The sequence below is a fragment of the Oreochromis aureus genome, linkage group 16 (assembly GCF_013358895.1).
Source record: "Oreochromis aureus strain Israel breed Guangdong linkage group 16, ZZ_aureus, whole genome shotgun sequence".
Taxonomy (NCBI): Eukaryota; Metazoa; Chordata; class Actinopteri; order Cichliformes; family Cichlidae; genus Oreochromis; species Oreochromis aureus.
In genome coordinates, this window is record NC_052957.1 from 26079679 (window position 1) to 26151767 (window position 72089).

Below are 72089 nucleotides of genomic sequence, written 5' to 3' on the forward strand. Positions count from 1 at the left end.
GGCTGTGATTAGCACTATTATGCACTTGCACTGTAACACACACATACTGATTATACTGTGTGATAGGTGTCTGATGATGTGGCAAGACGGTGTAAGTATGGCATTTTTTTCACTTCAATAAAATAAGGTCTTAAAATTAACTTTAGTGGGGAGGGGCATGTTTTGCACATAAGTTAGCACATGTATGACAGTGAGGTGTCTGCTTGTTTTGGGGATGGCATCAGTGTGTGTGTATGCATGTAGCACAATGTTTGTTCTGTGGGGGTATGCAGACAGATGGCCGGGACACTTCTGTCTGTGGCTGAACAGTCCCACCATTGTCTGTGTCACAGAGTGCATGGATTGTTGTGGCGGCCCGTCAAACTGTAGTGTCTGTAAATCTTACATGTTCTGAGACCAAAATTCACTGTGAATCCCATCCTGATGCACTGTCGGCCTCAACTGTGTCCCATTTGTTTCAACTCACTTGGAAGAATTTAATCATTCACTCGCAGCTTGTTTCTCTCTTTAATCTTTGCGTGTGTGTGTGTGTGTGTGTGTGTGTGTGTGTGTGTGTGTGTGTGTGTGTGTGATGGGATGGCAGGAACGTTTGCCTATTGATGACCACTGAATCCACTTTCAATTATACACAACACATAAACAGTATAATAACCTGGGAAAAGTGAAGGAGGGCATAAACTTTGTACTTGTAACTGTATTTTTTAAAAGATTTACAACAGTTCCTACTAATTAATCTATTACTTAATTAATATCTATTAATTTTAGTAATAGATAAACAATTAAATGTCTGATGTTTTTTCACTATCTGTATAAAAAATGTTTTTTCAATGGGTTCATTTCATGAAAAAAGGACATTTTCTGTGACTCAACATGAACTTCATGTTTTGACAGTCTGAGCGATGAGCTCAGAACCTTTTCTGTGATTTTAAACATTTATTTCTTACATTTAAGCCCAAAGAGGCATGCTGACAGATTTTTCTCACTTGCTATAGCGTCATTTCTTTATCGTCTATAAAAACTGAGACATAGTGTTGAGATTGCTCTTCTTCTTTTTATATTAAAATATTTCAGTGATTAAATGTGTATTAGAGTCTCACTGGTCCAGTACACTTAAGTGGGCTGTGTGTGACCCGCAATATAAGCTAAATTTGGCATCCCTGTGAGGAGCAGCAAGAAGAGGATTCAGCCTTCTTGAGTCCCAGTACAAATACCTGCCCTTGCACCACAAGTGCCAACCTGCAGTTGTGTCTGTGTAGGTTCTCAGTCATCCAGGCCTTGGTAGTCTACGGAGCATGGAAAAAAAAAGTCTTGTAACATTATATACATGTATCCCACACTGACAAACATGTGATTTAAGGTTCAGAGAAAAAAAAGTGTTGCTTTTTTTCTCTTAAAAAACCCCTCTAAAAAAAACCAAGCCACATATGTTTGCTCGCTGGAAATGAAACAGACATGCAGAAAGTGACACCTCACTCCAAAAGTGTGCAGATGGGATCCAACACAAAAGAACTTTGAACCAATTATCATAATCTCTCACTCCCTTCCTTTCCCCTCATGATTAAACATGGGAGAGTTAAATCAGACGATTAGCATGCTGTCAGGGAGAAGTCTAACTGCTGTTGTGTTTCACAGTGTGAGAGACAAAGCGCTGGCCTGCGCACCGACAAGCCTCCCTGGCCAGCTACAGTAAACTGGTAAACACACGTCTGTTTGGCTCAGCGGGGGATGACAAACACCCGCCGAGGAGGCAGAGATGAGAGGGCGGGAGGGACTGAAGAGATAGAGCCCGTTTTGACTCTTTGGCCCCTGTGTCTCTTGGTGCCTACTGTCCAGAAATCTGGGACTAAACAAGTCTTTTCTGAAAGGTCCCGGCACGACTGCCAAATGTGTTTATGGGTAATGGAGGGAGGGGTGGTGGGTGAAGGGCAGTCTAATTTAGAAAGAGAGGTACGTTAGACATTGGACTCACCTTCAATGTTTTTGTTGAAGTTTTATTGAACACAAGAAGAAACTGTGTCATCACACTGACATATTTGTGACAACAGAAGGAAAAGTGCTGTCAGTCAGTGTCCGCAAGTTACTGGGCTACTGGGATGTCATACTGACTGCTTTTGAGGAAGAAGAGCATTCAAACATACTTCTTGATGAAGAACTATGGGCCAATACTTAAGCTATATCACCTTTCACTCTCACTCATATTACTTCTTAAAGGCTCATTCTTAGGCTGTAGTATGATGCATCCCAAGGGGTAAGTCTGTGATGTTGGGCTTTTCATACAAAACAGACTTCAATTTTGGCTCCTGCGGTTTGTACATTAATTCATTCGGCATCATTCCACCTCAGCATGTGATGACTGTGCGTGCAAAACAATCAGAATTTGTTTTTGTGGTGGTCGGTCTGCACGTTTCTGCATGCCAACATTTACAAGCGTCTTATCCATCCCGCCTTCACTCGCTGACGTTTGGAGGTCGTTGGAGTTGTCGTCCGCTGAGCGACAGCTCACCGAATCTCTCGTCGAGGCCGATCTGTCTGGCCGCGAGCCTGCCGTAACGCTTTTTGCAGTGCCGTGTAACCATGCCGACAGGATTGGGCCAGGGTCCAGGAAGACAGTCGGCATTGGAAGCTGTCAGCAGCAGCTCCGTTTGACAGCATGCAAATATATGCAAATGAAGAGGTCCAGCCATGACACCTGCACACAGGAGGAATGGACTGTGCCCTTTCCAGCAGAGGACTCAGGATGGTGGGTACATTGCCCAACACACACCCCTACACACACACACTCGCACTGATATACACAAAAGGACACACAATCACACTGCATTGCTTCAGAGCTCATCAGTCGCTGCCTCTAAACTGGCATTTTTTAAAAATTTCCTCACAGATTTCCACTGTATTCCATAAAAAGCTCGGATTAAGCAGTTAAAACATGCAAGTACTTCAGATTTTGGAACTTATATGTGCTGATTTAACTAAAATCATTTTTCATTGATTCACAATCTTAGAAACAAGCCCCGCCCCCTCCAAACCACTGTGAGGTTTCTAACGATGCTACTGCTCTTATTTTAACAGGATTAATTCAGACTGACAAAGTGCGCAGGGGTTAAATCAAACATGCTTTCTTCTTGTTTGGTGAAACATAAAACTTTGTCTTCTACTGATCTAAAATAAACGCTTCAGCAATGTGGAACAGCCTGAGGTCAGATTATCACTCTAGGTTACACTCAATTCAAATAAAATACCTAAAATTGTATTTATAGTATAAAAAATGCATTCTGTAACGGCTGTTAAGTGTTAAGCTGCATTCACTTGAGTTTCTTCCCACCTTACTGACCTCTACAGCAACACAGCAAACACACTCTGTCCACCTTTTAACTTATGGCGGAGCTCTTTCCAGGCTCCAGACTAAAGTCCTTTGGGTTTATTGTTCAGTGGGTCAAAATCATGTACCTGTGTGATAAAAATGCAGGTCCTCGCTTGGCCTCTCCTCATTTCTCTGAAGTGTTTTGACTCCTGAGTTGACCCTGCCGGCTGGTTTTGGCATTCCAGCAGGCTGGAGGAGAGGAGTGAGGGAGCTGTGGCCCCTAGCAACCCTTGCAAACACACACACATCCACACACGTGCGCATGCTGTCCTTGGGTTGAGGTGTCCAGGGTTTCTGCTGGTCAGCAGAAAGAGAACGGCTGTGTGATGGCACAAGTGTCTGTGTGAGTGTTTTGGTGGGGGTTGTAGCTGTCAGAGCAGCCCTAAAAGTGTGTGTGTGTGTGTGTGTGTGTGTGTGTGTGTGTGTGTGTGTATGCGTGTGGTTGTAATTTAAAAGTAAGGAGAGGTGGGGTGGCCTTTGGGAGGGAGCTGAAGTCTAGTGGCTCTGATCCAGACCTTGTACCATGTAAACTGACTACACCCCCTGCATCTCGAAAAATCTCATATTTATAACATGCACACTCACATTCACACGCACACACACATATGAAAACAAAGACTCTCCCCTTTGCCCTTGTCTGTTTGCGTGTGTGTGTGTGAGAGCAGATGGACAGGTTCATGGACCCTGAGGGAAGAGACGAGTGTGTTTCCCCTACCGCCACAAAATACAAACAATACACACAACAAGACGATTAAAAGATACAGACGCAATCAAAAGTGTGCGTTTGTGGACTCACGAGGAGAAGCAATCCATTACATATGAAAGCTTTGAAGTTTTTCAATATATTTTTTAAAAGTTTCTGACAAAGAGATTAATCAGAGTGATGCAGCGCTCTGATAATAAACTTGTTTATTATGAAAAACCAACAAAAATCTGTAAAAGTGGCAGTTTCTGAAACTACTTTGAGTCTTTGGACACAGAGGCAAATGAGTGAGTTGGATTTGACTTTGGGGTTGGAAAAAGCCTAAATGAATAAAAATAAATAAGATGCAAAAGTAAAAAAAATCCCCCTTGTTAAGCAAACACGTGCTTGGAAGAAAAAGAACTTAAACACTTCAGCATGAAAATGATCAGCCATGCAGTGTTTACAAAGCTAAGCTGAAGTCCTGGTAATGAGTTCATAAATAATTGTCTTCTTTGAACACATTAGTGGAAATGAAAATGATTTGTTTATGCATAAAGCTTTGGTTGTAAACACTTTAAATAAAATCATCTTAACTTTTCACGTCCTCTGCAGAAGAGGGCTTACCTTTCCTCCATCCTCCTCGGCTCGCCAAAAGCTGGTCACAGGATCGCGCGACGCACTCGTCAGAGTAAAGAAGTGAGAGGAGAATCCTCCATCCTCATGATTGATGACTCCACACACAGTCGGTGTTTGCCTTCTTCACACCACTCTGGAGTCTCGTATGAAGGAGATATTCATAAGTTTGCTGAGCACTTAAAACTGAGTGCATTTATTAACAGCCTAAATCCCAAAAAAGGATATAAAGTGCATTTATAATCAAAAATAAATTGACAAAAATATATTTTTTAATATTTCAAAATGTCACCAACCACTATCAGTTGTGTGTGGTATATATAATATTTATGAATTTATACATATTTCGACACATAATTTTTTAATCATACCTACATAGACAGTAAATTGATTTTATGAATTGATATTTGTACTGTTTTTATTTTTAAAAATTACAATAAAAATTTCCAACAAGTTAAAAATCAGAAAATGACTTTGTTACTTTGATATAATCTGATCACAGGGGGGAAACAAATAACCAAGGAGATCATTCTTGATAATTCAGATATTTGATTCCCTCCAAATCTGGGCCTTGTTCACTCATGCAGTAGTAACACTGAAAAACTAACCCGTCTCTGGGCGCACAATGGCGGGTGCCCCCCCCCTGCCCCTCAGACTCCCCACATAGACGGCGCTGTCTGACAAGCCCGCCTGCCAAACAACTCAATTAAGGAGAAAAGGAGGCAAGAAAGAGAAGCCCAAACAGAGGAGCGAGAGAAAGGAAGGAAAGAAAGAGGACAGGAAAACAGAGGAGGGAGAGGGCCGGTGCCTGTCAGGCCACGTCGACACCCAGCCAACGTTTGGCGAGAAGCGACAAAAACACAAAACGAAGAAGAAAAGAAAACTGATCTGTGATGTGTTAACTGGAATTCCTGCTTCTGAGGCCACCGAAGGTTCAGAGGGCAAACCGAGGGCCAGGGGTTCATTACCACAATGACACTCACACGCACTGTTAAAGCACCACAGAGTTCACATGTTTGAGCCTATTTCCAAACCATATACATAATGTGGCTTCACGTGAATTTACTAAATACCTTTGAAATGTTTAAAAATGTGTCTCCCACTTTCTTTATGTCATTAATTTAGTAACAGTGGGGATTCTCAGCTGACACGACTGAGATTCATCATAGCAAAGCTAGCAATGTTAACTATATAACTATTGTTTTCTTATTATTTAAGAAAATAATAAAAGCAATTCCAAAGGATAAAATGGAGATCAACTGTTTGAAAATAAACTAAAATGCACTTTAAAAGCAGCACAATGATGCTTTAATCTTTCTTTTTTCTCCCTGTTTATTAAAAGCACCCTGCAACACAGAAGTAATCATTGTAAGTAGTGAGGAGCTGTGAGGCGTTTAGCACATGCAACAGTTTGATACTGAGGGTGCATGTGGCAACATATAATCTGCCACATATCTATGAAATAAACACATAGATTATAATTTTATTAATAACACATCTGACCCTTAAAACACATTTTATACATACGAGTGGCGTTCACAGGGCATCACCTGGCTGACTGAGAAGTAAAGTATACTGCACTGCGTGGGCAGTATGCTCACAATAATAAGCTGCATGTCTTAGTCATCTTAAATAAGCTGTACTTGGTTATTCTACGGCAACATGTTGCAACATTTTTTTAAGTTCTGGGAGGTAATTATATTTTACAGCGCCAAGGAGCTGTCACAGTTCTCAACTTTAGTGAGCTACAGCTTAAAACTGGATGTTTTTTTCTATTTCACAATTCTTTACCTCTTTCTTGACATTATCCTAAACATTGCAAAGTACTTGTCCATCAGAATAAATCTGAGGAAGCACCCAAAAGCTGAGCCATCCTTTTAAAACATAGACTGTTTGCGGACTGCCTTGAGAAAGTCCTGTTTAAGAGCTAAAGCTACGTGCAAAACTTTATTTAATCGTATCTCCTTCTTTTATGCTTTTCACTTGATATTTGGTTGCAGAGAGAAAGAAACTCAACAATCAGTAGTCATTTATTCTCTGACCTTCCTACCATCCCTTACTGGGAAGGGGCTCAGATCGTCCGAGTAAATAGATCAGAAACATAATTCACAGAGCGAATGTTTTATTTGAGGTTAAAGTCACACCATGCAAAAACTTCACTTTTATTTAGTAATAATAATGGGAACATCTGAGAAAAAACGGCGTGCCTATAGTGACATAAGGGAGCCTCCAACTTCTTAAAATGAACTTTTTAACTCTTTCACCTATAAAGATGGCATTTGACAACCTCCTCGTACTCGTTCTGATGAGTTTTGACACCTCAATAACGACGTGTTTTGGGGGCCATTAGAATAGTTTTCCCAAGGGTAGCTGCATAGACAGAGACCGCCCTCACTAACTTCTGATGCACATCCAGTCATTTTGTTCTTTAAGCCTGAAATATGACAGAAACCATTCAGTGTAGAAAAATGCTTTAAGCATTGCTCTTTGTAGGCTTTCAAGGGATAAAGAGCTAAACATACATCTGTATTTGTTTGAGTCAGTAACAAACGCATAATAGCTCAAACGTTTATATCTTCATGAGTTTAGGTACCAGGATGATGATGAGTGGCCTGTTCTAAAGACACCAAAATGAGGGATTCCTCTTTTAAGCTCCAACTCTATACAGAGTACAGGTTATAGGTTCTAAACAACATAAACACTTTTCCTCTGAGTCGCATTGTATTTTCTTATTTTAATGTAATATTTTAGCTGCATGCAAATTCAGAAAAAAATCTGTTTATTTAAGTCTGTCATAGCAAATTGTTTATTGATTTCTTTTTTTTTATGACCAGCTGAACTTTGATTTCAGTGAAATCATCTGTTCGAGTTTTCGCTTTGGCCTTCACCACTAAATAATTTCAGATTTCATCAAGGCCATACGTTTTCTTTGGCCTTACATCATCTCAGTCTGTTTTCTTGGGGCGTTTGGGGGTTTTTTGTTTTGTTTTTTTGGATTGTCGACTGGGGTAATGAGGTGAGGTTTGATGGCTGCCTGTAAAGTTGTAATGAGGGCTGCGGTGTGAATAGGACAGAGGGCTGGAAAGGGTGGGAGAGAACACGATGCTTAATGAGCAGGCCGGCAAACTCCGCAGTAACCCCGTTGTATCGGCTCAGTCTGAGAACGACGGGGTGACAGAGGGGATCGGGAATTTCGGGGTGGGACAGGACGGGACAGGAGGGCCTGATGTTATTTAGGCAGGGAATGAATAAAAGCTGGGTTAGAAAGTAAATGGGGGTCCTGACCAGCCCCTGTGCTCCTCTCATTGTGAAAATGAAATTTATGGCTCAGGACTTCCTAAGCCAAGGACTCCCCACGTTGACTGGTTAAGTGCTATGAAACAGTGCAACAAAGGCCGGAGGCAAATTACACTCTGAGATAAGAGGCTGCAGGAGAGGGGACAGTGGAACATCATGTATACTGTCCACATTAGAGACACATGTTGGGGAACAAATTTGCTGGGTGGGTTCAGAAACAGCATTTTGTGTAACTGAAATCCCGCAGGCCTTTAAAATGTGTGTTTGCACTACGGGGTGTTTGCAACACTAAAAACAGCAAATTTACTAAAGGATTCTGGCGTGAAGCGTTAGCAGAAACCTGCACAGGTGGTGGTTAAGTGACTCCTCACTGAAATGTTTCTTTTTATGGTGTATTTATGTGAGAACTGCATGATTTTTGATTTGCTCAATCTAAATAAAAAGAACACAAAAAGGCCTTGGAAAAAAGAAAAACATAGGAGGTGTAAGCAAATGACGGCACAGAAACAGGTGGAGTCGATTACTTTTCTACATCAGAGCAAAGCGTCCTATTACGCCCACATACAGTGACGCTGGGTCATTCTGATAGATGCTGGATGATTAAAGAAACAGAAACAGTTGGTCAAGGATAAGCTAAGATTTGAGGTTACAGTCCATCTTTTGTTACCACAGCAGGCTCGTCTCCTACAATGTGCACACGACTGCAAAGACATTTTGACGTAACACGCAGTATGATTTCTGAGTCTTTGTTCATCAAGGTAGAAGTCTCACTGAGGATGAAAATCTCTTTTTCAAGTGAGCCCTGCCCAAGGAAATGACAATAACAAGTAAAGGAAAAATACATGTGAGATACAAGCAAGTGAGCACAAATCCATCCAAATTATACACAATAACAGATGGTTACGAGTGCAACATCAAAGGCGGTCACGTTGACCGAGAGAACTATTTTCTCGCTCCTTTAAAAATGGATTTAAACTGTCCTATTGTAACCAGTCCTGACAATTTCAGCTCCTTCTGAAATGTATTTAAGGAAAAAGGGGTTACGTATTTAAAAGCCAAACGTTTTTAAAGGTAGATAATAGCACTCTATATTTGGCAGGTCATAGAAAACATTCATACTGCTCTCACTTTCACTAGAATTACTTTCCCCTCTGAGAGAAAGATTCTTTATAGATGCCTTTAGTTTGGGCCTGGAATCAACTTATTAAAATACAGAAAAAGTCAACAGTGGAAAAAACATGGGAAGAAAGATGTTGTGCATCTACCTTTCTTTTATTGCCTAAATCTGACCAATCTGAAGCTGCCTTTGAGAATAATCCAGGTATTAAACTGGCTCAATATAATTAGGTAATGCAACTCTATATATATACTTTCCAAGTCTAATCTAATGTTGTATCGAGCTCTACACGTGGGTAAACTCTCAAGACTAGGAGCTGTTAGCAAGTACAATTTCCATGGTAACAGGTAAACATAGTCTAACCACTGGCAGAGTGTAGATGTGTGGAAATGTGTGCTTTGCATCGTGTTTTAGCATATTTATGTCTGACTCACGTTTACTGTTGTAACAATGTTCCTACACTGACAGTTACAACCAATTTTAATAGTTTTTTTTATTTTAAATGAAGAAAAAGTGTGCGTGCCTGTGAGCGCATTGTCTTACGCGCTCTTTTCACCCTATTGAACAACAGTGATGAAATGGAGATGAGTTAAAGTGCTAACACAAAGACTGACCAGACCCCTGCGTGGCTGCAACAATGAAACCACCAAACACAAGAAAGTGAGAGCCTCTTGGAGAAATGGAGAGAAAGAGCAGAGAATGAAAGGGGGAGAAATTAAGGAGCCCGACTTAAAAAAAAAAAAAAAAAGGAGAAGAAGAAGAGTGTAAGGGGGGAGAAGGGCCGGTCTATCCTGAGAGCAGGAGGAAACGGATGGTGGGCAAAGGTAGCAGAATAGAGAGCAACCCGGAGAAAATGGCAAGGTAGCTAATCCCTCCGGACATATAAAGCAGCTATATGTAAATGAAAGACGTGAAGTTCGGCCGTCTCACTTTGATCTGTGAATCGGGCTCTCTCTCCACTCCCCTTCCTCTCCTCCTTCACTCTCACCCTCTTCTCCTTCCCCATTTTTTTCTTGTAAGAAAATCAAGCCTTATTTAGCTTAATCTCACTTAATAGCATGTAGCTCCTCTTTTGTCCTCCCCGATGCTAACAGATTCCCTTCTTTTCACTCGGCACTATTCACATATCTGCCATCCGTAATCCTCTTATTCCGGGGTGGCAATTATTTTGAGTATTTTATCAGCATTATGATTATGATTATTTTCATTATTATTATTCATGCAGGCCGTGCTAAGGGCCAGGTTGTGGCTGAGAATATCCTCCCTATCAGCGCCTCTTATTCTTTCTCAGAATGAGGCTGCCTGCTTTCTTCCAGAGGGGTGGCGAGTTTGCAGGAGTGAACCCCATTCAGAGTGACACATTTTCTGGGCGTTTGAACATATTGTGGAGTGAGTGTAATGAGTAGCAGCGAATCACCCCGTCCCGGCTCCTTAACACAGGGAAACATCAAGAATTTGAGGACGGAGGAGCGAGAGGGGGCTAATAATCAAAGGGCCTTCTTTTCTTGTGGTGCAGTAATTACACGGGAGGGTTTTGATCTTTTGCTTGTTGGAGCAATGAATTGAGGGGGAAAGGGGATGAGGACTGTTTCACAGGTTTTGAGGTGGGGTGAAGGGTAGAGGATGATTTTCAGCTCAACGGCTAGTCAGTCTCTGAAGGATATCAGAGCTTACAGTGGAGAAGATGGAAAGAAGTTGGCAGATGGAGAACTTTGCTTCTATTTATTTTTAGTGAGTGAATCATTTCTGAATTGTGAGAGAATGGCAGGTAATGTAGGATTGAAACACTCGCAAAGGGTTCAATCAGTTCAAGCCTCTTAAGGCAAATGAGGGTGCACATCCGGGAAATTCAGAGACAAGTAAACGGTAAAGAAAAGTCAATATTAGCCATTGGTCAGTTTAGATGCTTTTTGGAGGTCCAAATGTCATCGTAACACCCGTCTTCTAATGTTACATTTTCCTAACTTCTCTGAAAAAACAGGTTACCAGGAAAAGCAACTCTATTACTAGTTTACATTTTGTCGAGATGCATGAAGTGACAGTCTTCTTCTAGTTACTTTGGAAAATTGTGGTCAACATGACTGAGCCTTTTCCTCAGGTTTGATAATTAAAGTGTCCACCTTAAAACCAGTATGTCATATTAAGAACTGTGATTTTTCGTTCTAAATCATTCTTGGACACTACGATGAACAGAGTCTGATTGCTTTTGAAGGTAACATTTTAATGTTTATTAAATTGAATCTTGGTTTGCAAAGGCGATGTTCAGTTTAGGCACTTAATAGGCACTACATGCATAATGATTAGAGGCTGATCCCTCAGTTAAGGTTTCGCCTCCAAGTGCTGTAAAATATCTTAATGTGGACTTTATTATTCTTTAAATTTGCACATTAATTGCACATTATGAGTCTGATACAAGTCACTCTGGAGGAAAACTGTCACAGGCTGGGTCTCTGACCCAGCGTTTCTGAGGTTATTCTGGGGGTTTTGAGTTTCTTATGTGTGGTTGTGGGTTAGTTGAGTTTAGTTTGACATTATTAACATTGTTTTCAGGAGTTTATTATTAGGGCTGTATTGTCACTTTTGTATTGTCATGCCCAGGTTTCTTGTTTTATTTTGAAAGAGTCTGGTGTGTTAGTTTCACTTCCCTGTTGTGTCATTAGGTTCATGTGTGTCAGCTGTTTCCCCCATGTGTCTCGACTTGCCCTGATTACCTCATGTGTGTATTTAAGCCCTCTGTTTTTCGTGTGTCATTGTCAGGTCGTGGTCAAACCCGTCATAGTGTTCTGTAGTGTCTTGTAGTGTTACTTGTCTCACAGTGTTCATAGTTTTGCCACTGTTTGTTTTGTTGTTGTCATGTTTCACACCTGTCGTCAGCTGAATAAAGCTTGTTTTTGGTTCAACTCCACTCTCCGCATCTGCATCTGAATCCTGTTCAAAAAAAAAAAAACATTGGCGCACCCCGCCGTGCCAAAAACAAGTGTTTTTATATTATAAATGCATGGTAGAAGTAACCCTGAAAGGAGGATCACTTCTCATTCTCAACAGTGACAGAATTTCGCACTATATGTTTAAAAAAATATATGTTTGCAGTAGTCACAGTATCTTTCTGTTATTAGTTTGCAAGGAATCTGCTCATGTTTGCTTCTATATTTATTGGAACTCAATCACTTTTCAAACATGAACTCCAGACATGGGTGCCATCAGACATTACTTTGTACTTGGGAGTTGGCGGGTTGTAGGCTGTTTCACACCTGATCCAACAGCCTCTGATATTTCCAACTTCCACAGGTAATGTCTAGAAAAGTTAATGACTGAAGCACATGTCTGAAAAACACCACACAATAAACTTTGATTGGTTCTTAGCTTTCTTGCAGTCTTGCGCATCTGTACTCAGTTTAACAGTAGTTTAATTTTTTCTTTTGACTTTTTTGGTGCAATGAGCAATGCATTGTGGGATAATAAATCCACTTATTTTTTAATATGCATACTAGCTAGTAAGGTCTGTACTATTTGCTACTTCCTTCTTTCTGACACCACTGGACACTTCCTTTCCTCTTCCTTCTGCCTCTAATGCAACAATCAGCTAATATGAACCTTCAAACTGGAATACAGACATTTCTTAAAGTTTGAAGTATTATAAAGTTACTAAAGACTTGGTTTCAAACATCAAGAGTTTATTGTTGTTTATTTATTGTGGTGCACATTCCAGTTATCAAAACTCAGGGTTCAAAACTGAGAAATCCAGCAAATCTGCTACATCAAGACTCACAAAGTGATTGGTGTGGAGCCCATTAAATTTGAAACACTGATAAGGTCACAGAAAGATAAATAAAATCATGACATAAACAAGTTTTTTTTCAAGCTTTAAGTAAAACTGAAAGCAAACTAATAAGCCAGGATTTCATAGTCTTATGCCAACAATGTTATTCAGCCTCTGCTGCAGCACAACACTGTAGCTACATGTATCATGCACACAGTCATTACAGTTTATAGCTAATATGCAGAGCAATGTGAGAGTGAGAAAAAAAATGAATAAAAGAAGAATACTTCCATCATGCTTTTTAAAAGGGTCAAATGATAAGCGTGAGTAGTGTAGTAACATATCATAAACATGTTAAAAATGTTAGAAAAATAACAATTCATATAAAAAATGCTGCATACACACAACAGTCATCAAGTCCATTCTTCGGCGATCTCCTTCAACTTTCAATGTCACTTTGGGAATCTGGGAGCTAGAGTGGAGTGATTGAATCTGGGCAGTCTGCAGACTCCACAGGGACACAGCGACCCTGCTGGAGCACCTGCAGAGCTCCACTGCATGGGGGCCAGTGGGGCCTCCATGGGACCTGGAGAAAGCATGGGGCATTTGGCTCCTGCAGATGACGAAGAACTGGAGGGAGATGATGATGATGAAGAGGAGGAGGAGGCTGCTGAGGAGAGGAGGGATTCCTGGGTGAGGAGGAGTTGACCGGGATTGGAGATGAGGGGCCACCCTCCTGCAAGCAGCAGCCGGGGGACTGGTCCTGTGGTCACCCCCATACCTACACTTACCTCCCCCAGCAGCCGCCGCATCTCCTGCAAAGATGAACCCAGCAGGAGGATATAGTTCCTGGCTAGAACCAGGGTAGAGATCTTGGAGAGTCTGCGGCCCGGAGTTGCTCCATGTTGGTGGGAGTGAGAGGAAGCAGATGAAGGCGAGGAGGCATAAGGCACCATGACCTCCCTCAGAGCATCCATAGCAATGTTTAAGTCCTGCATCCGCTTCCTCTCCCTGCTGTTGATCTTTCTCCGAAGCTCCTGCTGCTCCTCAGGGCTCAGCTCCCGTTGAGGTTTGCTTGATCTCTGGCCATTCGCGAGGCCAAGCATCGGTGCAGGGTTTAGGCGAGAGCTCAGGTTGAAACCTGGAGGGCAGTGGGATAAGTCCTGGGCAGACCCAGAGCCACAGAGAGGTAGCGACTGCTCTCGGCCTCTGATTACTGGGTTTGGCAGCACATTCATAGTCTCCTAAGAAGAGCTGCAATCCGGTGAAGACTTCAGCCAAAGATAAAGTTTGAGAGAAAAGCCAAAAAAGAATTTAACAGTCAAAGTAAAAAAAACCCCACTTTACTCAAACTTTAAAAGAAAAAGAAAAATCCACAAGCTGTAAAATCTAATTGTCATTCCCTCCACCTGTTGCTTTCCCCTTTGTTTGCAGAAGACTGCAAGCTGCCATCCAGCACAGTGACTTTTGACTCCTGAGGTTTCTGGCTCCAGAGTAGTGAGCAAATGAGAGCTTTCTAAAGTGGCACCCCGGTTTTATCTCATTTCCACAGCTGCGCGAGGCAAGAATGACGGCTCACACAGTGGAGAAGTGAGCTAAATGATCCCCTCGCATGCCCCCACCTCAGCTCTCCTCCTCCCCGACACGCCATGTGCTCTTTACAAATGTACATATGCACATCCAACTTTCTGACTTTTGACAGTCAAATGAGAAACAAGCAGGTTGTCACCCGAAGAACACCACCACAAGCTCACTGAATATTTGGGTCAGTGTAAGACAGGATATTAGAAGTTAAACATAAGGACAACAACACTAAACTAAACCTGTCTTGGTCTGACATTTACTGTTTTCATATAACCTTTGAGCTGCTGTCTTCACTTAACAAAGTTGTCTGTACACTTTTTAGGTATGTCTTGCTGTAATGGCTTAGACCCCCTTTTACCTTCAGAAATGGCTTATTTCTCTGTGGCACTGATTCAGCAAGGTGCTAGAAACATTCCTCAGACATTTTGGCCCATGTTGACGTGACAGCATCACACAATTGCTGCAGAGAATCTGCCATTCCCACATCCCAAAGGTGCTCTGTTGGACTTACATCTGGTGACGGTGATTATTTGACTACCTTGAACGCACTGTCATGCTAAGGACAAGTTTGAGATGATTTGAGTTTTGTGACATGGTCCATTATTGTGTCAAACACAGGTATGCTGTGGGATTTAAATGATGGTCAAATATCCCACATGCTTCTGCACCACCACTAGCAAGCTGAACTGCTGATACATTCCAAGTTAGAGCGATGATTTCATGTAGTTTATGTCAAATTCTGACCATGTCAACTGAATGTCACAGTAGAATTCGAGTCTCATCAGACCCCGAGCAACATTTTTCAGTTTTCCTTGGTGAACCACTAAGAATTGTACTGTCAGCTTCCTGCTCTTAGCTGACAGGAGTGGCACCTGGTGCGTCTCCTGCTGCTGTAAGCCGTCTGATTCAGGGTTTAATGTGTTTGACGTGTGTGGCCGGTGCGGGTATGCACATGTACACGTGTGAGTAAAAACAAAGAAGCACTTTTACAAGAACACAAATGAATGGTCCTTTCTCCAGCGTGTCTTAGACAAAAGTGAATAAAGGCAATCAGGACTCTGAGACCTTTAAGAAGCTCAGTACTGCAGACAGGCTCATTGCATGCAAGCTAGGGAATTAACAGAATATTGTCATAAATTTGACCTTTACTTGGTACTGTTATCGGTCACCTCTGTGGTCAGCATTTGAAATCTCAGTAAAATGAAATAAGAAGTTAAATAAACAGATTTACACAGACATACATGGTTAACAGAAAATGGCAAAGCCTAATAAAGGCTCCAAGAAAATGCAACCAGTGACCAAGAACCCAGGGTGTTAAATACTAGAATGGTGAATGCAGTATTAGCCGTGCCTGAGACTTGTGCTACCTGATGGCACAAGTAATGTTGGTTTTACTTTTTCTTTATGTGAAACTTAATTGAGAGCACAAACAAAAAGACACATCATTATGAGCTTAATGGAATGTACCTCTAGAGCCATTAAACAACTTGGAGGCCATTAACATCATCAGTACTGTGTTAAGTGACAGAGAGCAGGTATTAGCACTATTAGCCCGGGCATTAATCGTGTCAGAAAACAGTTTTGGCAAACAGTGAATGGATACATTATTGTGTGTGGGAAGTTAATTGATGGTTTTGAGGTGGAGGTTATTGTTGTTCTGTTCGGAGTGGCTACACTAACCAAATTGGCTGGCAGAGAACTGGGCATGGTTCCAGGCAGGCACACAACAGGCCAATTGACTCCAACCACAGGTGAAGCTGGCTTGGGGCACCGAGCAAGGCTGGAAACCTCAAATGTACCATTCATGAGCCACAAAAAGACCTCTGCATCACTTTGTTGCACAGTCAGCCTGGCCGTCCTCTTTTTGCACTCCCCCCCCCTACTGCTCCTTGTAAAGCCGCATCTGAGGTGGGGTGTGGGGTGAAAGTGGGGGGGGGAGGACAGCACCGTTACAAACAGAAAGCAAGTTGTTTATGATGAAAGCAGAAGGAGATGCAAAGGAGGAAGAGCCTTTCTTTTTTCCCGGCCGCTCCTCTCTTGTCGCTCAAGAAGTAAAAGATGTGTGTGGAGGCGCTTCCCTTCCTCACCAGTGGTCCGGCTGGTGTTGTGATTGAAGCTGAATAGACGGCTGCAGACGGACAGGAAAGAGAGGGCTTCATGAAAAGGGCCAGGCGGATGGCCCTCGCACCTGCAGGAGAACAGAGTGCAGGCAGCCAGAATGAATGTGTGTGCATCTGTGTGTGTGTGTGTGTGTGTGTGTGTGTGTGTGTGTGTGTGTGTGTGTGTGTGTGTGTGTGTGTGTGCGTTCCTCTGAGTTCAATTTGATTTCTAGTGCCCGTGTAACAATGAGAGGTAATAAACTGAGTAATGAAAGAAAATGAGCCGTGATGGTTTTGACTGAATTTTGGGATCGTTTCTGTGTCAAGAGCGGAGAAAAAAAAAAGGGACACCTGCAAGGAGCCACGCATACAGAAGTCAGAAAAGAGGAGAAAGAAAGAAGCTGGTGTCTACCAGAATAGTGTGCACTTCCCCCACTTTTTCTCCACTACTTACAAGGGAAAGAAAAGTGAGCTTGATTTGGGGCTGTAGCACAGCATATCCGCCTCCCTTTTGATGAGGCTGGACCAGGGCAGGAGCACTGGTGGCTTCAGGGCAGGGGGAAGACTAGTGTCTTTATGGTAGAAGGAGTACTATCCATCTGGGTAAGGCTGTCCAATGTGGGGTCTGCACCTGGGAGCTAAATGCCTCGTCTGTGTGCAGCCATTTCCTGCGGCTGACAGACAGGAAGACACCTCAGCCAAACTCCTGGGTTAATTTATCCCCTTATACAGGATGAAAAATACACCCAATGTGATACCGCTAAAAAAAAAAGGTTATGAACTCAGTTGTTTGGGGGGGGGGCGGGCAACGTTAACTAAAGTCACTTATGTGTGATTACGGAGAAGAAACAAGTTTACAAAATGACTGTAACAAACACAAGGTTTTGTCTTAAGTTTTGATTCTTAAGCCACGGATCTCCACTACTGTGAGCAATTGTTTTCGTGTATTTGTTTCTTTTTAATAGTCATAAGGTTTTAGAATTTTACTAAACTCACAATGTTTACCTTAAACAGCTCTTGTGCTAGGAATCAAGACCAAATTAAATAAATTCACTTAAACTAATCCACCGCTATTAACGTAAAGGGAAAGATTACCAAACTGAGGTGGCTTGTTGCTACAGTGTTGATCAGTGTTGAAGTATTTGTTGCATCATGCCAGGACTGGTCTTCTTTTCTTCCTTTTTTTTAAGGACTTATTGTGTTTTTAGTTTCTGAATGAGGTTTTTTGAGGTCGGAGTTGACCTCATTATCAGTATATTAAAACATTTTGATCGTTATTTTATCAATGTGCACTAAGCTAACCCAGCCACATGCTAACTTCAAATATAGTGTGCAAGAGATAAATCTTAGTCGGTCACCTGGTACGTCCTCAAATTCACAGCATTAAAAATTATCAGCAAATGTTGCCTTGATCCTGCCATATTTGCATGTTTTTGGTTTACAAGAAAAATAAAATTCTGTTTTATGGCATTTTTGAAACTGCAGCCAGCTAAACCATTAGATGAGGCGCACCTGCTGCAAGCATTTCAAACCAAAACTGTCTTCTGTTTACAATGTGCAAAAAAAAAAGAGCCTAATGAGAAATTAACAGTTGCCAGTGACTGATTTTCTCCATGTGTCCCCGCGGACAAACAGGTGCAGCAGCCACAATGGAAATATAACAGAGCAGGAGTTCTCAGAGGGAGAAGGCTGCTCTGCATCAAAGCAGAGACGGAGGACACACTCATCTATTGGCCCTAACTCCTGCTCTGTGAGGCCTAGCCAAAGACATGAGAAGATTACAAGCTGTTAATAAGGTGGAACCAATCGGCTGAAGGTCTGCTTTTGTCCTTCCCAGCATGCTTTGTGAGCGCTGGCCTGGGATAGTCGGCATTTGGTGCTGATCATAGTGTGGCAGGGATAATGATGGTGGAAGGGGTGGAAGGTTTTAGCCCTTGGGCCCTTTGTGAAAGAGAGCCTAAACGCTTCACTTTCAATAGCTGCACACGCTCAGTTGGTCACGGCTGTTTAAATACAGATGGACATTTACCACATTCATATTTCATGCTGCTAACTGCTTCATTGACACCTTTAACTGTTTCACGTTTTGGGGGTTTTGCACAGGATCGCTCCATTTCTGCATTATCCTGGTCTTTGCTGTTAATCTAAATGACTTTTAGGATAACTCCGTTGTTGTTGTTGATGTTGTTTTCCCAAAGGTTACACTTGTTTTGTTTGCAGCTGTCAAATAAAAGTACTTAACCCTTTCATTGTGGTCATTTACAATGACCCCAAATGTAACCTTCCATAGCGATTGTCTATTCTTATAGCAGATGTTTCTCTCTGAAACAATGCCAAGGGGGATTTGTAGAGTGTCTGCTAATAGGACAGTGTTAGTTAACCCACCCCACCCACCAACACAAAGTAACCTTAAAACCCCCGATCCTATTTAAGCGTGACAATGATGGATTCACTCATACTAAGGAATCCTTGTCCAGAGTCAAACACACAGCTTTTTCTTCTTCGGCCCAAGTGACTGAGGGCAGGAGCACAACAGTTTATGTCTAAATGTTGTGTGGGAGCTGGTTGAGATAGTTCTTCTTAGGTTATATTAGTGGTGCAAGGCCAAGGGAGGGTTTTCAGAGGTTATCCCCATCTGTATGGAGGGCGGTGCAGTGCGACCAAAGTCACTGTTAAAGTGAAAGGCCATAGCAGTATGATGGATGAGGATGCATGTCCCAGAAATTAGACTTCCTGCAAAGAAGTAGTTGACAAAGCTAGAAGGAGGGAAGACGATGACATGTGTCTTCACTACTCTCAAAAGAAAAGAGACAACAGAGTAAAGACTAGCAGCTGGAACGGCATATTTGTGATGTGGGACAGGAAGGAAAAACTTCTCTCGTAAATCTAACAAGCTTTTTTCTTTTGTATTTTAGTGGTTGAATGTAGTTTAGTTTAAAATGGACCACATGGTTTTAGTTTTGGATGTTAGATGATGATGCTCTATCAGTAAAAACAAAAAAAGTAACTTTACTACAATTATAAGCTTAAAACTATGAATGCAAAAACAAAGACATGCAGTCGATGATCAGATGCTATTCACAACTAACTGAAGTGTAACTACAGTAAGAGCAATGTAATGCACGGTGTATCACCAAACTGGCTGTTGTGAACATCCTTCATTGAGTCATGTTTTCTTTCTAGCTGTGTAAAGATCGTGGCAGATAACATGTAATCTGATCGTATTTCTTTCATAGGTAGCACTTTGAAGATTTGTAGCTTTGAAGTGCATTACTTAGCAGTTTTGTAACAATCATTGGAAGCACAGAACAAAAAAGAAACAGGAGTCTTTATATTCATCTGTTTTCACATTGTCGTTGTCCCTTGATGCCTCCCTTTTGGTAATGTGTTATGGTCAGCCAACTGGGACACCACAAGGCAGGAGCAGGACACGGTGCAAGGAACACATCTTCCAGATGACCAGTTAACACCACAGGAACTCACCAGGACGTACTGCATGACACTAGTGGGGGAAGAAGGTGTGCAGCACTTTGATCACCCCTCTTTGCCACACTCTTACCTAAGAGTAAAAAAATGTAGGTTTCATACACTTTGAATCATGGGAAACTTTAAATCATGGGAAACTTTGGATCATGGGAAACTTTGGATCATGGGAAACTTTGAATCATAGGAAACTTGTTTCAAATTCAGGATTGTGAAAGTTCTGTGTTTTCCCCACCAGCTGATCACAAGAAACTTAACACAACTGATTTTCAATTTTTCCAAATCTTGTCATGTCGGGGTGGCAGATGGATGTACTGGATGTAAGATGATTCTTTGATGGACACATCTGTTAGCCTACACCCTGTATCCAAACACACACACACACAGTTACCTTCCCCCTCCCCCCTCTCTCCTATGCCTTACAACCTCCTCCTCAGCTCATTCACCTCCTACAGTGCTCCTGCTCCTCACAGACTCTCAGCGCATTAAAATCCCCACTAGGACGGCAGAGATCAGACTGAAGCAGCCACTTTCCTTTCCTATTCAGCCTCCACTCTCTTCAAACCGCAGCAGGTTTGTCACAGATGTTTCCCAAACTTAGGTCTGGCCTCCCACTGAGGACAATTAACTACTGGGATAATGAGAGTGAGAAGTGACTGATACATCTCCTTTTTTTAACCATTTGATTAAATAAATGGTCAATTTAATGCAAAAACGTACAGTGTTCGCCTTCAGGGGTTTTTTTTAGCTAATCAGGTGACAGCCATTCTGTATGTGCTGCTAATTTGATTTATGAAACTGCCGACCCCAGGGAAGCAACAACTCGGAGAGCTGACATATGTTGCAGCGCAACATGATAGCAGGCTTCAGTAACTTGACAAATAGGGGTTGTAGTTAATAAAACATCTTATGGTGGCAGGACTGCACTGAAGCTGATTGGCCAAGTCATCAAACCATAGAAAGGCAGCTTTGAAGCTAGTTGTTTTTATTCTGGAGGATTAAGCTAAACATGTAATGATGTTAGCATTCAACACAAAGTGGGATTCTTGATACGGGAAAACACTATTAGCTTTTCTTAGCTCTTCACTGCCAGTTAATTACAAACGGGAGTAAAAGTGCTCCAGCAAAGTAAAGTAAAGTAAAGTTAGTTTTCTCAGGAATTGATTCAGTACCATGACCAATTACTTTTTAATGGCTGTAATGTTGCAATGCAACAAGTAACGAGTTACCCAACACAGCTTCCAGTGATAATCTCTTATCTCAATAAACATTTGTGTTGAAATCATATCTAATCGCCTAATTAACTAAACCAAGGTCCCAGCTGCCATGACAGTGTGTCATCAGCCCAGTAAAAAGCCCAATACTGATCATTTTGTGAGAAATCATGGGCTTGTTTATGATTGATTTATTAAGAACAACTACAGTGTGTTTGGGTGTAAAGTTCAAGGGACTACGTTGCATCTTGTGTTGATCTCTGGCGTTTATAGACACAGTTTATCCGGCACATGCTTTGATCATTGTGAAGAAATTTTCTCAATTTTCTCAAATTTGAAATTATTCAAATTATTCTAAATTATTATTCATGAGTTACCACATGTGACATAATATACAGAGCCTTTCTGCTTAAGCCTGAATACCTTGAAATTAGAAGCAAATTTCAAACTTGCTCAAATCAGACCATTTTAATCACTCTAATGTGTACCTTCAAGAAGTGAAATGTCCTTGTTTTAAGCGAAAAATCTGCTAAGATAACAAAAAACCTTCTTAAACTAATCAAATTCATGGCAAATCTAAATTGATCTAATCTTAATGTAAAAGGTGTTTAATGTAAATTGAATACTTTTCTAAGATATTACTCACTTTAAAGCAAGCACACTGCTTCTTACAGTGACAAAGGTCTCAGTGTAGATCTGACCCTTTCTAGCCAACTGCAGGACACCTGGTGTGTATGTGTCTCAATATCACTTTAGTTTCCCTGATTCCTGTCAGGGTGAGTCCCTTTGTCCAAAAGTCCCAGCTGCCAGCAGCAGTCAGAGCTGGCAGGACCAATGCCAGGGAACAGACGCAAGCGTGACATGGTCAGCAAACCATATGGAACATAATTCACGGGGTATCTCAGAGTGAAAGTCACACAATATGAGAATAAAACGTGAGAATTTTTTAAAGATGTGAGAAAATAGGGAGCAGAAAAAATTTCTCAAGATAATTATCACTTGTGTGCAGACAAAACTCGCAGCACTTTTCGTAAGCAGAGCGACTTTAGAGACACAATCAGGAAAAACACAGATTCCCTTCAACAGTGTTTGAATTTCAATTCAATTCATTTGAATTTTATTTACATAGCGCCAGTTCACAACATCAGTCATCTCGAGGGACTTTATATTGTAAGGTCAAGACAGCAACACAGAATTCCAATACAGAAAACCACAACAATCAGACCAACACATATGAGCAAGCACTTGGCGAGAGTGGGAAGGAAAATATCAGTTTTAACAGGAAGAAACATCCAGCAGCACCAGACTAAAGGAGGGGCAGCCATCTGCCAACACCAGTTGGGGGTGAGAGGAGAGACAGGACAAAAGATACACTGTGGAAGAGAACCAGAGATTAATAATAACTAGTGCTGTCAGCATTAATCTTGTTAAAATGACGTTAACGCCATAACCACGTTAACGCGGCAAATCTCCGTTAGCGAGTTAACACGGATCGCCCCGTGCATGTGGCTGCATGGCGTCAACACGTTAACACGGTTAGCTCGTTAATGCGTTAGCACCATCCAGCCCCACGCACAGGGTGATCTGCGTTAACTCGCCAACGGAGACACTCAATGGATCTTCTGCTCTCTGATCACCTGATCATCCATCAACCTAAACTTTCCTAATCAACAGCTCAAAAGACACAGGGATAACAGCAATGAAAATGAATGTGTCATTATATTTGATATTTCTTCGTATGTATGTATGTACATATCTTATAATAGGTGACAGGTGCACACACCATAGCATATCATTCTCCTGAATGGATTTAGGAGACCCTCATCTTGGAATCATTCAAAGTGCTATCCAACCACCAGACAACTGGTCCCCTCTGGACCCCATCACACCCCTCTGAGACCTCTGTGTTTCTGCGATGGCTAATTCATATCCCAGTCCGGCCCTCCTCAGATTCACTTTGATGTTTAATCCCATCCTGGCTGTGTCCTCCTTCAGTCCGCGGAGCTGCTCGGCCAGTCATGAATATCCAAAGGTCTGCTTACTTGACAGGATTATCCCCCCTTTCAAAGCCACTGAGGACAATTCTTCAGCCACAAAAAAACACACTCAATGGATCTTCTGCTCTCTCGCTTTGTTTCTTTCATTTTCCTTTACTCATTCTCTCTCTCCCTTCTGTCTTTGTCCCACTGGGCTTTTACTAAATGCATTGATCCACCCAATCGAAGAGTTCATCTGCTGCTCTTCGTAGATTATCGGATGTACACACAAAAGTAAAGACAAGCACCACTCTGGGGTTTTTAAGAATTTCACATAAATATATGTATGAATGCTACTCAATTCCACAACTTCATAGTTTTTCTTGCGGTATGCAGAGCGGTCTAGCATAAAAATACAATGGCAAAACAAATCAAATAGATGTTTAACTTCACAGGAAGGGGCTCTGATTCAAAGGCTAACAGTCCCTCAGTCTCAGTTCAGCATTTCTGTCGGTAGACTTGATGAACATGCCTTGCAAAATGTGCAACGTTTAGAGCAGCCAACTAATACATTTTTAGTACACTTTGTCACTCTTAAACAACAAACAACACTACATGTAATGCTAATGCCTGTTACAAATCTCCCAAGTTTTAGCTAGCTAGCTAGCGCTGGCATTGAAATTGGTTTTGATAACATACCCTGGTTCTATTGTTCCTTCATTTCGGAGACATAGCCAACATTGCAGCCATTTGCAGGGTTCCACACCTAACTTTTTGTCACTGGATGCTGATAGTTTATTCAATGCAGTCGTACTTGTCAGCACAGGCAAGTGGGTGAGTATGCAGAGCACCATTTGACCCAGCACATTACAGTTTCTGTTTCAGCTGCCCTACTGCTAACCTCAGTTTTTTAGTGCAATGAAAGCAAACCTGAGGGTCTAGCACATCTTCTGATTGACATGCTCCAAGCAGAAGAAGTATTACACCCTCAGTGTACAGATTGATTGTCCTTCAGTCAGTTTTGAATATGATACATCTCTTTACACAGGACTGTATAATATACCTGGTTACTGGTTTGGACAATATATGATGTAAAACATAGAAACATCATGCAAGAGCTGATTTCTTGTTTTCACACTTAGTTCACTTGTATCTTTGAATGACCAACTTATCAGAGTATCTGCACATGCAGACCACTGCAAAAGCCTATCTTACCCAGAAGTAATCCAGTAACCCACAGTCTTTTTTTATTAATGCTGACCACGTTATGATGGTTTCCACCATAAGGCTCCTCATTACGAATGAAAAACCTTCTTAAATTTATACACTTCCAGACAGCTGAAAAAGAAATGTTACTTTGAATTGACTTTTAAAAATAACTGTGATTTGATTGAAACTGTAATTTTTTCTTAAATAAGTCAATTATATTTAATTTTCCAGAATCATAACTGTACATGAAAACAAAAAAACAAAACAAAAAGTAATTCCAAAGATCTTAAACCCTTTTTTCACTTTGGTACAACAACCTGACAGTTTTGCTCCAAGTACATTTGTTCTTTGGGCTTAGTTAATTGAAACTTTCTAATTGTTTTACAGTATTTTCAACTTATACGTTTTGGTCAGCATAATAAAACACAATTTCTACTTACACATAACTGAAAATGGGTTTCTTATGTCCTCATTTTAAATATTACTTAGTAAACCTTCACAAAAATCTATTTTATTACATAAAATTCACCACAATCAAAAGCTGATTTCTTTAAGGTTAAACCACAATTTTCACATCACAATCAACCTACTAGAAATAAAGACGCATTCTCTTTTGAAGGACAAAATGTAATATGGTGCATTTTGAAAACAAAGGCTGCCTTTTATGTACAAAAAATACAATACAAATTATAAAATAAAATAAAGCACTGAAGTCTTCAGTATCTACACAACAGTTGCAAAAGAAAAAAAGAAAAAACACAAAATTTGTCCCCTTCTCAACCTTTTAAACTTCTTCAAAAAATATGCTGAATTGAAACTCTCGCCTTTAAAACATGAATATGAATGAATATGACAGACAGAATTCTTTGAACAATGAAGAAAAGGGGGGAAAAATCAGATACTGTTTTTCTAATTTCAGTCAAATTAAAGTCTTTCCTTCCCATTACAATCTAATACATTCTTTACTCTTCCCTGGAGTGTGTCTGTGTCTACATGTCTCTTTGGCTGATCCAGTGCTTAGAGATTGACGCTGAGACTACAGACTCCACGTGTCACTTTCTTTATTTCTATCTCCATGAACAGTTTCTGCAGTGCATCAAAGGTGTATTTGAACCTTCTAGGATCGCTCAAGTTGCAAGTATAGATCAAACCAAATAGCATAGCACGTGCACGCGCGATTGATCACGACTCATTAAGGAATTTCACACCATTAGTGACAATTCCACCTGCATGTGGTGGCTGCAGAGTGTCCTTGATGACTAACACTGGCATTGTACTTACTGTACATACTTCACTGCTGAAGCGTGGTGATGGCGGACACCGGAATCAGCGCCGAGTGACGTCATGTGACACCATCACCTTTGACTTGAAGTACATAGTTACTTTAGAGGAAATTGTTTCTGTAGATTGTTTCCATGGTAAGTAATTTTTCATTTTAGGTAAAGTGAAATAAACAGTTTCAAACCAGAAATCCCAATTTTCCATTGCAACAATGTAAAATTTCAATTCAACTTAATGACATGGACACACCTTTTTCAGTGTAGCACAACCTACTGATTTATTTAGTAAAATTACCTATGTAATGGTAACTGTGAATATAGTGTTTAAACATTTACTAATTAATATAACTGTACTGATTAAACATAATCCCAGTTTGGGTTTTGGTGACAAACACCTGCTCTGCTTTTAAGATTAAAAACTTTCCTTTCTGATAAAGTTTACAGTTCAGGCTGGAGCAGGTAACCCAGAATCATCCCCTAGTTGCAATATGCGTATGCTGCTGGAGGCTTCCCATGATGCAGTGTTTCTTCTTCATTTACCTTTGTTTTGCACACTCTGCATTTAATAATTAGTTATTACTAATCTCTGCCTCTCTTGCACAGTGTGTCTCTTGTTCTGTCTCCCTCCCCTGAGCAGCAGATGCTGCTTCTCCCTGAGCCTCGGTCTGCCGGAGGTTTCTTCCTGTTTAAAGAATGTTTTTCCTTCCCACTGTCGCCAAGTGGTTGCTCATAGGGGGGGGACACCTGACTGCTGGGGTTTTCTTTCTTATATTGCACGTTCTTTACCCTACGATGTAAAAAAAAGGGGTTTTGAGGTGACTATTGTTGTGAATTGCTGCTATATAAATAAAATTAAATAAAAATGAATATTAATCTTTAAAAAAAACTTCTTTTTTTTCTAAAACTCAGTAGTAAATCAGTACAATTATAAAACACAAAATTATCAAACTTAGCCTCACTTCCCATTGCTCTGGTGTGAGTGGAAAACATGTGTAAATACTTTGAAACAAGGTAGGTATCCAGTTCCTGGTTAACAGTGACATCATGACATAAATGCTGATATGCTGCTATGAACAACTTCCTCATAGTGTGGTTGAGGTTTTAATAATGCATCAGAATAACATTAGAAAAGTATTTATCGCTAAAAAAAAAAAAATCAAACTGCACACTTTCTCTTCTTATTGATGTACAATAAGGTCATCATTCAATTGTTTTAAGTAGCATTAAAAATGCTACATTTACAGCTAAGCAACCACTTGTTGCTTATCTATCTATACAGTGACTGTCTCTTGGTGTGTTAGAGTCCATCAGTGGTTTAATGCTGGTAAGAACTGAGCAGATGAAGCTGTTGGAATAAACACCAGTCCCATGGGAAAGGGTGACCTCTGAGGTCTCATATTTACCTTAGAGCTCCATCTATTTTCTTGTTAGAGTTAAATCCTGCCTTTGTCTCTGACAGCTTCTCTGTTTGTTTATCTTCTCTCTCTTATTCCTCCTTTTCTCCATCATAGACTCTGTTTCTCTTTCTGTTTTTCCGCCACCTTTGATGCATCCCACCAATGTTTAATCCTTTCGGCTAACACAACATGATACGCGGTGCTGAAAGGGTGTACATCTGTGCAGTGTTTTCAGGAAGGTTTAAATCCAGTTACAACAGTGTAAGACTGATGGCTCCCCTTCTGTCCAAAGTTATGAATATTTAAACTGTCACAGAATCAACCTCACACTCTCAGCACCAATGGATAAGTCAGCCTGCCACCAACAGTGGATAAGAAGCTGTTTATTCAAATCCAGACACTAGGACATGAAGCCCAGCTGCTATTGGCCAGAACGTTCACGCAGAGCTGAAGAGATTCTACCCAGTGAGCTTCCCTTTTAACTTTAGGGACATGTTTGTCTGGATGGATCTTGAAAAACTAACAAAATGTGAAACAAAAACAAAGATAACAGTGATTAAAAACAAAACTCAAGTTCTTACACGGGATATGAACCATGAACTGCCTGAAAATTTTGTGAACTGTACCTGTTCAAGAGAGACAACAGGTTTTCTTGTATATGCAGTAACAATAAAGGCATTCATTCATTTGCCACAACACCTCCTTCTAATATGATTTTTTTCTCTTAAACAGGACAGCACAGCATCTTTGTGTGAATCTACCTGGGACTAAAGCGTTATGATGCATTAAGAGTAACGACACTCTTTGCGTTATGTTCTGATCCCATCTCCAAAACAGTAAATATTCCTTAAAAAGCACATTTTGGGAGGAACTTAGCTGCTACCACAGGTCAGTATTCATGTAGTGAACATAACATGTCATTGTTGCCTATTTGAATATCTATTCAAGTCCACAGTATCTTCCTTTACCATGCTGTGAGCACGTATATCTTATGTGTGTGTGTGTGTGTGTGTGTGTGTGTGTGTGTGTGTGTGTGTGTGTGCAAAGTTTAACAGTTCACTGCAAAACTTTTTTCCCTTTATTTTGTGATTTAACTGTAGTTCTCATACGGTGCCATTTGTTATATACTAGCAACAAACTAATCAGCAAAACTCAGCAAATATCTTTTGCTCTGTAACTGAGACAGAGGCAGAAGAGTAATGGGATGGTGGGTGTGGGTGGGTGTGGGTGGGTGTGTGGGGGGCGTTCTAATTATTTTTGAAATGTAACACTTTTTAATCCATGTTAACTGCATTTTGCTCTGACAAATGGTGCTTAGACTGCTCTGGTGTTGGGACCCCTGAGGAAAAGCAGATGTTTCCGAGTGCTGTATGTGCCACTAAAAAAAACTGTAAATCTCTTTATGCCAAAGTCTAAAATAAAATGATGTCAACTGAGAAGAAGAATTGGATCTACTATTATAAATACTAGTAAAAAAAACTGTAAACAAAAATAGAATGCAAGTTCACAAGACTAAAAACCAAAAATGAAAGACAAAGATCTTCAGGCTTTCAGGCAGAACTGCTTTAAAAAATAAAATACAATTAAATTAAAAAATAAAATAAAATAAAATAAAACAAAATAAAATAAACACATTAATAATAAAGGTGTAATAAAGGTGCAGATGTGCTCAACTGGCCTGTTGTTTATGATGATGATGATTTTTTTTTTTTTTTGCACACTTTCTCATTGTTGTATGACTCACCATAGCGATGATGTCAGTAATGATATTAGAAACCAAAAGTTAAAATGCATGCTTTCAAAGAATGACAACCTAAAGGTAAGTGCACCCGAACTCCCTACAAATCATAGGTGCCCCTCACACACAGCTGTTTTGTCAAAAATACTTCTTTTCTTGGGACTTTGGAAATATGTAAACACAAACACAGAATCCAGGGAACTTGTGAAATATGTGAAAGGTGATAGAGTCTGTAGAGAGGTCTGATTCAAATACCAAAGAAATTAGATGGCAGTGTACTAACTGATGTATCAACGCTGAAAGCAAAGCATTGAGCATGCAAGTTTTGGGAAAGCCACAGGCATACGCTGAAACTTTGGAACAATGACTTCTTATAGCTTATCTGTAAATAAACTGTTTTTGTTGCATTGCGCCAAATTACCTCTTCCTCTCGAACGTCCTACAAAACACTGAAGGACTCTGAATAATTCAATTCCAGTAATGAGATGAATAAACAAATGCATGCATGAATATTCAGAGATTTAGTCATATCATTCCAGCTTCAAAAGCTTTTGGAAAATATTGCAACAGCATGCACAATCTGCTATGCAGCTGCTTCATTTTCCTAAAGTCCACCGGCGTTTACTCATCGCTGGCTTCTTTTTGCCAAAAGAGCTTTTTGTGCTCATCTTTAGCGGCTGTTTACACTCCTGCTTTGCGAAGGTGGCTATTTCAAATGCTGTATTTTACTCACATTCTTGCTGCACAGGTTGGAAATTAGTATTCATGTGAGCAGATGAATTGTTCAGGAAGAAACATTCAGTTGGACAGACAGACAGGTGTCAGTGGGCTAAAAGTCACCACTGTTTGCCTGAATGAAGCTCATTCTCCACCAGCTGAAGCCACATTGTGCACAACTGTGAATAATTACAAACAATGACTGTCATCCAGCAGGAGAGACCAGCTCTGAAAAGTTTCTTTCATGTGGCAACATTGCTGTTGGCTCATAACATGACGAAAAATTACTTTGGGCTCTCTGTTATATATCCGAGAAAACGTTTATAGTCAAACTTGTTCTTTTTAATGAAGCCCTTTTTCATAAGATGCTCATAACTGCTTTTATATAACACCAATAATTAGGCTGAGATTTATTATTTAAATGCCGATATGTTTATATTTTTTATTTTTTTATTTTTGTTTTTGTGGTTGACAACTGAATCTAAGCCGATTGGGTTTTATATGGAATAATAATGAAAATAAACTGATTAAAACTAAAAACTTTTTTTAAGAGTGCTAAGGTGTTTTACCTGGCGGAAAACTTTTTGTTCCCACAACGATAAACGTTTAATTGGCCTTGAAGGTCTAAAAACTACAATTTAAAAACGAAAACAAAACAAGTTGTGTTTGTGTTTTACACGATGTGTAATTTCGCTGGTTATTATGTAATAATACTGAATAACCCTGTTCAGTACTGCCCTCTTGCTAAAAGCTATAAATGCTGCTTTTAATCTCCTTTAAATGTATTTATCCACAAAAAAAGAAAAACAAATAAAAACAAAACCACCACAAAAGGTTTTTCTCATTTCAATATTCATCTTTATTTTACATTTCAAACCCCAACATAATCAGAGATTCGTCTGAACGTCCCCTCCAAAATAAGTAAATAAATATCATTTTCAAATTTTTTATTTTTTATTTTTTTTGTAATTAAAAAAATAAAGAAGTGGTCGCTGTGTGCGTCTGACAGTGAATAACAGCCTACCGAGGAGAAAATAAGGAAAGGAGCATTGAATGAGGCGGACAGAATAATTATAGCAGGTGCAAGATGTGAGGAGGTGGGGTGGCGGAGTCTTCCTGGACATTTACAAGACTCTAATATATATCTCCGACTATTTAAACAGAACAGCCCGTCTACATATTTACATCCTATATTTGTGGTTTGATTCAACTTTTGGGGATTTTTTTTCCTGCGGTACCACAGAACGGGAAAGTATTTTTGGAATAAATGTGATCTTCAGCAAACTGCATGGAAACACGTATCTGGGCCATGAGCGACTCCCAGTCGCAAGAAAACGTTTGTGTGTGTTGCAGGAGCTCTGTGAAGAAAACACCGGTTAAAACAGAGGTTAATTACTATGAAACACCGAATTAGTTTCAAAAACACCAAAGTCCCAGTGAAGAAAACCAATGCATTGGTCTTAAATGCCTCCGTTGACGCAACGGATTCGGCAACAAAGATAAATAAAAGCTCGATAAAGTTGGGAGATAAGTCTTTAACACCCCCCGGAGAAAAGTTCAGCTTTGCTTGGAGTCACTTAGAGTCGCTGGCGAGCCTCGGCATGGTGACGGTGCTCATGCTGGACACATGCGGAGGCGGGACTTGGCACATGCTGCACGGACAGGGCATGCCGGTGCCAACGCCCCAGTGCTGGAAACTGCTGCCCAGGGGCCCCGCACTCGCAGTGGGCGCTTTGAGAAGTCCGTGGTGGGGTCTGACTGAGGTGACGGCGGAGATACCGGGCGCGGAAAGAGAGGCAGTGGAGACAGCCGCCGAGGGGAGGAGAGGGTGATGTACCCCGGGGTGCGATGCGTGTGAAGCCGCCGGGTGTCCCGGCACGGGCCCCGCGTGTGTCATAGTCCCACATGCTGACGGGTGGAAGCTGCTGTGGTGTCCGCTACTGCCGTAGATTTCACTTACAAGCCGCTTCATCTCTTCCAGAGAGTTGCTCAGCATCAGGATGTAGTTTCTCGCCAGCAGCAACGTGGCGATTTTGGAGAGTTTACGCACCGACGGTCCGTGCGCGTAGGGCATGACTTCCCGCAGCCCGTCCATGGCCACGTTGAGGTCGTGCATTCTTTTCCTCTCGCGGCTGTTGATCTTGAGGCGGATCGCCTGCAGCTCGTTCTCCGAGAGGAGTTTACGGTCTTTCTTGGATGCCATCCGGAGCGACAGAGTCTCCTCGTCGATGGCGGAGAGGCCACGCAGACCGGGGATCTCTGACGGAGAGTCACTCTGCGTAGAGGACACAGCGCCTGAGAAGCCGTGCACAGACTTCTTCAAAGTAGACATGAAGATGTCGTCCACCTCGGGAGAGGACGGTCTGCTTGACACGCGGCTTGTATCTGAGTCCATGATCCGGGTCTCACACGCTAATCTGAAAAAAACAACAAAAAAGTAAACTTCTGAGTTACTTTACTGAAAGCTCAAATCCACATATCGACCAACCCAAGCTCATCTTACCCATTTCGATTCTGATAATGAGAATCTGCTCATTGTTTTATTATTATTTTTAAATCAATGTAGGCCTCATAAAATATGTTAACAAAGAGGAAACTTTGTGATTTACCTTTGATGTAACACAATCACAGAATGAAAAAGAAAGAAAACCATATAAAAGTTATTTGTTGAGTTCCCCATCTTTTATATGCAGCAGCCAGTAATCAGCGTCCTATTTTATTTCTGGTTATTTTTTTTCTGAGAATAATTAAAGCAGAAACACAATCTGTGTATACTGACACTAATTATCAGGATAACCTAACAGAAAATAAATAATAAAACACCTACCGAGAGTGTTTGCAGGCGCGATGAAGAGAAAAACCTAAACGTCAAATCCACTTGTTACTCCAAGTCGCATCTGACAGCCCATTTGGCACGCCTGCGCGCATCCGCGGGGTTTTATAGTGGGCTGGGGTGCACAGAGGCCGGGTCACCAGGACAACGCAGTTTCTGTCCAAGCTGCCTCCCTGCGACCAATCAGCTCCGCGCAGAGGGAGGAGAGAGGGAGAGGAGGCTGACGGAGGGACCTCCAGCCTGATGTAATTACCAACACCCAGTATCACTATTAAGTGAAATCAGACACACTCCGTCCTACATATGGGCCCTTCTTGTGAAAATATTGGCCCGCCTGTATGGATGGATTTTTATTACAATAAGCCATGGAATATGACGCATTTCTTTCCCTTTTATAAGTGAAAAATAATTAGGGAAAAGCAATACAGTAAATCAAACTTTTTTTTTTTAAATAATTGGCCTGACGTATAAGAAACCTTTTTTTTATTATTGTGATTAAATTTCATTTAAAATGTGCTTGAATTCCATGTATCCTTTTTTTTTTATGAAGTAGCCTAAATGAGATTTCAGCTTGTTTTGATCATGAATTCGGTTTTTTTATATATTAATAATAAACAATAAAAAAGGAGAGTCAGTGTCGCCCCTTCGGCTGAACACAGATTACCAATCGAAGCCTAATAAGCAGTGCAATATGTTTCCTGCTTGCAGTGTTTGAGTTAATACGGTGTTTTCCGTTTGTACCCGCTGTTGGCCAGCAGCTGCCGTTGAAGTGCATCTTTAACGTTAATTAATGAAGTGTGTAAAATTGTCTTTAACCGTTATGATCCGCAATATTTCAATTAGACTGCAGTGAGCCACAACTCCGTGGCCTGCCGCTGGCGCTGACGTTATCTGGGCCGTGACATAAGGGCCTAAACCGGTGGTCTGCACTCGGACCTAACTGAAACTGACAGCATGCATTGTGCCACAATATGACAAGTGTTGTGCAGTCGGATGCAAAAAGCTCTAATTGCCTCTACAAGTTTATCTGTTTTCATAAGGGCGAGTTATTGGATAAATAAAAGGCGGGCTGAGGAACACCTCTGATGGGGTTAACGTTTGTAACTTAGGCCTATAGATATTTTGCACCAGGCGAAACATACATAAAATAATTATTAGTTTTTCTAGTATTATTTTTTCAATCTTTCTTATTCATTATATATATATATATATATATATATATGATTTATTAATTTAGAAAAGAAATGACACCAAAAAAAAAAACAAGCAAACTAGCAAAGCTAGAAAGAAAAAAAACAAACAACTTCAGAAGTTCAATAGGGCAATGACAAAAATGAAAAAAAAGTTTTAATTATTTTTATCTCTTCCTTATTTCAACTAAGTTTTCTTAAACGGAAGACTGTTGCCATAGTTAGCCTCCGTTTTACGCGCTTTGCGCACTGATTTAGATAGCTAGTTGACCGAAACTAAGTTTGTGCGGAGTCATGTTCGATTTGACGGCCAGTCGGAAAATTTGGCATCCTAACCGTCATCTTTCAGTTAAGAGCCCGTCAGGTGTCAAAAAATCAAGGTCATTGGCGGGTGAGTGTGCTTTAGCGTACCATACACACGCGCACACGCACGCACACAAACCCGCCCACCGCCCCCGTTTCCCCCCCCTCCCTCATCCTGAGCCTATATTGCTAGTTTGGCTCCTCCATTGCGTTCGCGTGTTTAGGCCTGCTCCCGTTAAATAAGATTATGCTAATGAAGTGGCATTTTAAATAAGGAGGTTTGTATCCTTGCCACCACCCCGCTTCATTAAACATTCCCACAGTCTCAGTGTTGCAAGTGGATTCACAATGACACACATGCTCTCCTCTTCCGCAGGGTTTTCTTTTTACCTCTAGCATCCTCATTTCACTCTATACCACGAATTTGACCTCCCAGCAAGAATGTAACGAGAGCTTGAAACATTCTGGAAGGCTGTCATTCAATTATGTATTTATTTATTTTACTTATTTCAATTATTTAAATAGAGTTTTTTTGTTTTTTTTAAAAGAACTTTTTTGTGCATAACATATTTTTGTTAATGCATTAACAGAAATTGATTTTTGGTATGTCAGTGAGAAAGGATGATATTTCGACAGGGAAAAAATAAGTTTGCAGCTGCACTGATTCAGAGAAAACCTAAACAGTTCTCTGTGTGTGTTTTATATTGCAGCAGCTGGAAACTGCCCCCCCAATCCACGTGTTATTTACAAGTATTTTCTATATTGCCAGAAAAGAACACTCAACAGGAAAGAGACTATTTGTGAATAAATAAATAAATACCAAACCTGATTAATAATGACAAAGCAGACAGATTATTGGCAGATTTTTATTTTTTTTTAAAAAAAACAACAACAACAAAAAAAAACAGACAACAGCATTACACCCATGTGATTTCCAGACCATGGGAATAAATCGGTTTCTTTAACAGCCTCCGCTCTTCTGGTTTCATTCTTTGCACCAGATTTCTAAACCTGGCTGAGGATTTGCGCTCATTCAGCCACAAGTGCTTTGGTAACACTGATGCTGTGATAAGGTCTGTTTTGCAGCCTGCACTCCAGTTCATCTCAAAGGGCTTTGTGAGTGGCAGTTAAGTCTTTTTCTTACCAAAACTGGGAAAACCCTTCATTTATGATCTCAGGTTTTTGAACAGGGGCAAAACAGTAATGTTCAAATAGTAAAGAGAGTTCCTTGGATGCTCTATTCAGTTTTCAAATTATTTGACAACCAAACTGAGGGAAAACAGCCAAACTGAAACCTAAAAACAAGGTATGTGAACAGTGGTGTTGGTAACATGTTCGCTCATCTTGCAACTTTGACTCCTATCCATCTATGCTCTTCATCAAGATCGTCCCCATCTTTTTAATTCTCTCTCTGTTTCTGTCCATCAGTCTGGGTGGCGTTAGGCCCAGTGCAGTGGTGAATACCAATAGTGAGGAGGAGCATATGTGAGCCATACTTAATCCTGCTAATCTGCCTCCAAAATAAAAAAAAAAAAAAGGAAGGGAACAAAAAACGGCAGAAAATAGAGGAGGGTGGAAAAACATGAGAGAAGGTTTCTCTTTCTGTCTTGGGAGCTGACCAGCAGAGCCAAATGAACTGAAAGACATGAATAATGTCCTGGCTGTCCCCCTCGATCCCTTTCTCTGTGAAATCCTGGAACGAAATGAAGCAAAATTCTCGCTTTTGTTGAATTCTGTAGTGAAGAACGTGAGATGCCGCCAGCCACCGCCACTGCCGTTACTGTGAGCGTGTTTCTGCGAGTGCACTTTGTCTCCCGCTCAGATTTGCATGCATGTCTCGTGCATTAGCACTTTACTGTACATCTAGTGGCCTAGTTAATGCCAATAAATTAGGGTGAAGCAAAAACATGAGAAAGTGCCGGCACCCCAATTTTAACTTTGGTTATACTTAGCTGCATGACATTTTCTTAATCATTTGAAAAGGCTGGGTGGGGGGTAAAGCATTTGAAGAGAGGTAAAGCCTTTTTCCTAAATCCACAAGTACACATAACTCGGGAAAAGTCGAAACTGGAAAAGATATAAAGGTCCAATACAAAGTCTCCACACACCAGACGAGTGACAGTGAGATTGTACCTGTTATACAAACTCTTTCTCTTATCTCTTACCTCTTCTAGCTGTCTGGCTTCCCCTTCATTAAAATCCCAGCTCCTCTTACTGAAGACCATCAAAAAGTATTTAACTCTTTTAGTATGTGGTGACAAATTGTTTGCAGGTAGCTACTGGTCTTTTTCTGTTATCCCCAGTTCTGTCAACTTATTTTCACCATGTCAAACAGGCAGTGATTTAGATTAAAGAAGTGTAGAGTTAACCAGTCCAGAACTGTTTGGCAATAAAAATGTCAGTCATCATGTTGAACCTCTTACTCTTGTCCGTTTGAGTGTTCCAAGTCAGATTCAGCAAACTCTCTTAAAGCCACAAACTCGTCATTCTGCTTAGTTCAGCCTGATGCATGGCACCTGTTCACGAGCAGGTGTTCGTTTGTGAGATTTGCATAAATTAACATAAATATTGACCCAAAAATGCTATACGGGGCTACCTGCTCTGCTCCTTTTCAGACAACATTAATTCAGAAAGTTGTTACTAGAAATGAACAAGGACTTGCCAGTAATAATTCTAGGGGGCAGGAGGCAATTATAAAACATAAGAGTTATCATATATTGAAAAGGGAATGGTGGGATTATAAACAAGGTCTAGAGAGTTTAAATCACATGTTGTAGGAAAACCAGAGGCAGCTGTTAGAAGAGTTTTTTTCCCCAACAGCTTACATGTATTATAAGTACGTATTCTGATTAAGTCATAAAATTGAATCATAAACTCTGGAAAAACATGGGGCAAATCCTGTGCCCCCCTTGTACCTCGCTACTAGCCTAGCATCCACCTGTGGGCTCACACTACAAAATTCATTCATCGCTCCCCAATTTCTTTGTGTACCACACTGCAGGGAGTGATCAGTTCAAAGCCTCTATACTAAACTAACTCTATTCTCTTAATATCTTGCATATTTCTAATGATCCGGAAGACAGCACGCTCCTGCTTTATTTTTGGTTAGTTTCAGTTCTTAATTTTTCCTTATCATAGATAATATTAATGCATTTAGGAGTATTGCGATCCTTAAATCAAATACTGTAAGAAAAATATTGTTTGTATGCTTCCTATTGTCTAAAAATAAGTGCAGTGTGTTTAAAAAAGACAGAGAAACTCATCAAGTTGTTTAAGACCATGGTGTTAAAGAAGAACAGGTATTCTTCCTATGTGTCTCTCCACGGGTTGGCATACCAATTGCTAGAAAACCTGTAGCATGTTCTTTAGCCTGTTTCAGATGATTTGCAACAACATTTGCAGATGATTATCAGTGCATAATGTTCGTCTAGCTACAACCTTTGATTAATTTTGCAATCATCTTCTTCACTGTATCACTTTGTTTACATAAAAAGAGAGTCTGCAGCCATGCTTGCATGTTTTGAGGGGCTTTATTATATTTTTTTATTTAAGTGCTGATGTTTTTAGTCTTCTTGGTCATAAATAAATAAATGGACAAAACTTTAATCTGATATCTGATCTACAAACGCAAACTTCCTCGTGGCTCTACTCATTCAGTCGGTAGGTTTTATCTGATTCAGGCCGTGAATGTGTATAGAGCATGTCATGGGAATCCATCTGATAGCAGACATCCTAGACTGCTAACCCAGACTCACACTAGGTGGTGTAGGTGCTGAAAACGCAAACAAATACACGAGAAAGTCATCAGCAAGTCACCAAAGTGCTACTGCACCTCTGTACAGATGTGTAGAGACACATGAGGGCAAAAGGTCACATCAGTAACATATACTGAATCATGTGTACCTTGGCTGCCGAAGGAGTCTTCGGGCCCGTGTGTCTCTGGGGCTGGACAGCGCTGGGTTTTGCTGGCCGGGGGCTTTATCTCTACAACAGCTATTAGGAGGTAATTAAGTCCTAACACTGCAGAGCCTCCCATGGTTACTATAACATAACTGCAAATGGGAAGCTTACAAGCTCCTTTAGACGGCATGACAAATTGAATGGAACTCATTGGGCTTCAGCTATTATTCCAGCGGCCCCATCTGGCTGGGAAAAGATAAAGGGGATTTGCTGGAGGTTGTGAGGGGTTGAGCCTCTGTGCTCGGCGTGTTAGTGTGTGTGCGTGAGGGATAAGTAACAAGAAGGGGGTCCTGGACCAGCGTAGGGAGTGTTTTGAGGGTTCCAGGGGGATTTTTTTTCTCTACTCTTTGGTGTGAGCTTCAATTCAACAGGCAGCCTGAGATTTGCTTTGGCCAAATGTTACAAATGTTTCGACAACCTGGTCTCTGATCCTCCGGGGTCACCCAGGAGGGCACGGGGGTACAACAGCTTTACGCCCAGAGATTTAACAAAGCAGCATGGGGATGAATATATTCACACTTGTATTCACTGCCCAAGCCTCCAGATGCTTGTTTTAGGGAGCCAGAGACTAGACTGTGTCGCACTATGCTCAAAGCAGGCCAGCTGGCTATTTGTGTCCATCGTGCATCCATGGCCAAACTTGAGAGGACAAAAAAAAAAGTGTCACGTTCACTGGAGTGAAGCTGTCAATTGTTTATGGGTGGAAAAGCTGGTGAAATTATTCTAAGACTGATTAAAGCATATTTTAAAGCGATTAGAGCATTTTAAATTTGCACAAGTGTTCCATATAATAGTCTAAACATAAATGCATCTCAATGATGCAAATCATCTCAGGACCCTTGAAGCAACTGAGCAAGAAGAGTACAAGATAAAAGATACTGAAGACAAAGTAGCATATGAAGGACCATAATTTATCCTAACTCATGTTATTAATATTAATGTTTTATCCATCATATTTATAACTTTTTACAGGTAGGCTCAATAACAGAAATAGGTCATTGTACAAAGCAATAATGCGAACAGTACCTAGTGTGCAGCTGGAATAAGTGTATCTAACTGAAAACAGCTCATATATGTAAATATATGAATGCGCACATTTCTGGAAATCCTGTGGTTTTATCCATATTTTATTAATATTTCCACGTTTTTCTGAAATATGTCATTTTTAATCACAGAAACAGCCCATGAATGCTCTCAATGGACTTTGAGTTGCTTGCTAGGAGCAGAGAAGGTACAAAAAAATTCAGATTCCATAAAAGCGACATTTTCCTTAAGCAAGATCAAACAGTTTTAGATCAAGTTATTTGAAGATTTGGTGTGAATGGACACCCGAAACAAAAAGAAACAAAGAACGTATCTGTGGTTATTGTGGATTTGTCCTCAGTCCTGCTGAAAGCCACTGATAGCCCTACAGTATCCTCAGTGCCGCATCACAATGGGTGTAAAGGGGTCTAATGACGGGGATCTGCCAAGCTTAACAGGCTCTCATTCAGATGGCGATTGTCAGAAGGCAGGAGACAATAGGCTGAGGAATAACAATAGTGTACACAAGCAGACCAGGCCATCCCTGTTCTGTTGCAATTAGCGTCATATGTAGGGACTGAGAGGGCTGGGCTGCATTCCTTCACTCTCCCTACCAGCCTCCTGATCCCATCACACACACACAAGCTCATCATCTCTAACAAGGGGGTGGAGTACTTTATTGCCACCTCACTACTACCCAGCTGGCACACCCCCAGCACACACACAGACATGCACTCAACACTGTTGTTTCTTTCTCTAGTGGTTATGTTGAAGTCAACCAGTGTTGGCCATACGTGAATCAAAAAATATATATGTGTGGTGGAAATTTGACAGGGCACTCAATTGTTGAGCTGCGGACTTTTACAGATGATGAAGTTAAGAATGTATTCACCAACATGAATATTGATGGAGACATATTCATGATGGGTACATGATTTGTTTCTCTGATATTTTGCTACACCCACTTTGAACACAGCCTAAAGAAGGTAGTAAAGCTTGATGAGCATGCCTACATAAGCCTTGGTTCCACCACAGGAACTTTACCCAGGGATCTTGCAGCTGTCTCTGCAGCCTGTGAAAACATCGTTTGATTTTTTGGAGAATACTCCAAATAGTAGTATTATGTACATTAACATTTAATTGCATCAGGTAATTTCCCATTTTTCTAAGACATTAGTCTACAGCACACGTTCACTATTCCAAATCCAGAAGACGGATCTCTCTTTCGGATTGTGTAGTGTAGAGCACCCTTTTTAAAGTAAACTTTAATAAGCATGGTAAAGTGATGTATTGCGACTCTTTGTTAGGTATTAACATAAAAGTGACCTAAATTTCAATGACCGAATGGGCGTCACTTCATCATCACAGAATATCCCAATTAGTTTTTATATCTGGAAGACAAGTTTTTTGGTGTAGAAACATGAGCTGTTGTAGAAGATGCCTAAAACATAATTTCTCCCTTATAGGTTAAAGGAGTTTTTCCACACTCATTATTCATTAAGAGTCGTGTTGTGTACTGAGGTGACATTAATAAACTTGGAGGCCTAGAGAATGGACAGGTCTTCAAGGAGATGTGCACCGGGCCTATGGGGTAGAAAAGCAGAGAAGGTGGGGGTGATTTGGACCCACTTGGCAGCTTACTATACTAGCTCTCCTTCAATTCTTCAGCAATTATGCTGTCATCAAGCCATTTTGCCTTTTTTGAGAATGAAGAGAGCAACACAAATAAGGGCCACGCTGATTTAATTAAACTAATACCAATTCATGTTCGAGCGAGATGCTTGAGGCGTCATTAGAGGGAGAAGGACAGAAAGGGTCTGTTCCTGTGTGTTTGTGTGTGTTTGTCCGTGCCCGTGAGTCTATGCATGGATGCCCATTATATATGTGAGAAATTCTGAGCATTTGTGCATGTGAGTGTGTATGTGTGGGCGTGTGTCCCCTCACTTCCAGTCCATTGACCTGCTGCGGTGCTGGTGCATGCTCTCTGCTGTCCTGGTTTTGGTCCAACAGAACATAATGTGTGGAGGGAAGGAGAGAGGCGATGGGAGAAAGCAGAAAGCGAGGGGGGGGGTTGCACGGAGGGGGCTGTTTGTCACTGTGAATCGGCTCAGGGTGGTTCACATCATCTGGCCATTGATGGCTGCCCCTCCCCTGTTGTAAAACAAGCTCCTGTGGGCCTGCCTGAACACTGGGGGCATTGTGTCCCACCCTTGCAGGAAACATACCACCCAAAGTGCTGCTACCCCCCACCACCACCGTCCACCCACAGCATCTCCAGTCCTTTGCCCTCTCCATCTCACTCCATCTTTTCCACCCTTGCTCCAGCACAGCCTTGTGTCAACCTCAAGCTGGTGGCGAAGGCAGCACAACATAATGGTGTAGCACGATCATTTGAATGCAACAGGTAGGACTAAAGAAGATGGAGGGAAAGAGGGAGTGAGCAGCAAGTGGAGGAGCCTGAGGGAGGTGCAGGGAGAATGACAGATTTGAAGGGCTGGTGTAAAGGGGGCGTTCCCCGCGGTTTCCGTAAGATGGAGGGCTAATGGGAAGATTGATGGATTGAGACAGCAAAACAAAACAAGGGGTGGTGATAAAATGTAAAGTGGGGGATAAAGCAAGTAGGGCTTGGGCTGAATTGTGTCTTGAAGCCTCAATTCTGAGGTTGTGTGAGTGTGTGTGTCACAAGGCCAGGAGAAGGAGGAAAATTTACTGCCTTTGGGGGCAGGGAGTAGGTGCGACTCGTTCCCTAATTGCCAGGGAGGTCTCGGGATCTTTGGGTACAAGACAAGTGTGAAGGGTGGGAGAATAAGACAGGATACAAGGGGTTAGTGCAGGTCAATGCTGACCACCTAAGATGCCCCTCGCAAAAGACGCACACCCTCCCCCCATTCCATTTCACCCCTCACCAAGTGCCCTGGCTGAATGCTATAAATAAATATCGTGTCTTCCCCACTAAAAGCTGATAATTTACTGCCCACCCATCCCGTTCTGCCCATCTCTTCTCCATTTCTCAGCTCCGTTGCCAGGCGGTGAATGAAGCTCGTCCTTTGAGATTGGAGAGCCGGGCCTGTGTTTTCTGGAGGGGCTGTCCTCAAAGTTTGGAGCACTCTGGAGTGGACACACACAAACACACATATGCTTATATGTTGAATGCCACACATGCTCCTTTTATCAGCCACCTCTATAACAGCTACCCTCATGGCAAGAATTTAAGGTTTGTTCAATGCAGGTGAAGAGAGCTAACTCTTTTCTTTTCTAATTAAATGTGAGGCTAACAGGTGCTTCAGGTTGATGATTCTTAACTCTGGGTCAGAGTGAAAGGCAGATTTGCACTCTCTTAATTCATCTGCGTTGTCTGTCTGCACTTTGTTCACAAAGACTTCACTAGTAAAGTTAGTAAAACTTGTTAACCTAAAAATGTAATCCATTGTGTATGTTATACATGCATGCTTAGAGATGCTTGCAGGTGTTTTATGCAGGTTTAACATGAACAGTGCGTACACCTACTGGTAAATTTTTACAAATATGCCCTAAAAGCCCCAGAAACAAGCATGAGAAAGAAAAAAAGTCAGTAATTCAGGAGATCTGCACTAGTTTTTAGAGTACCAAGCCTAATCAGGTTACTTAGTCGGTCACTGTTAAGTGCAGTTTTTAAAATGAACTTTGCATTGGTTGCATTTACTTGAAGCCTGGTTTCAGCAATACACATTCAAGTGAATGCACATTTGACTGGCTTTTCCTAGCAGCATACACTGTCTTGCTATTTTGAAATTTCTGATTTGTGGAAACTACGGAGCATCAAAGTTAAAGAAAAACAAATCTCACTATCACACAGGAAAATCAGTAGAGTTGAACGTTCAGCATAACCTCACTTCATTTTTTTTCATTTTTACCCGCCTTTACCGCTTCCTCCCTCTGTGTGCTATCTGCGTGCACTTTGTGGTTCAACCATAATGTAGTAAATACAGGACGACGCCCTCCTTGCGGCTGGCTTGTCCATTGATTGGATTTGATTTTTTTACCTTTGGTGAAGGATTGTAAGTAGTTGCAGCAACCAGAGTGCAACACCCTCAATCTCTGGGTGTCAACTTTTGATTGATTTGACTCAACTAGTTGTGTTCTGGTATTATTCCTTTATAAAAGCAGGGTTGCCAAGCATTTTTCAGTTAAATCGTCATCCTGCAGTAACTACGTCACTATTTGTGAAATTTCAGTTTCACGTTAGTTTCAAATTTCTGTCGTTCTGTCTGTGAGTGACTCTGATTGAAAGTAGCTAATGTGAATTTCTATCTGTGTTGTTGTCTGTTGCATGTAGTTACCAACCTGACCCCGTTCAATCACAAACCGAGGTCAGACTGACTCGTATTGCTGTTTTATCACTGTCGTGATGCACCAAAGTGCTTTGAAGGTAGCAGCTGACCACGAGTGGTCACAGTCCCAGTCACCAGCTTTGAAGCAATCATTTTGAAGGCAACAGGACTGCAAGTTCACCGTTTTGCCAAGTGTGACTGCAGCAATAACCGTGAAATAAAAGACACCACTGATAAACTAAACAAAAAGGAGAAATCAAAATCAAGGCAGCCAAGATATTGTTATGTGTCCTTTGAATTCCATGCTAGAGGATGAGGTAAATATTGGCAACTTTAAAGATGAGAACATGAAGGCAAACAATGTTGACAGCTACAAGAAAGTGACCCAGATTAATGTTTGCTAATCATTTTGGCATAAATGTAATTTTAGGTCACTTTTGATATTTTGAACATGAGGACCTGTTGCTTTGTCCCATATTGTGTTTAGCAATTTCCACAGGATTTCTCCAATAAATTGTTTTAATTGCTTTTTCTTTGGCACTTTTGCTTCCTATTTCTTTCTTGCAGCCATCTGCTTCCCTGGCGCCCTTGCCTGCCTGGCATCCACCTGGAGAGAAAAATACAAGAAAGAACGACAAAGCCGACAAAGACAGATACAAGTATGAAACTGCCAGGGCTGCCATGGAGTCGTTCACTGACCTACTGTAGCTCAAAAGAGGACAGAGTGAAAGAATAAGAGGGAAAAAAGAATCAAAGGGGAGGAGAGTGTGCTGGCAGCCTCTCCCTGCCTCTGCTGCCATGCCAGAGTCAAACAGGCACAACTAAGAAATTGTTACCCTAACAGGGGGCACAGGGAGGGCAGAGAGGGATGGAAGAGGGTCTATTGAGGAAGAAAATAGTGCCTGTATTCCCCAGTAAATCAGTGTTGTTGAGAAGATTGGCCTTGCCAGTAAAGTGAAGAAACGACAGTGGCAGCTGCACCCAGTTCAGTTCCTGCTGACAGAGATGAGGCTTTTGTTTGGGACACAGTGAACGACATAGGGTGGCATGGTCTGGAATGTGACATTATTGTTTTTTTTAATAGAGATGGGGTCAAAATGGGGCACACTCAGGGAGCAATTGGGAACCAGATTTTGTTTGTGTGTCGTTATAATACATGTGTGCCATTTATAGCAAGTTCAGTCATAAAGCAAACGCTCCTACTTTGAGTTTAAGCCAGAAATAAGCTATTTTAATGTTGAATGTAAAGTCAGTGTCAATTTCTTAATTTGGAACTGAACTCACCTTGTTGTTGAGTTCCAAGAGAAAGCACAAAAGGAGACACTAACAGGAAAAGTAAAACACGGTTTGGATCCACAGCGCATCTTAGAGGAAGGGGCTGCTGCAACTCGATTCAAGAGTGATCACGTTTATCCTATGAAACATTTCTATCCTGGCAGGAGGGATCTTGTCTAGCATAATGGTGCCCCCATCCACAGGGCTAGAGATTACTTCTGTTATATAAATGCAAGCGTGAAAAATAAAAGCAAAATGTTTGTCTTGTTGCAAGCAATTCAAGTTATTAGTTGTTGTTGATGCTTGTTAATCCACCTGGACTAATATTACATGATGCATTGAACATACAGCTGCTTTACCCTGACGACAGTTAACAAGTCAACGCGTGACTTCATTCTGGCTGCACCTGCAGTGTGCTTGAGTGTTTTTGCATGCGTGTGCGCAAGTGTGTGTCCCTGCATGGATGCATGTGTGTGAATTTAACAGGCAGGTGGTAATGAGGCAGACCGAGCTGTGCTGGCTTCTATAATGAGGAGGCAGGCAGTGAGGGGCAGGGCCAATGCTACTAATGGGCCCCTATAGCCTTTAATAAGCAGTAATTATAGTGTGTGTTTACCAAGTGGCTCCAACCTGGTTGAAAATGGTTACCTTCACTCGTAGCTACTTCACTGCTGGCCCTCCCACCCAGGAATACAACAGAACAATGCTGCACAAAGCTTTTTGTGCACTGCATGTGTGTTGGAATTAGCATGTATGCTAAAGTCCTGCCTTCGGTGCACTACCATCTAAAGGGTTTTTTGTATCATTTGTTGAAAAGCTGTAATGTGTTTGTGCATGATTTTCAGTTTCTTAATCTAACAGTGAATACCAAAGCATCCACGTTTAAACAGGGCAGTGACGAGCATTCCAGTGCGTATGAAGCACCTGAAGCAGATCTACTCAGATTTCATTCTCATGCTGCGTATTACAATGTAAAAATTGATGTAGTGCTTTAATACTTTGTGTCTCCCCTTTGGTTGCACTTTGACCTCTGTCCAACCTCTGGCTGACCCTGTGGAGACACTCAGCGATTTGGGGAAGCCCTCTCAGTGACCTCATCAATCACAACACCAGCAGCCAGGCTCCAGGTTCTCCCTCTTTCTGTGGCGGCTGCTGCATTGTCTTCTTTCCGTCTCCTTCTCTACGTTGATGTAACACTCTCTTTCTCTTGTTCTACTTTTCTTCCTATTCTCTCATCACGCCCTCAAACCTCACTCTGACTTTCATTAGTGTTCAACTGTCAGATGTTCGACAAACTAATATCATTCCTGCCTGTCATGCACTCAGTCCCTCAGTTTACCAAAACTTCCTTCCACATTGTCTCAACATTTTCCTCTCTCCTTCGTTTTCCCCTTAATTTCTGAAAGGATGGAAGTTAGCTGAGGAAAGGCTTGTTCTTTCGTCAGAAGCTATTGAGTTAGGATGATTAACAGGTGGAGCTCTCACTGAGACACACATACTGTGCTGAAAAAAAATATTAAACCGCCACCCAGTGTGAGGTTTATCTCACTGCTGTCCAAAATTAACAGTATTAGTAATTACCAAGCTCTTTAATCAACATGACATTTTTTAAATACTAAAATATAATAATATAGTTGCTATGTTGTTACATAGTTGTTACATAGTTGTGACTCTATTTAAACACAAAAGCAGAAAAATGTAGTGAAGCAATTTATTTGCTTTCATTCCTGAACATAAGAAACAGTTTTATGCTTCTCAGAGAAGTCCAGTGTGCCGGCTCAATCAGTTTGTAATTTGCCTAATAAATAACAATATTTTTTTTTTAGTTACAAACAAGTTTTTGATAGATTTTTAAAACATTTGTCTATTCTTGTTTTGTGACAGGTGGTCTAATAAATTTGTTAAGCGCTGTATCTATTCTGCTTTACGACAGCATGGTTATAAACTAACCAAACACAGTGTCTCAGTGCAGTGGAGCATAAACTGGCTCTAGGATGTTATAGCAGGTTTCCAGAGCTTGGCTGGTCCATCCAGTCATGGTTAGTCCAAGTATGGTTACAGATGAAGCGAGATTAAAGCTTTCGTTAGTAAAACACAAAGATTTTGCATCCTTGCATAACCAAATGATTCACCTCATTATGTTGCATATGATTTGAAGCCTTTTCTCACTGAATAACATGCCTGGATTTTTTTGCTCTGATAGTTCCTTCAGTGAAAACAATACTTAAAATATTTGTAGCAGGGAAAATGTTACTATGATTAGCATACATGGCTATATGTGGTCTGTACACAGTGCTCAGTCCTTTGAGAATGAACTTGAACACCTCACCGCCACAGCTCTAGCTCACTATAGCTGATTAAAGCCCATGGTTTTAACTGACATGCTCTATAGCTGTAATGTTTGGGTGTTGACGTACTTTTATCCATATGGTCTTTATCAATTGGCTGTGTTATGTGTTCAGCTAAACCGAAAAATAAAACACTGAAGTGATTACACAAAGTTTGAAGGCACCGCAGCGGTTTAACGAGTACAAAGAGGTGGATTTAACGTGATATTCACACATCAGTCTGCTTTTGTCTGACAAAGATAAGCTTCAATACTTCATTATGTGAGAGAGAGAGAGACAAAACTGCCAGCCAGCTTAACAGCAGCCTGATCAGATATCAACATTCACTCATAAACACACACACACACAAACACTTGCTGCTTTCTGCTTTTGGACGTCTGCAGAGGGCCTTCGCTCGCTTTCAGGGTGGTATTTCTCTGACGGTTGGGCCCATCTTTGATGTGGAGATGAATGTGTAGGATAAAGTTGGTCCACTATCTCAGTGGCCATTCACACGTCATGAGAACAGCAAACCAGTAAAATAACAGGGTTTCTAATCTGGTGCCCATGCTGGGACAGAACCACAAGTTTGCTCACGCCACAGTTTGTGCTCTTTCTGTCTCCCTCTGTCTGTTTCAGTGTGTGTGTGTGTGTGTGTGTGTGTGTGTGTCCATGGTGCAAGAAGCATTCAGAACTGCTTCATAATCAAACTTTGTGAAACACCCAAAGAAAAACTGCCATAATTAAAGGTAACATTAAAAATTGCATTGTAAGACCCAAATTTTAGCAGATGACTGTTAAAAAGGCGTAAGGTAAAAGCTGTAACTGTGATGGGATTAATGAATTTAGCACAATAGCACGTTACGTCACTGCATCACTGAAAAATGTAATGTGATTGCAGTTATGCCCAACACTGTTGTTAACATAAGTTGATTTATATTCACAGCTTGTACAAAGCCCAGTGTTCTGCTTACTTACTGTATTTACCAAAACTTTACTGAATATAATTTAAAGAAGAGCGGCAGCATCAGTTCAAAAACAACATCTGTTCACATCCGCAGTGAAGGAGGACGTCGGGAGACATTGTAGGGAGGTGGATGGGTGGGTCATCAAAGCATTAAACTTTATCAAAGATGTTTTTAATGTAACTCATCTCCTGCTAATAAAGCTCTTTAATCTTAGCAAAATACTGCAAGTTACCTAAACAAAGTTGTTTTTTTGTCGACAGCTGATTTTGCCTGTCGACAAACAAGCGAAGGATTCGTGCTGGTTCAAGCTCGGGAGGAGACCCTTTGGGGTTTATGTCAGGGACATTCATTCGTGGAAGTGGAAGCCAGAGAATTTTTTTTGAGCAAATAGCAGTGGAAACGAGAATAAGTATTTTATATTCTGGCTTTTTGTGGAGAAACAGCTGTTAAGTGTAAATCTGTATCTGCAGTATAGAAAGCAAAGGTGGTGTAGGATCACTTTTAACTACATCTGGCAGCATCTCCCCACAAGATTCCCAAAGTAAGACACTCAGGCTATATAAATAAAAGTCAAAGTAATTTTCAATTTGACCTAAATCTCAAGTTTTTAAGAACAATAATCATATCAGAATTATATTTTACGAATTATTAAATTAACCTGTTTTTCTCACACTACATTCATTTGAGGATTGTACTTTTTTAGTAACTTTCCGCCATCGGGGTTTGTACACATCCTGCCTCCACCACTGAGAAAGAAATAGGCCACATTTGAGTAGTTGCGTTATCACTTGGCCCATCACTGTTTTTCCATGACAATGAAAACAAATCCAGCTTACACTCATTTCTGTTTTCTCTCAGACTCTCTGTGTGTGAGAGAAAGCCTCCCTCTGTCCTCACTCTATAAAGGCTTGATCTCTGCCTCTGTTGAATATGTTAATCCATCTGGTGGTCCCCCTGCTCTTTCTCTCTGCCCACGAGACCCCCACTACCCCACTCTCCCTTCCCAAGTAGGGGAAAGGGGATCTGGGATACTTCAGCAGAGGCTTGGTGGGCCAGGACTTCATCCCCTGGATGATTATTTGTGGTGAAGAGAAGAGGGAGAAGGAGAGGTGCAGGACATAATCCTATTGACCATCCCTGTCCCATATGGTGAACGCACTGGCCTCTCCAGTGGTACAGTCAGTGGAGTGGCAGGGACAGCTTGCCTCTCCAGTCAGGGCACATTTTCACTAAGGCCCACCATCTCACGCTCTCATGCAGGATCACTGAAAAGACAAGGATTTTTTTTGTTAGTCTGTCACAGAGATGGGAGTCTAATGCTGTCTGATCACAGTTTAATTACACATGTACACGTCTGTTTACTACTTTACTACTGTTTCTAGCCATCTTGCTAATGATCGGGTAACATATAACTAGAACAGAGGGAGGCTAAAACACACATGTATACATACATATATATATATACACTTGGTTAAAAAAAGGGTGAAAAGACAAATAATAGTAGTAAGTTTTTTTTGTATAGGTATATTTGGATAAATACAGATGTATAAAATTGTCTGTATGCATCTTTTTTTTTCTTGGCATGAAAAAAAATGAATTCAATAACAATTTCTAATCAATATTTATTAATTAATTTGCCAAAACTGGGGGGAAAGGGCCTGAAACTATACAAATATAGGCCTCTGCAATTTTGCATTTCTCCCCAAATTTTAATGGCATGCTGGGAAAAGTTGGACGTTGCAACAACTGCAAAGAACTAAAAAGTCTAAAGACAGTAAATATATGTTGTGTACAATATTGAGTTTAGTCATTTTGTTAATGCATGACTAAAAAACACAGCTCAACAGCATCATCTGTGAAATCTGCATTAAAATCACTGCAATATCATACCAAAAACTTTTGTGTGTGCGTGCGTTTGCGTGTGTGTCTACGTCTCAGTGTCGGTGGGGGGATCTGGCCTTGTGTCAGCGGCAGGCTGAACGTCTGTTCAGCTCTGGTGGAGGTGTGGGAGCCCGCAGGGGGGCTTTTTGTCCGAGGACCACTGTTACAATCCACGTTAGCCATTCAGCCCTAGCCATGTCAATTGGCATATGGTTGATCCAACCCCAATGTGTTCATGTAACCAGAAAATGCTGCCTTTCAGGGACCTGCATTCTCCATCAAGCAAGTGAGATTAAGATGTAATGTTGCTCTCTCCCTCCACAACAGGGGGTCAGTGGAAGTGACGGGGAGAGGGAGACGATTAGGGCGCATGAGCCTGCAGAAGATGCCCCCGGGGCAAAGGAGAATGAAGCCAGAGGGAGCATGGGACACGATGGTGTTGGTTTCATGTTACCCACAGCACAAAGAATGAAAATCATATAATTACACTTGGTTGCTTTGAAACGTTAGCAAACAGTGTTGTCAAGGGAATAAGTGAATATAAAAGATTACGAAACGGGGAGAAGAGTAGAAACTGCTTTTTAGAAACTGCCAAACCAATCTTAATTTGAGGTCCATCAAACTCACAGAGGCTGGTCCTCCAACTAACCAAATTTGTCACCTATTTTCTTAGTGCAGCATTCAGCTGTGCTAAACTAATTAACTAGCCTTTTAACGTGATAAACTTGCATTAGGTAACACGATGTGTCCCTGGAACACTGTTGTTTTCACTTGGCTGTTGAAAACAAATTAAAATACAGTTAATAGAAGCAATTCAATCTAGCTATCTAAAAGCATATATATGTATATATGTAGATTATTATGAAATATTTTGCTCAATACATTTTTAACTGCAACATTGCAAGTGTGAATAATTTCGCTTCTTCTGGCACTAGGTTGTCCATTTGTTTCTTTAAAGGTCTGTTTAAGGAACGATATTACTTTATGTGTCTGTGTTCTAGAAATATATTTTGATGTCTGTAATCTGGGTTCAGATTGCAACAGACAAGCATCAACTATAAATGAGTAAAAGGCATCACCCATTCATTTTTGTAGATTCTTATCTAACTTGTAGTTGGGGTGGAGCCAGCAGTCGAAGGGTTAACCCTGGGCAGGTCCTGACGACCACAGGCTCACATCCACAACTGAAGCCAGTTGACTGGCTCTGACTCCCACTTACTCAGAGAAGTGCTCCGACACCCCAGTTGTTTCTATTTCTCTTTGAACCTTGCTCTTGTTCTCTCTGCTTCAGTTTTTAGTTCCCACAGTTCAGTGTTCTGAGTCTGATTCCCACCAACGGAGCCACTATTAAGAGTAGCTTATCAGGAAGCCACATTCCCAAACCCGGTAATTCCATTGTCCACCTTATGCGCAACAGCTTCTTACCAAAAACGATTTTGAGTGACATGCCCATACACACAAACACACACTCTCAAATACACACAAATGCACAGAACTTGTCTCTCCTCTGTCAGCTTAATTTGGCTCTAACGTGGAGAATGGACACGCCCTCCTCTAATGAGAACAAATCTCTGCCTTTCTCTGCTGTCGCTCAGCTTCCTTTTCCTTCCTTCACTCTCTCCATCTCCTCACCCCTCTGGTCCCACCAGCCTTTGCTTCCTGCCTTTTGATATTGTAGCCATCTTACTAATGCCACCAATTAGCAGCATAATAGACCAGCATGCTGCTGACTGCTTGGACCTCAGTGATCCACTGCTGCTGAAGGGCCACAGGGCAGATGTAAAGTCAAGAGAGAGGTTTTGTACATTTGGCAGGGCAGACAGGAACAGAGGAAAAGAATGGGTGTAATCAAAAAAGTCCCCATGATGCCCTTCACTTCTTCACAGTCATCTTTTTTTTTTCTTCATTTTTATGTCAATGGAAAACAAAATGAATTAGGAAAACCCTGAAATGTAGTAGGCTTTATGGTGGAGGCTATGGTATAATAGAAAATTCAAGCTAACTAAACAAAAATGATCCTAACTCTAATGGAGAACCTTTACAGGGATTTTGCTTACATTTTTCTAAGTTCAGATAGCCATTGGCTATTGTTGTCTATCTACCCTGATTGCTCTACAAGTCAATGCAATCTTTGAAAAAAATCATTAAATAAAAATAAGGACTAGAACTAATTTGGAAATATTATTCTTTAGTTCCATTTTGGAAATTAAGTTTGGTCCTATGTTGCAATTTTTAAACCTTTTCTAGCTCTAAAGCTCTAGCTTCCTTTGTGTAAAATGTTTTATATTGTGTGTGTGTATACATTCATCTGGGCCATACTACAATGTGATTACACACAGTGCTATTAATTTTGATTGTATTGCTCTATATGTAGGGGGTGCAGACAATTGTGTGTCAGAAGTGTCAGAAAAGTGTTGGTCTTTGTAATGCAAGACGGCACCACATAGAGGTATTTTTCATACACAGATATATTTAGTGTGATCTTAATATAGGCACCTTGTTAATCATTAACACATGGCCCTACCCGCCATAGTTAAATATTAATATTTAGCACTGTGCAAAAAATTTAAGCTACCACAATTTCTTTATCTTTTTCTAGGAAAAATGAAAACTTATTGAATTGAAACATGCAAACAAATATGCCAAAACAGAGTCTGAACTATGGTTCTGTCGGAGGTTTATTCCTGGTCAAAGGGAGTTTTTTCTTTCCACTTTCACCAAAGTGCTTGCTGATAGGGTCGTTTGATTGTTGGGTTTTCTCTGTTTTCTCTATTGTACGATCCTTACATTACAATATAAAGTGCCTTGACGCAACTGGCAACTGTGACTGACATGATATAAATAAAATTGAATTGAATGCTGGATCAAAATCTGATAGTATGTGTTCATAATTCCATCAATGTTAATAAAATCCCCAACACAACTGGCTGGAGCAGCTCCTCTGTCAGTTGGATCCAGGGGTGTAATTTCCAGGGGGGGTAGGGGGGTTATGACTCCCCCACCCCCAATAATCAGACCCAACCAATATACCCCCCCACCCCCCCCAATAAAATTATGAATTATCTTGGATGAATAAGCTGTTGGTTTTATTTACTCATTTCAGTTATTACCAGCAAAATAGTTGCATGTTTAATCATCTGGGAATTTACCCAGATTTATTTATTTATTTGGACAGAGATCTTGAACATTGACCCCAATGTTCAGCACAAAGTTACGCCGATGATTGGATTTATCCCTTCATAAGACCTGTTAGCAATTATTTTCTGTGCAGTTCTTTTGTAATTTGGCATACTTGAGCCTTTTCTCCCTGTTTCCCTTCCTTAAGAATGGCTTCTTGACAGCCACCCTTCCACTGAGACCATTTCTGATGATGCTTCAGTGAAGAGTCGATGGATCAACTGAAGGAACAGGTTATGTGTCAGGTCTTTGGTGAATTTGACTCTACTTCTTAAGGGCATGAATTTCAGATACGTTTCATCTACTCTAGAAAGTTATTGTAGGCCTGCCGTTTGTCCAGCTTCCTTAAGTTTTTTGCTAATGGCCCCCTGAATCATCTTGTTGGTGCAAAAGTACTGTTTAATGCATTCAGGTCAGGTACAAGGACTGGGCTAAAATGAGTGAAAGCAACATTTTGAAACACTTTTAGAGAACCATTGCTCAAAAACATTTTACATTCCCAGATTGAGGACCTGTCCAGGGTGTACCCTGCCTCTAATCCTGCGGTAGGTGGGATAGCCCCTCCACCACCCTGATAAGGATAAGTGGAAGAGAATGAATGGATGGATAACTCAGCCTAAACCCTTTGTTGTAGATCGTGTATAGATATGAAGATATTGTGCAAAGGGACATGACGGTAAAGTTCTAAATGCACATAGCCTAGAACCAACTGCTGCTAAAACAACATCAGCTCTTTGAAAGAGTTTCCACAGACAGCTAGTAGTGAAGAACCCAGAAAAATGTTGGAGTTGAATTTCATCAGGTAGCAATATCAGCGACCAGCTGCCAGGCTTTTAGCACTGTAGCCTTTATTTCTACCTATTTCTAACTTTATGGCCACAAAAATGTTCTTTGCAATTGTTTTTGGTTTTGTGTCGTTAGGATAGATATCTGTGTCAGATTGTGAGCATGAAGCCTTTATTAAGGTCTTTATTACAAAACAAAAGCACTGTAAATTACAAAAGCATTTGAATAAGTAATGTATACTTTATGTATACTTTATTGATCCCCATGGGGAAATTCCTCTCTGCATTTAACCCATTCACTCTGTGAAGTAGTATTTTTTTACGTTTTTTAGGAAATGTAACAAAGCATCAAGTAATGAGTAACACGTTTCTTTTTTGAGTAACAGTCTCTAAGACTTCCTCTTCCATGCACTGGCTGTTGTTTCAAGCCCAACTATTAATGCAAGTAGAAAAGCCCAAGTGAATATTTTAGTTTTGAAGATTACATTTTAGCTAGTTTGCTCCTCTGTTACTCTGTTTACTTGCATGCAGAAACCAGAAATCCAGCTCTTTGCTTGCAGATTGTGTAAATATACATAAGCACATATTATGTATATGTTTACATAGATTAACCACTCAACAGCCTATAACATATGGATCTGTGTGCTGACACATGTAAGTAGGAGCGTGTTACTCTTAACTGTTTTTGTTGTCAGAATGTCCCATATGCATCTAGTTTGGTTCCCATCATCCTTCAGCTGAGATCTGGTTAATGTAGGTTAATAACCAACGCTACAAAACAGCTTTTTCAGACAAAACAGTCCAAACGGTGCGTCTGGCTGCAGGCCTTTTGAATTAGTTTGTTGGGATTCATGTGTCTAAACTTTGGTTTTTCTCATTAAAACCAAACCAGTGTTTGTAACACTGAATGTAATATTCAGTAATCTGTTAAACCTTATGATTAATAATTGTTTTACATTAGACCGTATCATACACGTACACTATTCGCCGCCACTAACGGCAGCTAGCGTGTCATTAAAAGGAGGCCATTGTTGTCGATTAATTAATGAGCATTTTTTTGTTCATGCTAAACTGGGATTAGCATATTCATAAGGGTAGACATCTTTCAGACAGCTTTGAGCGAATCTGGCAGGTCTGTTTTCTCACTGTGTTCTTGTTTGCGCCCATACATAACCCCGTTTGTTGACCGCGGTCCTACCCCATTAACTCCCATGATCCTCGATGTCATAGACACAGCGATCCAAATGCACCAGAGAGAAAAAAGCAAGACACACGGCCCCATTTTCACACTTGAGAGAGCACGCCCCCAGGATTACAGACTAAATTGGTCCGGGTTACAAACTGATTACCATGTCGTGTTACATCTTTATTCTCATACATAATAAACAATGAGCGACTATTAAAACATGTTGCACTCAATGCCCTCTTACCTCCATCACCACTAGGCTAATGAAATCAAAGGAAAAACTGATTTAAAAAAATTAATCACATACTGTAACCATGTAATCTAAAATCCTAGTTGCCAAATACAGCGATACATGTAACGTTTTACTTTTTCTTTAAACGGACGTTTTATATCAATAAAATATTTGTAGTCACAGAATTGCCCTCTATTTGTGTCAGCATCATCTTTGTATTTAATACATTATTTTGTCTTTTTTATGGATGGTATACTTACTTATTTATGTATCTATTTATTAATTTAGGATGTCTAATTGCATCTAACGCTTCATATAATTTTCCCAGTATGCAAGTTCTGAAATGGGCACTCAAAATGCAAGTCCACAAGAAATATATACCGACAGTCAAAGTTTTGGAAATGAATGGGGAAAAAAAAAAACTACATAATTTTCACAATACAATTTTTTTTCACAATCCAATTTCTTTAAAAAACATAATACTATTAATTATAATTAAATCATGATGACTAGCCAAGTCCTCCACCATAAACTACCACATAAGATGTCCCTGTAAATGGTCCGCAGAGGTGTTGCAGTGTCCACAGATCTATAAATATATAAACCTTGTATAATAATTTGTTATATAAACTCACTTTACATCCAGGGACACATACAGCCACTTTGATCTTACTTGATGAGTGAAGCTCCACTTTCTGTCAGTGTAAAGAAGTTTAACAACACATTTAATCTCTGAGATATCTTAAAATAAGATAAAGAAACGCAAACTGTAAAACATGAAAATATGATTAAAAGTCCTAAAATTTGTGCCCTCCTTCATATTTTCCAAACCTGGATTGGAGTCTTTGGAGCCAATTCTGGTCCCCGGGTCATATGATTGCTTTATATGGTGTGACAATGCTGTGGTTAATAATTTAGTTATAGAGAAATCTGGGTTGTAGATCAAATAGGTTTGCAGGACCTTAAACCTCATGGTTACAGGAACAAACATGACCATAGCTACATCCCTTATTTGTCGCCTAACTCAACCGTTTTACACGTCTCTAATGTTGTAACGACGTTACAAAATCTCCTTTCCCTTTGCTACAATAAATACAACCCCTGCAGTCACTGTCACTTTGTCACATATCAGGTTTTGGAGAATTTGTGATGCTCAACAGTGAAATGTTGTCTCCAAAACCTGCTCGCAAACACAAAAGGTCATTTTTATGGGACAAAGGTCACCTGTTGCCATAACAACGTAGGGTTACATGGTAGTGATTGAGGTCACTGTGTCCCAGCATGGGGAATGAGATGCTTATTGTTATTTAATTTAACTTAATTTATTTCAATTTTTTTCTTATAAACTATAAAATGTTGGTAATATGCTTGAGTTGGCTGTTTCTTTGTGTTTTTTTTTCTTTGTACACACACAAAATGCATCTAATAATATCTGAATACAGAGCTTTCAATTGTGCTTTTTTGGAATTTTGATTGTTTTTCCCACAATAATTGGAGCATCACTGTGTTCTGGTCCAGTTAATGATGTAGAGAACTTGGCTGCTGGCAGCCTGATGTGGCAGTAAAAGGCCAAGTTTGAGTGACTTATTTTTCCTCCATCACATTTTCTCCCCGCCTCTCATCTTATCTGATCTCTAAGCTGCATCGCTGCCTTATTAGTAACGTCCATCTAACTTTCTCTGACCCGCTATTTCAAGCTCTGGCCACACACAGACACGCTCATGTCGGGCTGCACTCAAATACATGCGCACACACACAGACACGTACGAAGAAGTGCATACGCACACGCACGCCCCTGTACGCGGGCAGACTGACACACTTCCCTACTCACCAGCAATTTGTTGCTTGTGACATCACATTGTGTGTTAAAGCCGTACTGGCACCGGGCTGCAGCTTCGTTAACTTCCCTCTTTAATGAGCAGTTTAATTGAGCTGTCTACCAGGCCACCTGTCGGCCCGCAGCCTCATTACCATACTAATGGACTGGGATTGTTGCTGCTCTGACAGCTCGGGCTGCATGGCCCTAACAGAAGCTGAGGAGAGGGAGGGGACAGAGAGAGGGAGGCCAAGTAGGAAAAGGGGGACTGAGGGCCACACTGGAAGAGAGGGATTACCAGACCACAAGATTTAAAAAAGAGGGGAACCTAAACTGGTTTGAACACTTTAAAGGAAGCAATATGAAAAAAAACCCACATTAATTGTTCTTTCAAGCAAATATTGCCTGTGTAATAAATTTGGTATAATCCTGATAAATGTTTCCTCTTAGTTATAGCTAAAAACTTTTAAACCCACCGCCGAGTCACACTAAATGCTAAGCCCAGGTTTGTTTTAATCAATATAACAAGAGAAAGTTTCACTGCTCAATCTACTTTTTCCCAGCAATTATCAGCAGTTATTCCAGCTATTAAGTATGATTAACATGGAAGTTTTTCTGGTTTTGTTTATATCCCGGCAACTTCACTGTACCATCATTAGCTCAAAATAAAAAAGAAAATTCCCCATAAAAGTAGCATTCCCATCTGCCTCAGTGGTAGTCTGTGGTATCCCCTAAACAGCTGGCATCAGGGTGCTAAAACTGTACACAGAGTGCATATAAAAGACAGAAAAAAAGGCATAAAAGGAGGCTGGCATGGGGCAACCACTTTTATAATGAATTCATGATATTAATCACTACTTTCAAAATTTATTGACTGAAAAAAAACAAGGTTCAGATTTTAAGTTACAGTCAAAAAGAAGATGAGATCAGGGTATGTTCTGGGGCAAGTACATGTTGCAATTGACACACTACTGTCATGTAAGCATTCATTGATCCATCTCGTATTTATACAGTCTGTGGTCGAATATTGCTAATGTTATCACTTAGATCAGGGGTGTCAACCATAAGGTCCGGGGGCCAGAGTCAGCCTGGCAGAGACTTCAGTCTGGGCCCAGTGGACAATTTTAGAAAATATGAAGGAGTGCATAGATTTTGAATGTTTAAAGTTTTACAGCTTTTCTTATTGGTGAAGATCCTCCCCACCCCCACAACCCCCATGGTAATTCTGTAAGTAACTTTCTTACATATCAAAATACAACCTTTGCTAATAAGCCTTCCAGGGCATTCACGGAAATACTTAGAAATTCAAAATTTCAAACCCAGAGTGTCCCTGGAGGATATAAGATTTTTTAATGCAAATAAAGTTAGATCATTTCTTACCGGCAAAAAGGTTACTCTGTAAGATTCTGCTTCATAAAAAATAAGGTATTGAATTAGATCCAAGGTTACCTAATATAAAACACAAAATGAGCTACATCAGTAAAAAAAAATCTCTGCAGACTGTTGGAACTTGAAATGCTCACTAATTCAGTGCTCATGACTTCAGTCACTTAAATGTAATCAATGACCACATTTAAATGGGATTTACCTGCAAAATGTACTTTCTACAGCACAAAATATAAAACTTCAAAGACTGCGGCAAATAAGGAGAAACCCAAAGAACAGTGCAGGTTGTGTGCTGCTCACTGTGTTGATGAGCGCTAATGTGACAGGGGAAAGCTGGCATGAGGCGATCTCGGCACAATGGCGGAACAGGCACCACACTGGGCCTGCTACTTTGCTCTTTTCCAGGCTCATATAGCAGAGACAACAAGCTGAGTGAAAGTCAGCCCGAACAGAAGCTGTGGTAGGCTTCAACAAAATGAAAGAATAATTCAAGTTAAAACGAGTTTCAAATGTGTCCTTACAAACCGTGTAGGAACTGCTGAGTAACATCCACAGTTTCTGGTCAGTTATTCTCGATACAGTATCAGATTTATATTGTGACACTGGAAAGATAAGCTTACAGTGTTAGCAGTGTTGAGCCTACCAACTAGTATGTGACATTTCATTTGTTCCTACATCTAATTATCCAGCTTAATTTGTTTTGAGTTAGGATTCCAGGGAGCCTATTCCGGGCAGAATGATGGCATAAAAACCACGAAGGCGACAGAAAAGCTGTAGAAACTGAATGAAAAAGGAGGCCAAACAGGGTGATTACAAGTGAAAGGTGGCCATGGGAATGATGGACAGGCTGAGGGGAAGAGAGGTGGGGGTATGGCCGTAGTACTGAAGTAATATGCATTCAAGGAGCCAGTGAATGCACCCCAACTCTACAGAGCCACATGCTAATGACGGCCACTATTTAATGTGTCAAATTCACAACTCCCTTCGTTTTTTTCCCTCTTTCTCTCTCCTCCGTGGGGCTAATTGCTCCATCCCCTCCTTTTTGACAGAGAGGCTGTTGGTCTGAATTAAAGCCCATATTGTGCCGTGTGTGCCCAACCTGCAACTCTAAAAGCAGGAGCACATGCAAACAGACGCACACAGTGCTGGACAATCAACTGGTCCACCTTGCACATGTCTTCAGCCATGTGCGCATTAATAGACAAAGATTTTTCAGATCACAAGAAGGCAGATTGCACAAGCTGAAATTACTGCTGAAATCTCTAAAATAAAAAGACAATGCTTTATGTTTGTACTGCTTAGGTTGGTATGAGAGAAAGCTTGCATCATTTATGAAAGGCTGAAGTATAAAATGCAAAAAACAGGGTCGGGAATCGGAAAAATACTCAGTCGCCTTTTTTACATCAAAGACGGAAAAATACAAAAATTAAGGAGCCTAATTTTCTGTTAAATAAAGATTAGAATAACACTGGTCTGTGTAAATGTATTCTGCTACAGGCGTGGTTATTTCTGTTTCATTCTGATGACTACTTGAGATCAGAAGAGATTTTCATTTCTGATCAAATATTTGTCCTAATGTTTTCTCAACTTCAGGGAATTTAAGAAAAGGATAAGAGACACAAACTGCGTTAGCTTGTTCAATTAACACTGTTATTAACGTTACAGAAGGACTGATAATGTTTGCTACCTAGCTCCAACATTATTATTTCAGTTTTATTAGTAGCCATAGGCAGTAACCAGAACCTTAGTGATAACTTTATAATGTCTAATGTGGGTAATTGCTAATAGTTAAATGGCTAAAGTTAATATGTACGCTGGAAAGATTGATATTTAGAATAACTGTTTAACACTTCAGTATAGTTGAAACAATAGCTTTACTGAACTCACAAAATTCCCCACAAAAACAGAGATCTTTTTAAGACGCTTCAAGTTTGTTGTCTTGCTGTCCACCTGTTTAGCTGCTAGTGGGGGGAGGGGCTGTGCTGATTCAAGTTATGTGCTAGCTGAGGTAGGCAAACACAGCACTGCTGCAATGAATGCTGTTGCAAATGAGTATCTAATCCAATAGTAGTTATTATTATCCGATTGACAACTTTTTTTTTGCAACCCTACTTTGTACATATGCTGCCTTCGCCATCTATGGTAGTCAAAAGAAAAGATATTTGGGAATTTTGCTACCATAAATATCAGTACTGGTGAAAAATAAGAGGAACTGCTGTAAGGTTTTTCATCTTTTATTATGACATGGCAGCACATTTATGAGTTCATTTCAGTTTTATTTATATAGCACCAATTCACAACAGCTGTCGCGTTGAGTCGCTTTATATTGTAGGTTGCAGACCCGGCAGTACTAAACAAGAAATCAGAAGAAAGGTAACGAATCAGATCAATCAGAAAGTATTTGGTGATAGTGGGAAGGAGAAACTCCCTTTTAATAGGAAGAAACCTCTGCAGAAGAAGTAGAGAGAGTATATGTCTCCAAACTGGGAGCTGGTTCCACAGAAGAGGGGCCTGAAAGTTGAAGGCTCTGCCTCCCGTATACTGTTAAATATCCTTGGAAACACAAGTACGGCAGCAGTCGGAGAGTGATGTGCTCAGTTTGGATAATATGGTACTATGGGGTCTGTAAGATACGAGACCTCGTATGTGAGGAGAAGGATTTTAAATTAAATTCTAGACTTGACATGTACTCAATGAAGAGATGCTAATATAGGAGAAATATGATATCTCTTTCTAGTCCCTTTCAATACACTCGCTGGATTAACTGGAAACAATGGGAATGAAGATCCTGTTAGCATTGAATTAAAATAGTTCAGTCTATAAATGCATGAAGTAGTTTTTCAGCATCACTCTGAGATCAAATGTTTCCAATTTTAACAATATTGAGCAAGTGAAAGAAGGCAGTCCAACATGTTTGTTTAAGTTCTGCGTTGAAGGACATATCTTAATCAAAAATGAACCCAAGAATCCTCATAGTGTTAGGGGAGGCCAAAGTAATGTCATCCAGAGTACATATCTGGTAAGATGCCATATTTCTAAGGCTTTTAAGGCCAAGTACAATAACCCCATTTAGAATACAACCACAAAGTCATAATTGACACTTATGTATGAGCTTTAACCTTAAAGGCTGACCACACTAAACACAAGAAATACCACAAATGAATTTATGCATCTGTTTTATCATTTAAACATCACAGAGTGAACTTGCCAGTTTTATAAAATCGAGTGTTACGGCTGGGATTTGCTTCATTTTGGGTGGCTGTAGCTCAGGAGGTAGAACAGGTCATCTGCTAATCAGAAGGTTGATGGTTTGATCCCTGGCTCCTCCAGTCTGCATACCAGGTATCCTTATCATATCTAAGATACTAACCCCAAGATGCTCTCTGATGCATCCATTGGAGTGTGAATGTTAGACAGAAAGCACTTGCATAGAAAAAAAGAATGAGTGCTTGGGAGAATGAAGCAAGTTGTATAAAGCCCTGTAAGGTATCGGGTAGAGTAGAAAAGCACAATATAAGAACCAGTCCATTTAGTTTACTGGTAACGGTCAGATGAATGAGTGTGTGCTGTTCAGAACATTATCTTATCACCAAATGTAAATTATTGTTATACTTTTTATAAGTGTCCACATTACTGTGGACACAAACTTGCTTTGAGCGCCAGGAGTATGCAGTGTACAGACTCTGCTTTATGTGTTACTGTCCTGCTGCTTTCCCTTTATTCACACAGAGGGCCCCCCATGGCCAACACAAGAAGAGCCAGCGACCCCTTCCCGAGCAAGGTCGGTGGTAGCTATGGGCCGGGGTGTGCTCAGCCCACCCAAAAGTGCATCCTGCCCACCCAATCGAGTTAAGAACTTTTTTCTGTTCAGCCAACAGAAAAATTGCATAGAAAACATCAGCGCCAGCTTTAACCTCTGACTAGGGGGGACAGCCAACGTCCTGCTTTGAAAGCGCCTCCTAGGACCGTCGTTAACGAAAGAAAATCTACTGAAATCGGGCCTCTTCAACAAATCATTTAGTTGTGGGGGTTGTGTGGTGGGGGTGGGTGAATTTGTGTGCGTGCAAGTTATCATCGCTCTACCTGCGAGCTTTAGGAGCCTAATTGAAATAAATAGACATTTCAACTCATTATTTTATATCAAATATTCAAGGCAATATCAGTCAAACAGGCTTCACTACATAAACAGTCGTGGTATAATTTTTCAGCTTAGACAAGCTGCATAGCTGCTTAAAGGTGAGCTGGTAAAGCCCTCATTGGAGGTGCTTGCAGAGTGTAAAAAGATTATAAAACAAAATATATTAAACGACATTCTGGTGTGTTAGGATTCAGTGCATCAAGCACAGAAAACAAGCTAACTTAGCTTACAATTCGCTTACAGTTTTTAGATATGTGTTGTTGTTTGTAGAGCTGTGATATGCAGACTGCTACAAAGTTAACACTTGGGCTTTACTGGTCATCCATTTGAACAAAATGACTAGGTTTCAATTAATTTAGAGCTGACTCTGAGAAAAAGTTCAGAAAATGCAAAAAGGTAAATTAGTTAGACTTCACGGTCTCCCCTAAGGAGAGTTTGGTCAGAAGAAAGCATATCAGCATAATAATCAACCAGTTGTGCAGGAGAGTAAAGCCCTCCTGCCCAGTCTCTCTTCTTAGTGAGTGTAAGGTACACAGAGCTCTGAAGCACACACGCTGTAGCACAGTTGCCAAACTATTTTTCTACAATCCTACCCTAACACAGCGCATTAAAAACAGTCTCGTTCGAGAGTCTAATAAGCTGTTCAAAGACTGTGTGTGTTTCAGGGCTCCGGATGGTCAGACGTGGGGTTAGGGACGGGATGTGGCCCGCCCAGAAAGAGGCCACACTTTCTTTGCTTAGCATTAACAGAACATTTTGAGCCCTTCTGACCACCTGCTTCCTGATTGATGGGCTGAACCAAAAACACAAAACACAAGAAGCTTGAATGAGAGTCAGAATGTCGGGAGCATTTCTTCTATGACTCTGTAGAAACTTGTGTTAGTGTGTGTTAGTGTGTGCATGTTCCTGTACTTCTGTACTCCGGGACACTCAGTTTGTAATGTGAGAAAAAATGTAGTGGGTTATTTTATCACTATATGTGCTGTTGGACTGTTTTATTGTTTACCTGAAAATTGAGCCCCAGTGTGCAGAGTGATATTTCTTTGTAAGGCAACACAAAATAACCAGTTTCAAAATGATATCAAAACTGAAATTCAGCTTTAACTCAAGATGTTAGGAAAAGACAACATTTTGAAAAACTTGGAACTTCAAGGTGAGGTAAATTGCTTTTAGATTGCAATGTTGTTTTAGTGAGCTTCCCCCAAAGCACTTAAATAAAAATAAATGCAAAATATTCTATAAAATTGTATTCATTTTGTCTAAATGTAAAAATATGCAAATTATAATAATTTAATTAATTAATTTGAAAAATAAAATAAATGTAGGCATTTAAAAGTGTGTTTTGTGTATTAATTTTGTTTGTTTATTTCTCTATAAACTTCCTTTATTTTGAGGTTTTCTTTTTACATTTCTTTTCTTTATGGATTTGTATTTTATTATGATAATTTACTGGGTGTAATTAGGTCAGATTTGTTGATTTTTGTTTAACTCACAGGGGGGTCACTAGTATAGTTTTTAATTAGTTAGTTTGTGTTATTTTGTTCATTCTTTATGCACAAGAAAGAAAGTAAAACGTAAAAAGAAAATACATGACTAAACAGATTTCAGGGTTATATAAACACAGTGCATTTTTGTGTCGTTTACTCCTTTTTGTGTACAGCAGTTTCAGAGCTCCATAGTGAAAAAGTAACTTGTTTCCATGAATGTGCATGCGTTTATGTTCATGTGCACAGAGGCAAACTTTGGCTTCCATCTGTTGCATCCACCTCCTGATCTGTGTTTCTGCCACTCTAACAAATAGTGTTAATGTCATAATGGGGTCCAAATGGTGGGTGGATGTACAGGGAGGAAAACATTTTGGAACCTAGCCACTCAGTGCACTGTGCCAACACTTTTCATTTCAAGTAGAAAAGCCAGGGACAAATGGTTGGAACGAAACACAGCAGTGTGTGGAGGTTGAAAAAAATCTGAGCTGAGTTTGTGACTAGATTTGATTTCTTAGGCTTAAACGAGATGCAAAATTTGTGAATGTTGAAGTTACAGATATGAGCCAGAAATAAGAACATTTTTCCGCCCTGTGGAGAGAGGTAGATTGTAGATTCTGTTCAGATGTCTGTTCAGATTCTGTTCAGCATGTTCAGATGTCTTAAACTCATGACAATGTACCCCAGTGTACCCACGTTTAACATAGTGGGTACATTGTTAAATGTATAAACTGTTATAATTATCTTTATCTTCAAGCGATGTCATAGTATAGTGATTTAAACATTTAGCTAAGAAGCACAAAAAGTTGAAACTACAGAAGAGGATTTGTACGGAAGAGGATTAGGGCCACCGAAAAGAAAAGGTAGACACGTCTTTTTTTTTCTTTCCCAGAATTCTGAGAAAAAAGTCAGAATTCTGACATTAATCTCAGAATTCTGACTTTTTTCTCAGAATTCTTTTTTCTCAGAATTCTGACATTAATCTCAGAATTCAGACTTTTTCTCAGAATTCTTTTTTCTCAGAATTCTGAGATCAAAGTCGGAATTCTGACTTTTTTCTCAGAATTCTGACTTTTTTCTCAGAATTCTTTTTTTCTCAGAATTCTGACATTAATCTCAGAATTCTGACTTTTTTCTCAGGATTCTTTTTTCGCAAAATTCTTTTTTCTCGAAATTCTGAGATTAAAGTCAGAATTCTCAGATTAATGTCAGGATTCCCAGAAAAAAGAATCCTGAGGGAAAAAAAGTCAGAATTCTTTTTTCTCAGAATTCTTTCTTCTCAGAATTCTGACATTAATCTGAGAATTCTGACTTTAATCTCAGATTTCTGATTTTTTTCTCAGAATTCTTTTTTCTAAAAATTCTTTTTTCTCAGAATTCTGAGATTAAAGTCAGAATTCTGACTTTTTTTCTCAGAATTCTGACATTAATCTGAGAATTCTGACTTTTTTCTCAGAATTCTGGAAAAGAAAAAAAAAAGACCTGCCCACTTTTTTTTCCCAGTGGCCCTAATCCTCTTCCATATCTTTCGTATAATCCTCTTCCATACTAAACCACTTGTGATTGAGGAAGCAGCTGAAAGGAGTTTTTGTCTTCCAAGTTTGAGGCTTTACATGATTTAGAGCCCAACTGCGTTATCGACATCCTGATATTATCGGCCAACACTATTTGCCAGTTTGTTGTATTGGCATTTATAACAGCCAATAAAAGAAAATTTAGAAGAAAAATAAGAGATAGAAGAAACACCTTTTAACCATGTTATCAGTGTTGATGTTGCATAGTTTGTCCACAAGAGGGCACTCTGCAACTTCCCTACTGGCAACACACGTTTTGATTACCACAAACACAACGACCAGCTGATCTGAGCAGAGTCCAGCAATATAAATATATAAATGAGTAAATACTTGAGCATCACAAATGTTAGGGAAATCTGTTGCTGTGTCGTGTGTCTGAAAAAAACCCCAAAATATCAGCTGATATATCAGATTTTTAAATCACCAAATATTGATATCACTTGCGATGACTAACTGTTATGTCGCTCAGCCTCTAATATGAACATATTAGAGTCCCTTATAATCCCGTGTGCCTTATGTATGAATTCTGGTTGTGTTTACTGACCTCGAAACGATTTTATGTACACGGAGCTCGAAAATCTGTCAAATGTTTTAGTATGACTTTGCTAAGCTACGAAGCCGCACCGCTTGATGGATTGTCGGAGCATTACGGCTATCGTAGGCAGGCGCCTCGCGGAGTGATACGTACTGTGCTTCAACATAATATTACCGTATTGTGTGTGTATAACCTCTTTTTAAGTTTTGTGGATATTCTACATGGTTATGCTGAGGATATGTCGGCCAATTTCCACTGGAAATGCCTTTTGGTTAAACTGTCAGCGAGGAATTTGCACTGTTACATTTTTATATAACTTTGATGCACATAAAAAACAGCTGCTTGTTTAAGTGAAAATACATTGATGGGGTTTTTTTGCACTAATAAAGTTGTGGAGTTGTAAAGTATTTTGTCTAGTGTCAATTATATCGTCAGTTATATCGTTATCGCAAATTTTCAAATGTATATCGTGATAAATATTTTTGGTCATATCGCCCTGCTCTACTTACCAGAATACTTTAGTTATTTATTTAGCGTCTACGTATTTGGTTTTTATTTGATTTTTATTTGATTTTTTATATATATACATATATGCCTGTACAAACATTGCATGACAGAATTGTGGTACCCTCTACCGACAAGTTGTCAGAAGTACAGGAAGTGTGGTGTGGTCCTCCTAATACCCGTCTGCTTGCCTTCTTGTGTGGGTGCGTGTGAAACTGTCGTGAAACTCGTGTTCCCTGCATGCCTTTCCCTTTCTTCAACGTGCTCTTGACTCGATGCTGCCGCTGCGACCTAATCCTCTGATCAGCATGCTGAGAAGAGCACACACAGGCCTGACTGGGCCAGTGGAGAACAGGGGACTGAGGTGCTGCCTTGCTCCAGCCACTTTCTCAGATTGTTTCAGCCACTTGTGCTGATGCAGTGTGAACTTCGCTCATTGTTGACCAGGGGTGGAGGTGTAAGGGGGGGCACACACCCCATCTGCTCAACATCCATCGCCCTACTGTGATCCCTTCTTCCACAGAGGTGAGAGCTGGGTGAAAGAGAACAAGTTGTCCGTCCAAATGTTTAGAAAATGCTAATTTGGTACCTGGACACTGCAGACAGATCTTTCAAAAGACAGAATTAAAACATAAACAAGGGCAAGAAAGAACTTTTCCTTAGTTCAGTGTGTCAGGTTCAAGACAAACCAGACAAAGACTGGGGTGAATAGAGTGACTTAAGAGACCAAGGGATTGAGGGGAGTTACTTGGCACACAAACAAAAAGCACTCATCCCTGCATAGCTTGCAGTGGTCCCAAATCCCCACATTTGTCCGGACAAATTGACTGGACCCCAGGTCTTGTTTGTGTAGCTCCGCTGGTCTGCTGGAGAGGACTTGAGGACAGTGGGGGATACCCCTCCAGCAGGCTTGGCTCATGGGAACAGAACAAATAAGATGTTCAGACCGAGCTTGGCAACAGTCTTTAATTCTTTCTATGGTAAAATCAAGAAACTAACCACCAGGGATACGATGATTAGGTTGTGCCTTAAACACTTATATGCAGTCTATAGTGCCATCCCAAAATCAGAAATCTTTCAGGCGGCTGAAAGAAATTTAATGCAGCATTTTACAGCCTCTCAGCTTGTTGTTATCTCAGCAGTGTTAGCACACAGTTGGAGTAACCCATTATTGGGCTCCAAGTGGTACAAAAAGAAGTTTGTGGGATCTGGTCTATACTGCTTGTAATTGTGTTCATGGAACCAAACATGTTTTTAAAGTTTCAGAATCTATAAAAGAGCAAGTTCAATTATTACAATTATGTTAATTCAAGAATAATTTGATATTATAATAATGACCCCAGACTGTGCCTATTCCAAGCTGTTATTTGAAGCTCAAGCGCTTAGTGTTTTGGGGGGTTTTCATATACAAAAATGATAATTTTACAGAAATGGAACGATATCTGATGTAGCTATTAGCCAGCTTTAATATGCAATCCCAAGCCAAGTAAACACAGCTGTCTTTATAGCATTAAAATACATTTTCAGAGTAATAGATACAAGTAGGGTGTTATCATATTTTGACAAATCCTCACCGTTCAATCTGCAGATTACTCCATTTCAGTATAAACACAGATAAAAATCCTACAAATATATGGACATTTTTTTTCATGAGTCATGAGAATCATGAGAAAACAATATGAAGACTGCAGCTGTTTTCAGACTATTTAGAAGCTTTAATGAAAAGGCAGATTGTGCAAAGGCAGAGATTTGTTGGCCATCTGTTCTTTGAGGTAAGTTGTGCAAAACTTTTCAGCAGTGGAGGTGCAGTATCGTGAAGCACTTCGAGTGTATCGGGTTTTTCAAATTTTTCATCTTTTATTTAACAAGTGCAGCACAATCATCACACTCCTGTGGATAGTGTGAGATGAAACTGTGGATTGGAGAAACCATCACTGCAGTGACCTTACAGTTTCAATGCTTTGTGTCGTTGGAAGGCTTATGGAAGACTGCCATCTAGTGCACACTGTAGGGTTATAAAACAAGTTATCCAAAGTTTATTTCTGTATAATATAAGTGAGCCTATCTCTTTTTTTTTTTTAAAGAATCGGAGTAAATCACTTTTCATTTTCATGTTAAAACTATGTCATCTACCCAAGAGTGTAAGGCTGGAAAAAAAAACAACAGAACAAGCCAGATAAGCCAAGTCAGAGTCATTGTGTACTGACTAGTGTAAATGCTGCTCCCTACCATACCACCAAACATGCTCAATTTTCAGGAGCTAAGCAGGGTCAGGTCTCATTAGTGCTTGGATGGGAGAATGTGTGCAAATCTGTGTGTATTTTATACACATGGGATAGATTTAAGTTTTCATTGACATATTTTAAAAGACAAGAAAAGTGAAAGAAAAGGAAAAAATCCTTGCCCATTGACTCCTTGAAAACAAAAGCTGTGCCCTTTTTGTTATGTCACCATATTATTTAGTAAAGCAGCAAACATGAAGCTGCGGGAGCACAAAAATTCCGAAACCAACAAAGATGAGGAGCAACAGCGCCCCCTGGTGTATAAAAAGAAAAGCTTACAGCACCTGGTATTCCCAGGCGGTCTCCCATCCAAGTACTGACCAGGCCCGACCCTGCTTAGCTTCCGAGATCAGACGAGATCGGGCGTGTTCAGGGTGGTATGGCCGTAAGCGACTGTGGAACTAACTTGAAGCATATTTATGCGTGCAAACTTCAAGGGGCGCTACCTTCCCACTTAGATTTGGATTTATCTTTGCCCACACAAAGATAGTAATGGCGCGGCAGTATTAATTCTTCATATATTCTTATCACGTTTGGTTAAAACTCTCAGTCCTGTAAATTAAAAACGTGTCAATCCAGTAGAAAACTAATAATAAATATATTTTCAGTTTGCGCCCAGCTGAAATATATTTACCTTAAATAACCTAAACTTTTGGACCAGAAAAAAATGAAAACAAAGGACAATGCTCATCCAGGTTTCAAAAAGCTAAAAACATATAGCACGGAACATGTGTTTTAGCTTCGCTACGAATCCCAAGTTGTTAAAACCTGATTCATTTCGAAGAAGTAAATCAAAATACGCCAACATAGTTCGTGTTTTCTACCATATAAAAAGCCTTCTTGTGATCGTAGCAGTCGCTTACGGCCATACCACCCTGAACACGCCCGATCTCGTCTGATCTCGGAAGCTAAGCAGGGTCGGGCCTGGTCAGTACTTGGATGGGAGACCGCCTGGGAATACCAGGTGCTGTAAGCTTTTGCTTTTATGCACCAGGGGGCGCTGCTGTAATATCGTGGTACTTTCCGAATTCTTGTGCTTCATATTTGCTTTGTTTGAAGGGGCGGGTGCTCAAGGTTAAAAAGGGGCACATAGACACATGCTGTGCACACACAGCATGCTCAGTTGTTTCAATTCATTAGCTGCCACAAGACAACTTACAAACGTGTGCATAATAATACTCTTAACCCTCCTGTGTGCTAAAGACTATCCACCCCACTTACTGTTTTTTGTTACATCAGTCTGCCTCCCAATTAATTTATGTGTTTCTTCTGCAGCTCCACACCGCCCAGGCTGCAAAAAAAGCGTGTGCTCGTAGTGAGCTCGTTGTCGGCTCTCTGCCATCAAGAGTGAGCATTGGTTAATGGTCATCATGTGACCGATGCATGCCAGCTTCTTTTACTTAGCAAAACTGTGATTAATAGTTAAACGTTTTGTTAAGGGGCATGGGCAAGACCATACACACACATTAAAATATTTAACAAAAAATGCCTGAAGAAAAGGGCACTTTAGATACCTAAGAAGAAAGGGGCAGGTGCTCATGCCCCCTCCCTCCCTGCACATGCCTGACTGTTACTAATATTAATATTGATGCATGTTCACAGTGGTATGGCCATAACCCCAGGATATTTTGATGTCATGCTGATTTGTATTTGTATTTTTCTTTTTTTTTTTGTTGATTAAAAAAAAAAAAGATCCAATCTAAAGGTCTTCTATGTTTTGACACTCATGACACTCTATAGTCTTCTGTTGGATTTATACACTGTTGATTTTTATGGTATTATAACACTGTTTCGTTAATGCTGTCATCACTGTCTTTAATTGAATTGAATTAATTTAATTGAATAAACAAAGTCTTAATCTAAAGACAGAAGATAGCAAGCATTATACTTTGATACATAAACAGCCTTTTCATGAGTTCTGATGTACCTTACAGTAAGACAACCCTCGACGGACCCAATCCCTTCTAATCTTGGAAGCTAATTGGAATCAGGCCCTGGGTAGTACTTGCGTGACAAGCTTAAGTTGGGTGCTGCTGCATCTTTTATTGGAGAAAGTTTTGAAAAGCAGGGATGTCAAAAATCACCAAGGAAAGAAAATCACTTATTCACTTAAATTCAGTTATGAATAGTATTAAAAAAAACAGCAATGATTTAAAAACCGTCTTTGACAAATATTATTATTGTCATTATTGTTGTCTTTTAATAGATGGATAAGCACCTTGAGTCAGCTGTTGTGATTTACAGTTGATTTGAATTGAACTGAATTAAATGTCTCCATTATCACACGTTAACTTTATTTCTTTTTGTTATTTCACCATATTATTTAGTAAAGCAGCAAATATGAAGCACAAGAATTCGGAAAGTACCACGATATTACAGCAGCGCCCCCTGGTGCATGAAAGCAAAAGCTTACAGCACCTGGTATTCCCAGGCGGTCTCCCATCCAAGTACTGACCAGGCCCGACCCTGCTTAGCTTCCGAGATCAGACGAGATCGGGCGTGTTCAGGGTGGTATGGCCGTAAGCGACAGCTTCACCCACATGAAGTCTATTTATGCATCTCAGTGTTCGTTGTGTTTAGTTTTAGATTGTCACTGTAATGGAAATGTGAATTAAAAACGTGTAAATCCCGTGCAAAACTGATAGGAAAAAAAAAGATATCCAGATTGAGGCCCTTTTAACAATGAAATGTAGCAGTCAATAGGCTTCACCAGGTTTCCCATAATAAAAATATGGCGGAAAGAACAAAATAATAAACTACGTTACATTTGTTTTAGCTTCCAGTTCATAGCCTTTGTTGTTGCATATAAAAAGGTTTCCTGTTAGCATAACAGTCGCTTACGGCCATACCACCCTGAACACGCCCGATCTCGTCTGATCTCGGAAGCTAAGCAGGGTCGGGCCTGGTCAGTACTTGGATGGGAGACCGCCTGGGAATACCAGGTGCTGTAAGCTTTTTTTCTTTTATGCACCGGGGGCGCTGTTGCTTCATTACAACAATTTTTTTAAAACAATGAGTCACTAAACAATGTTCGTTTTTCTCCCTTTTTTTTAATTTGTCAATCAGGTCTTATAACTCGCAGGATATCTGTGTCACGGTTTTTACATTTTCAAAAGAAATACACTTTTTTTTTCTCAACTGCAAGTAGTAATATTTCCAGCCACTTCATCGGATTTACACACATTAAATTTATAGCATTATAACACTGTTTCATCATTGCTGCCATCATATGGTCGTTAAACAAGTTTTAAAAGTCTTAATCTAAAGACAAGAGACAGCAAGCATCATGATTTGATTCATAAACAGCCTTTTCATGAGTTATGACGTTCCTTACAGTCATACAAACCTTGAAGGACCCAGACTCTTGTGA

At 40.4% G+C, this 72089-nt stretch overlaps 2 protein-coding genes and 4 non-coding genes across 7 annotated transcripts; 2 read left to right on the plus strand and 4 right to left on the minus strand.

The window, feature by feature from the left end:
• Positions 1-13305: 13305 nt before the first annotated feature.
• Positions 13306-14091, minus strand: olig1 (oligodendrocyte transcription factor 1). Its single transcript, XM_039599765.1, has one exon. It carries the CDS (start codon positions 14089-14091, stop codon positions 13306-13308), a length of 786 nt encoding a protein of 261 aa, XP_039455699.1.
• Positions 14092-30379: 16288 nt separating this feature from the next.
• On the minus strand, positions 30380-32493 carry olig2 (oligodendrocyte lineage transcription factor 2). Of its 2 annotated transcripts, none has more exons than XM_031732956.2 (2): positions 32378-32493; positions 30380-31967 (listed from the first exon to the last, which is right to left on the minus strand). In XM_031732956.2, the coding sequence occupies exon 2, from the start codon at positions 31943-31945 to the stop codon at positions 31124-31126; it is 822 nt and encodes a 273-aa protein (XP_031588816.1). In that variant the 5' UTR covers positions 31946-31967; positions 32378-32493; the 3' UTR covers positions 30380-31123. The 2 variants fall into 2 exon arrangements, with proteins under 2 accessions (XP_031588816.1, XP_039456355.1); XM_039600421.1 differs by lacking the exon at positions 32378-32493 and adding an exon at positions 32160-32207.
• A 36498-nt stretch (positions 32494-68991) lies between these two features.
• Positions 68992-69110, minus strand: LOC116314814. The gene has a single exon (XR_004199046.1). It is a non-coding gene; the product is annotated as a 5S ribosomal RNA (ribosomal RNA).
• Positions 69111-69576: 466 nt separating this feature from the next.
• LOC116314813 lies at positions 69577-69695 on the plus strand. The gene has a single exon (XR_004199045.1). It is a non-coding gene; the product is annotated as a 5S ribosomal RNA (ribosomal RNA).
• A 1430-nt stretch (positions 69696-71125) lies between these two features.
• LOC116314811 lies at positions 71126-71244 on the minus strand. Its single transcript, XR_005608736.1, has one exon. It is a non-coding gene; the product is annotated as a 5S ribosomal RNA (ribosomal RNA).
• A 310-nt stretch (positions 71245-71554) lies between these two features.
• On the plus strand, positions 71555-71673 carry LOC116314815. Its single transcript, XR_004199047.2, has one exon. It is a non-coding gene; the product is annotated as a 5S ribosomal RNA (ribosomal RNA).
• The last annotated feature ends 416 nt before the right edge of the window (positions 71674-72089 follow it).

Excerpts from the sequence above, each read along its gene's own strand:
- olig1 (XM_039599765.1), bottom strand. The coding sequence starts at position 14,091 with ATGAATGTGCTGCCAAACCCAGTAATCAGAGGCCGAGAGCAGTCGCTA.
- olig2 (XM_039600421.1), bottom strand. The coding sequence starts at position 32,203 with ATGGTTTTCTTTCTTTTTCATTCTGTGATTGTGTTACATCAAAG. Across the intron at positions 31,968-32,159 it reads GTGATTGTGTTACATCAAAG|ATTAGCGTGTGAGACCCGGA; the intron begins GTAAATCACAAA and ends TGTTTTTTTCAG.